Source organism: Thermobia domestica, chromosome 15, assembly GCF_964235325.1.
Source record: "Thermobia domestica chromosome 15, izTheDome1.hap1.1, whole genome shotgun sequence".
NCBI classification, from domain to species: domain Eukaryota; kingdom Metazoa; phylum Arthropoda; class Insecta; order Zygentoma; family Lepismatidae; genus Thermobia; species Thermobia domestica.
The window spans coordinates 9,319,702-9,391,790 of NC_137468.1; positions in this window are offsets into that span (position 1 = coordinate 9,319,702).

A 72,089-nucleotide genomic window follows, 5' to 3' on the forward strand; every position below is an offset into this window, starting at 1 on the left:
GCGTATATTTTAACTCGTACATTTTGTCTCGACTCGAATTTCGAGACGTCTCGACTCGAATTCGAGTCGAGTCGAGACAGAGACTGTCGAGTCGAGACACGAGTCGAGACAGAAACATATTTTCGACTCGAGACACGAGTCGAGACAACATTTTCTCGAGACGAGTCGAGACAGGCTTAAATCTCGACTCGACTCGACTCGAATACATCCCTAATGGCGGGACGCAGTTGGTCATGTCCTATTGACTTACCGACCTACTCACAAATTTTGACTCACTTGACCCACGACTCATTGACTGACTCCATCTCTAATATGGTCACCTTTTATTTTGAAATACAGAAGTAGATACAGTTGATAGACCCCCTAGGTGAAAAAAAATCAGTGTCTTTATTACTTTACGTGATTCAGAATGAAAATGAAATTAAATCTTTGTTTTACGCCCGATGGTAAAGTTGTGTATGCTCAAGGAGTGTATGCTCAACGCAAGTGATTGTTCATGGAATGTGAATGTGAAAAAGAATGAGAAAATCCCGAGGAAACCTACGAGCATCATGTTGTCCACCACAAAATTTCATATGGCTTGGAATTAGACTATAGGTAGCCCTCGGAGCAGAGTAAAGTAAAATGAAGTGAAATTGCTACTTTAGTATCCTATGCTGTTTTAGCCTAAAGAAGACGGATTATTAAAGAAAGTGGATGATAATGAGAGAATTGGAAGGATTATGGTGTGAGAAGACATGGTGAAACCTCGAGAAAACCCGCGGACATGTTGGGATTGAACCCTGTCATTGCACCGTTCAATCCCAACATGTCCGCGGGTTTTCTCGAGGTTTCACCATGTCTTCTCACACCATAATTCTTCTCACACCATAATTCTTCCGACCCTGTCACCCTGTCATTGCACTAGAGGTGAGCGCTCTACGAATACCACCGATCCACCGTGTTCCCTTCCTCGCTTAGCGCTCAACCAATGAAAAACCATTCCCACGTTGAAGAAATGGATATAATAGGAAAACATAAACAACCTTTATTTAAGTCACTATTCCGCTATTTAAGATATACCTACAGTGCAAAATACTAGCAGAATACCCATTCCTCGGACGGGGATAATACGTTCTATTTTGGACATAAAGAGTTGAATTTGGATTTAAACGGCATCTAAAATGTCACTGTTCGTCTCAGCGATCCCGAAAGTTTTGGAGTCGACAGTAATATTGGTCATTTTCGATCATTTTTATATATTTTCCCCTCTACATCCCACAAGTTCCGGGGCTGAATTTTGTATTTAAACGGCATCGGAAGTGTCAGTGTTCATCTCAGCAATCCAGAAAACTATGGATTCAACACTAATATCGGTCATTTTTGATCATTTTTAAATATCTCCCCTCCTCCTCCCTTAAGTTGCACTGTCGAAGTGAAAGAGTAAACACTGTCCCAGCCCTGAACCTAATCTATTTTGAAAATCTCATCGAGTGGTTCAAGAGTTATTACGTCACAAACGTCTCACTTTTATTTTTATTTATTTTTATGTATCTTGCCTCCCTTCTTCTAAGTGGCACCTTCCAAGTGAAATGATAAAAAACATCCCAGGACCGAACTTCATCTATATGGCAAATTTGATCAAAATCGATCTCGTGGTTCAAGACAGGGGCGGGTCCGGGGGTCGATCGCCCCCCCCCCCCCCCCACAAGAGGAAACTTTCTTATTTTATATATATAAATAAAACTCATCCCAGAATTTGAAACCCTTAAAAGTAACTCTAAGTATTTGGTCTAGGAATTAATTCGTGCGGGTGGACAAGAGATGGCGCAACGAACGGAGCGTCCCACAGTTCCGTGTATCCACACATGTGTTGCAAACCCCTGTCATCGCGTATCGTTCGTAGTATAGGGCAGTGGATTAAAGCGTCAACAACACCAGTTTGTAGTTAAGTGAACATGGCGCAATTTGTGCCTGATAAAGTGTTTTTGCGGGGGAGCCTGCTGCATTACTTTAACATGCAGAAAAGTGCGACTGAAAGTCATCGTATTTTGGTGGAAGTGTATGGTGACCATGCTCTAGCTGAGCGAACGTGTCAGAAGTGGTTTGCACGGTTTAGAAGTGGTGATTTCGGCTTGGCAGACCAAGAGCGAGCTGGACAGCCAAAAAAATTTCAAGACGAAGAATTGACAGCATTGCTCGAGCAGGATTCGTGTCAAACGCAGGAACAACTTGCAGCAGCATTAGGCGTTGATCAAACAACAGTCTCCAAACGCTTGAAAGCCATGGGAATGATTCAAAAGATGTCACATTGGGTTCCACATGAATTGAAAGACAGAGACGTTGAAAGACGAAAAACCATTTGCGAATTGCTGCTTCAACGACAGAGCAGAAAGGGGTTTCTGCATCGAATTATTACGGGTGATGAGAAGTGGATCCATTACGAGAACCCTAAACGAAAAAAGGCCTGGGTGAAACCAGGTGAACCAGGTCCATCACAACCAAAACGAGATATTCACTGTGCAAAGGTTATGCTGTGCATATGGTGGGATATGAAAGGTGTGGTGTACTATGAGCTGCTGCAACCGGGTGAAACTATGAATGGAGAACGTTATCGACGACAATTAATGCGTTTGAAGCAAGCTCTGGCCAGAACACGACCAGAATGGGAGAACAGACATGATAAACTTATTGTTCAAGATGATAACGCTCGCCCACATGTCGCAAAACCGGTCAAAACCTATTTAGAAAATGTCGGATGGGAAGTTTTACCCCACCCGCCGTATTCACCAGACGTTGCTCCTTCGGACTACTACTTGTTTGATTGCATGAACGACGATTTGATTGGACAGCGGTTTAGTTCTTCAGAAGATATCGAAACATGGGTCTCTGACTGGATCGCTTCCAAGGATGAGGACTTCTTTCGCCACGGAATCCGTACATTGCCTGACAGATAGGCGAAAGTGGTGGCTAGCGATGGACAATATTTTTCTTAAGGTATTTATGTATTTTGTGTTTGTACTACAGCTTCAATGTGTGCGTACCAACCGCACGAATTAATTCCTAGACCAAATATTACAACCCACCGCCCCCCCCAGAAGTCCGTCCTGGATCCGCCACTGGTTCAAGAGTTATTAAGTTTTATTTATATTTATATATCTTCCCCTCCCCGACATTGTACCGTCCAAGTAAAATTATGAAAACCTTCTCATGTCCGAACCTCATCTATGTTGAAAATTTGATCGAGGTCGGTCGGGTAATTGAAGAATTATGAAGTTACAAACTCACATGGTCACTTTCATTATATATATATATATATATATATATATATATACAAGGGCGGATCCAAGGGGGGCTATAGGGGCTATAGTTCCCCCCTTGACCCTCAGGTGTACACAGGATAAAATGGACTTCAATCCTGTTTTACACTGGATAAAGCGGCAAACTATGGTTTAGCCCTTCCCTTGATCATATCCTGGATCCACCTCTCTCTCTCTCTCTCTCTCATGGATATATTGAAAATTATGATTAATATCGGCATCCGATTTAGTGAGAAGCGATTATAAATTCTTTTCTCTCTTTCCTTCTATGATAAGAGCACTTTTTAATCTAAACTTTTAGTTATTCAGAGGACAGATTAATTGTATACATACATCTTTTCAAGTTTCTTCCCGGACATCCTACTTGGGATTTTCCAAAAACTTTCATATAATTTTACTAGGACATTACTACAACTAGTGATGTAATGACACCCTGACCAATCAGATTCTAATTTGCATTGTTTGTATTTAGTAGATTCCGGAGCTATATTTTACATTTTGTTGGTAAAAAAAAATACGATAAAATAAGTATTGACTTAGCTCTTGATCCACCTATCACAGAAAAGTACGATGGAATAGTACTCATCTGGAATAGTCTGGTGCTCCCAAGTTATATGCATCACTGCGTTTTGTGTACATATTAAATTTTCTCTAAATATATTTTCTTTTTACCAATTCTTATAGTATTATTCATTCTTACAGGCCTATTTATTCCCTCAACGTTCTTACAGCATTATTCATTTTTAGTCCCGCTTGTTTTTAAAGAATTCTTACAGCATTATTTATTCTTACAATTCCTCTCGTTCTTACAGAATTCTTCCAGCATTATTCATTCTTACAGACCTGCTCATTCTTTTAGAATTCTTATATCATTCATTCTTACAATCCCGATCGTTCTTACATAATTTTTACAGCATTATTCATTTTTTACAGTCCTGCTTGTCTTTAAAGAATTCTTACAGCACCATTTATTCTTATAGTCCCGCTCGTTCTTACAGAATTCTTCCAGCATTATTCATTTTTACAGTCCCGCTCGTTCATACAGAATTTTTACAGCATTATTCATTCTTACAGGCCGGATCGTTCTTACAGAATTCTTACAGCATTTTTGAGTTTATAGTATTATTCATTATTACAAAGAACTTTGACTTGAATTTACTTATTTTTCTGTATTACTTATTACTTTAATGCACAAGAGTTGTGATCAATATATGTCCTAAAAAACTAATCGTAATTCACAAATAATCAACATATACCTTATTTACGGTAATAATGAATACTATTTCACATGATACATTCTTCTAATATCTTTCTCTGCTTCTAGTTGTGAAATCACTATTCTTAACAGATCCTATACATCTTTATTATAATGACCTTGTGACATAAATGATCTTTCGATACAACCTTCAACTAAATGTTTATATCTGTATATTTGCACAGACCTTTAGGATAACCATATGCACTTTTCCAAAACATTTATTATCCAGCAATTAATACAGTAACTTACTGTTCATTATTACATGATTATGATGATGCATTCTTATAGCATTATTAATAGCGTTTATAGTTCATGTCCTTTAGCCTACAAAGGAAATAGCGGGATTTCAAGTAATATTTCCGATTCATTTTGGATTTAATTATAGTGTGTAAACATTTAAAACTAAAAGGTCGAATATAGCCCTAATAACAGCAAAGGGAACTTTAATAAAATGCATTGTAAATGAAATTTGGGGGAAGAGTAAAATGAGTAAATTCTAATAATACTAAAAGCATTGGGCACTGTTTCTAAGGGTCAGAGCTAAAGTTTTTTTTCCCTGAATGTTACGGAAGTAAATCGTCCCTATAATCCATTAGAATCAATGGCGTCGAATGCGGTCCAATTGTCTTACTCTCATTATTTCATTATTTCCTGAAAAAAGAAACCTTTCTAGTACAATTTAAAAAAAAAAAAAAGTTGAAAATACTGGAAAGGCATTGCCAGAACGAGTTTAAAAAGAATTAAGTTTTTCGAAGTTTATGTGAAATTTTATATTAAATTTATTTGATTAAATTTAATAGATAATACAATATAGATAATTATATTAATATAAATTATAATTTTAATAAAATAATTAGAAACTAGAAAAAAATATTATATATTATGACCCAATAATTATTGATTCAATAACTAATGACGAAATAATTATTGAATCAATATCGAATGACACAATAACTATTGAATCAATATTGAATGACACAATAATTATTGAATCAATAACTGGTATTGGTATTGAATCAACATTGGTATTAATCAACACCATTATCATTTCTTTATGACTTACGGTTCGGGAGACATGGCTCCTTAAATCTTAAGAATTCGGTACTGTTTTGGCCAATATCTCGGGAACGCTAAGACTGATACAAAAATTCCATCACTTCTTTGAAATAGTTTTTGGTGTTCTATCGAATGGAGAGCTCAAAATTTTAAAAAAAATAATCGCAAATAACAGACAGACAGATATACAGACATAAAGAATTCAGTAACGAGAACATTGTATTTTAAAATTTCTTTCTATGTCTTTTTTCCAACTTTTTATTATGTTTTCAGATTCAATCAGGTGTTGAATGATCTTTGGAGTGGGATGTTATAGTAGGTATCCTGCTGTATAATTAAGAAACCGTTTTTTTTTTAATTATTTTACGATTGTTTTTTCCAATAATTCAGCTATAGAAACTTTTTTTCTTCTAGTTTCCAACTTTTCCATTAGAGACCACGTAAAAGTCTGGAACCACTTTTGAGTCCCTCTGCCATTTATTGAAGTAAAGCTTAACAAACTTTTGTGGGTAAGTCTCTTTTTGAATACTCAAAACTTGTTCATATGAAGTGGACAGAACGGCCTAGCTAGCTGCAACCAACCACACTTCTATGTGATATTGGTTGTATAAGCAGCATGGGGACAAAGGGTAATTATTAATGAATTTTGCATTAAAACGATAAGCAATAGAGAAACTTATGGAGAGAAATTATATTGTCATTGGATTTACGTATCTGTATAATATTTCAGAGTTCTACGTAGCTTGGAATTTAAGGTGCAAGCTTTTACTCTAACACACAAACAGAAAAGAATCCAAATCGATTCATCGTAAATAATGAATTTAAAATTATTGTTTTATAATATCCTCTTTGTAAAATACTTATGAAATTGGTTCACTGAAATGGATCGATGAAGCAACAGGTTTCTTGCATGGCATTCATTCTACACGCAAAGAAAGGGAGACACAGAGAGAGATTCGTGTTGTCTGGCTGTTCCCGTCACAGCCATCCCCCACTTGAGCAGTTCTTCACGTAATGAAGGTGCATTGTGGAACGCGAAATTGAGTCACATTCGGTCGAACGGACGGAAACCAACCACTTCGTTTTTTTTTTTTTCTCGTAGAACTTGCGTTCTCTCACCAAACCCTTTTTCCCGTAATAACTTCTCTTTTCGTAGCTCCGCCTCCTACATTCGTCATCACCACAGAACTCTAATGAATAGCCAATCCTCTCTCTTCTTTCTTTTTCTTTTTCTTTTTTTTATCATCAAAACTCTTCGAAAGTTTTCTAGCTTTTACTTTTGGCTCTCAGTCTTTTTTTTTTTTTTTTTTTAACGGTAACTGACACCAAATTTCAGAGATATTTTCACAAATATCGTACTCTTAAACCAAGAATGTAGAACACGTATAGTTTTATGGGTATCACGTTACATAGAATCAAAAAAAAGAAATGAATATCAGTCAAATACCATAATTATCATATAAATAAAAATGAAAGTAATTTTGTTGGTATTTGCATCATAGAAGAACGGCTGAGTCATTGCAAATATTTTTTTTTTCAGGGGCACAAACACCGGGTGGTCCATCGGGTCCTAATTTCCCAATAACATCCTAACTCAACATACTCTTGTACACACAGAAAAAATGAGGTGTTGAAATAACACAAAATGACTACCACTTTAGTGTGTTACATACTTGTGTGTCAATTCAACACCAGTCACATCTCCTTGAGAGCATATCAGGAATACCTCGTTACTTGCTGTACGTATTTGCATTGTTTTTTATTGTTTGGTATGAGCAAAGCTTTCCGAAACATATTTTGCATGTATGGCAAGTAACTAAGAACATTCTATGTTTTCTGTAATCGGTCACAATAATATTGTTGTAAACCTGTGAATCATCTGACAACAGTTGCACAGATAGCTGTGCTTGCATCTGTTTTCTTTATCTGTTATTCTTGTGTGTTATCATATATGAGCATAAGATGGCAGGACTGTTGCCTATGTAACTGTTGTCAGACGATTCATAGGTTTACAACAATATTATTGTGACCGATTACAGAAAACATAGAACATTATTCGTTACTTGGCATAAGTGCCAAAGATATTTCGCAAAGCTTTGCTCATGTTAAGCGATAAATGCCAATGCAAATTCTCTCAAGTAGTAACTAGTTATTTCTGATATGCTCGGAAGGCGATGTCTTGGTGCTGACCTCAGAGCCAATGGTGGAGCTGCAATAGGTTTCCGTCATACCATTCCGTTCCGTTCTCACAAATGTCCCATCTTACATCTCCCTGAATATCTTATCACCACATTGTATTTCCGTAATATCGCCATCACTCTTGCCACTATCTATGTGCGCCCCGGCCTTCCAATACCTCATGCGTTCTTCTCACACATCTCATATACGTACAAACACTTCATTATTTTGGCCGATGTCAACTTTCATAGCCGTTCAAATGCTGATCAACCCTCTTTCACTGACTACATCACAGTTCATACCACAGGTAGTTTTCTCAGTCTTCCTCGCTGTACTCGCCCTATCAGTTATACCACTCCCGATATAGCAATAGTCTCAAATACCATCATTAATCGCTGCATTATTGATGTTTTAGACTTAATGGGCAGTGATTATGCACCCGTCAAGCTATTCTATCATTCAGGTCTGGCTTCTGTCAAATCCTCACTTTCACCACGTATATCACTCGATTATGATAGAGCCAACTGGCGACAATATCGTACGTATCTCGAAAACACCATGGCCGATTCCGAAGCTCCTACTACACCAGACGAACTTTCACATCAGGTCAATATCATAACCACTTCCATTCAACAAGCATCTGCACTTTATATCCCTCAATCCGAATCAATTCCATACCGTCCAAAACTACCACCACAATATCTAGCATTAGTCCGTCGATCATGCCAATCTTACCGCGAATTTCTTCGCACCAGAAATCCAGAAGCTCTAAGACTTCATCATCAACTTCAACGAACGGTCTGGGTTAAGTATGTTACTGAAATTACATACTTTTTGAACTATTCAGTGTCAGATACACTAGGTGTAGCGCCAGCTAATATCCATAATGGAACCGATTTCATACAACCGATTGAGCAACATTTTGGTGTTACACTCAAGGAGAATAACAATATGGATTATTCACATCTTGTGAGTATAGTACACTTTCGCAGGACGCAAAAATTGAGAACTCACAATCAGAAAATAGAAGAACAACAGTTAGGTAAAACTAAGATTTAAACTAACGATTTAGTCTTTGTAAAATTACGCCCACAAAGTGATGCATCTTTAAAAAGAATTTATAAGTTCTGTGACTTATATGCTGGACCTTATCTATGTATAAGACAAGTTAATCCTAAAGTTTTCGAACTAATGGACGTGAAGACTGGAAAACTTTTGGGGTTGCGTAATAACGACGAACTTAAGTTATGGTATCCTTCAAAGTATACTAAGAGTAAATGGATGCAATTAGTTAAAATGTTTGTTCCTTCTGAAATTGTGACTAAAGTTAACGTAAATGAACTATAACAGATAGCACTAATTCTTAAAATGGGAAAACAAAGAACTTTAGAGATATATAACGTGTCATGTTCTATTCTGGTTTATGATTTTCAACGCAAATTAAGTGAATTCATTTGTTGAAGTAACTTAAGCTAAAGTTACAGTCTCCGAGAAAACCGTATTCAATTAATTAGATGCTTTATTGTAAGTGTTGTTATGATCCCGTTTATCGTTCATATTTTTATTTAAATTCTGTACATTCATGATTGTGGTAAGATCTTGTCTTTTTGATCAGAGTGTAACTTTAATTTTGTTCTGATATTAATTATCATGTTTTATCTTGAATGTTATTAATGAAAATATATGTGTTTGACCTTTTTTCGCACAAAGAACAATCATATGAAGATCATAGATATATCTCTTTCAAAACCTTCTTCATTATGCCCACGTAAATAATTATTAACTTGTAACAAGCATTTAATGGACCCGAAAAAGGACATAAAATTAAATAACTTGTAAATCAAATTTCGAATGTGCCTTATCGTCATTGAAATGTATAAATAAATGAAGTCAATGATAAAATTTAAAATAAATATGATAATAATATTGTTATAAAAATAAATATGGTATAAGTATATTTATATGAATTGTAATTTTCATATATACGACGTGCATTCGAAAACTCGAATGATTAATATGTATTATTTAACGGTCCAGGATCCTTTTCTAAAATAAATAAAAGGTAATGTTCAAAAGCAAGAAACAAAAGATGTTTTATGTGATTACTGTTACCTTATCATTATAAAAAAATCTGGTGGACCTTCGCAGGATCATTTGTCGTTATAGTAGCCTCCACATTCTTAATCTATATCTTTTTAAAAAATACTAGTTTCTTGTCTTTTATGCCATGTTACTTGAATTTAATCTGGTTTCTATTGTTTTTTTTTTTTTTTTTTTTTTTTGCAGGATGATTATATAGACATAATGATATTTACTTCTTCGGGCACCTTGACAATGGCAGTTCAGCTCTGGGCGATACCATATTTGATGTGTCATGGATAGGCTCCACATGATATGTGAAGGAAGTTGCACAGGATAGAAATGAGAACACCTGATCTATCACCAACTCAACTAGAGATAATCTAAATTGGCACATTTGCTGTATCGCCGGACTACACGAAGATCGAAAAAGAAAGTACCAAAATGCATTAAATTAGGTTAGGTTAGGTTAGACTGCGTTAGATTAGATTACGTTAGGTTAAGTTACATTAAATTAGGTTAGGTTACGTTACAATAGATTACGTGATGCTCGATATACCTTGATAAAACTCAAACATGATATGTCACAGCCTTGACGTATAAGCGCCATTTCCACACTGTCTTTCCCGCCATTAAATCATAACAAGTGTACTTCTCCGCCAAATAGTCCCTTCCGCTTCCACATACAGTACCGCTTTCAACACCCAATAGGCAATAACAACAACCAATTCCTTAACTTCAACTATTTCCCTCACCTCACTTTCACTTAGTCTTCCTCGCAAATCAAAACATATTCTCCAATTCACCCTGTAAATGTCCTCAAAACATTTCGGCTATGCAACAGTTAACCCGAATTAGCTGCTAAGTGGCAAGAATATTGGATTTGTTTTACAATTTTATCATGCATGGCGTTGGTCAGAAAAGTTCAGATTGTTTCTTCGTTTCGTAAAGCTGTGCTAAGATTTTACACGAAAGAGGAAGGATTTTTATTAAATTGTTGCTTGTGCATAATTAGTCATGTAACACGGTTATTGTAGCATAGACAAATCCAGTGCTACTCTTCTTTACGAGATTTCTGCTACAAGAGCGAGTGTCACATGTACTGAGTAATTTAGTATATTAGTAACTCGGTAACTCCCTTAAACTGACAGTTTTTGAACATATAAGTACGACACATATTTAATACAGGGCGAGTCACGGAAGGTAGGACACTTCAAAGTAGCAACACTGCCAAACTGTAGCGCATGGTGGCGCTAGTTGCTATGCCGTCTACATCACAGAGGTCTGTCGTTTAGTTTATTATGGCCAGTGCACGTGCATGTTCAAGCGGTGAAAGCCTTCAACAATGCCACACTAACACTGGTACCACATCAAACGACAACTTTAGGGCTGTACTGAGAAGTCTCATGGAGAATTTGAGGACTTTTGTCCGATCAGTAACGAAAATTCGATTTATTGACACATCCATTCAGGTGGAAATTTGCCTCATCAGATATCATAAGGTTATCCAGCAAATCATCGCGATTCAGTTTGTCTAAAAGCAGTTCAGAAAAGACTCTTCTAAGCTTTTTGTTAACCAGCCGTAGCTGTTACCCAGTCTGCGTCTTTTATAGATGATAGGAGACTGTAGTGCAAAACACAAGAGCATTTATTACTGCTTTATTTTTCTGCTTCGCTAGGTTCATTACACTGAGAAAAAAAATTGTAGGTGGCATACTTAAAAAGATAGGTTACATGCGTAATTCCTGTAGTTTTTGGACTTAACGTACACCAGACGTATAACTGAAAACGCATGTTTTATAATACTTTCTGTATAAGTGTTCCATCTATACGTACTTTCTGTATGAAACAATGTAGGCGGTCAGGATCTCACATACAAATGGACGTATATAGCATATAGCTGACGAAGGTAACATAAGTATATACATGTGATATACGGAAAACTGTTAGATGTCATACATCCTGCAACGGCATGATGTAACATGAAACGGCAGTGCCTATGTATCATACGGATAACGTATGCTCCGTATTGATTTCTATAGTAAGCAAGAGGATACCGTATATTTGTACAATATACCGCTGTCCGGAGAACGGATTTTTCTCAGTGTAGATGGAAACAAGACTACTACCTGGGGGCCGCGGTGGCTCAGTGGTAGAGCGTTCACCTCTGGTGCTTGGGATCCCGGGTTCGTTCCCAGCCCCAGCCAAGTGAACCTTGTGGTGGACAAACACCGTGTGCATGGGCTTCCTCTGGATTCTCTCGTTTCCTCCCATTTTCTTCATTCCACCATTTCATTCATTACTCATCATCACCGTCTCCTTTAGCCTAACCGGCATAACCGTGGGACGTAAAACTCAAAGATTTCATTTCATTTCAAGAATACTACAAAAACCGCTTTTCCAGGATCAGGCGTCCAGTGCAAGTGATTCTTGTAATATTCATTTCCAAACAACTTATGAAGAAAAAAATGGTAGGAAACTGATGCAGTTATAAAACAGAAAGAAAAACGAATATGTTTTGGTAGAAAATCGAACCTGTTATCATAGAAGACTGAACCGGTTTTAAAACCGAAACCAGTTTGATAAAAAACGAACGTTTTGAGTTTAAAAAAACGAAACAATTTTGGTAGAAATCCGAATCGATTTTGAAACAGCGAAAACCGATTTAATAGAAAAACGAACCGGTTTTGGAAAACTGAAATCGGTTCCATGAAAAACGAAAAACCTTATTTTTGAAACTTAAAAACAAGTTTCGGCTTTTCTGAAAGCTGGGAAACCTGTTTTTATGTCCACAACTATAGTACGTATGCGTTGTTCTTACATGCTTTCTCCTAAAATTATTTTCCTGTGGTGATGCGCAAACTGATTCCCTCCATTTGTAATTCATTCTGTACATGTTAAACAGCTCTTTACATCTTCTGGATTTAAAAACAAACAGTAGGAAACTAAATAATGTATCTACAGATTTTGGTCTTCATAAATAGCTACAAATTTATACAGATTTCTGGTATATCACACTATTGTTTCTTGCTCGACCGATCGCGTGCGTATGTGAAAAACGGCTATTTCATCATTTGTATAATCAAATAATGTAATAAGAAAAATTCTTACGTTAAATATGGAACAGGATGGATTTCAATTATTTAAATTCTTTTTAAAACATTATCTAATCTACTCTAATATAAATAAACTAAAGAGTTTGCTTCTGTGTTTGTCTGTCTGTCTGTGTGCGGCCTGGGGACCAGATGAGTGGACCGAGAGTTACCAAAATTTGGTCACGGGTACCTTGGTCCAGGGCCCAGATCAAGACGAAGTGTTTTTTTAAATTTCGAACCAAGGGTCAAAGGGGGGACGTTTACCGGAACCTGTCTGGGAACCAGACAAGTTGACGGAGAGTTACCAAATTTTGTTCACGGATACCTTGGTCCAGGCACCAGACCAAGGCCAAGTATTTTTTAAAAATTCGAACCAGGAGGGTCTCAGGGGGGGCGTTTAGCGGGACATGTAAAAGTAGTAGAAAATGACCGATATTAGTGTCAAATCCAGTTTTCGCGGTCCTTGAAGTGAATGATGATACTCTCACAGGTGTCGACTTCCAAATACAGCCGCCATGCGAAGAATGGGTATATTCAGCTAGGGTTAAATATAGAATGCGTATATAAGTCGCATTTATTTTTAAAAAATCATAAAAAATGAGGATGTGCTTATAGACACGAACATTGTTCTTTAAAGTTGCGGGCGAAAATTAAGGATATGACTTATAAACGAGATATTGTTTTCTAAAATTGCAGGCACAAAACAAAAACATGGTTATACGTACCAATATTGTTCCCTTCAATCGAAGACAAAATTAAAGGTGTGACTCGTAGACATGAATATTATTTGTTTTCTAAAGTTGCACGTAAAAGTTAAAGATACGGTTATACACGTGAATGCTTTCTACAATTTCAGATTAAAATTAAAGTTGTTATAGGAACCTTTATAATTTTTTATAATTATAGGCGAAAAGTAAAGGTGTGGTTATAAACATTAACATTTTCTAAAATTAGAGGCAAAATTTAAAGGTTTGGTTTGTAGCGTGTAAGATTTTGTAAAGATCAGTTGAATTATTTTGTATACATAAAAAAGAAAAAAAGGAGTGAATTGGTGGTATTATATTGTAGTTGGATACACTGAACATGGAAAAGTTAGTCCAATAAGTCACTTGGAGAGGTACGATCCTAGTGTTAAGATGTCCGTGCGACATTGTAACATTTGTAATAGCTAACGCCAAAATATACTTATTCAATATATTAATGAGCAATAATTTAACATACAAACGTATTAACCCGTCCATGCGAGCTTTTATTATAGTGTGCTATCGAAAGAGATTTATATAAAATAAGTTTAGTGGAGTCCGAATACAGAGGAAGTTATCCTTTCAATAAAGGAAAAAAAAAAGGAACATTGAAGGGTTATGTACGCGAATATGGTTTTCGAAAGTTGTAGGCATTAATTAAAAGTGTGACTTATACAGTTAAATGTTGTTCTCTAAAAGATCGTCGGCGTACGGCAAAATTCATAATAAATGCCATCTTGTGAATTTCCGAGGAAGAGGTATCTGCCCCAGTAATCAGACAAAAGCTTTGCAAAAATGATATACAACTGAGTATCCCAAGAAGGAAACTATCTCGACTAAAAACAGAAGCCAAAGCGTGTGGAATGAGTTTTCACCACTTAACGTAAAAGGACGATTATGCTCGTCCTTTTTATTTTTATCGAAAACTTAAAACGACGAGTATACTCGTCCTAGCTTCCGTTGACCTGTTCTCCTTTTAAAAGGTTGAATATACACGTTTTCTAACGTTTCTTTATGTTTCCACCAGATAGTGCTACTGAAGAAATCATTTTCTCATCTTATTGTTGAGTTGTTAACAATGAACACTATCGCCACCATTTATAATGTTCTTATGTGAATATTGTAATAAAGTAGTAAAACAAATTACTTTAAAACTTTCGGTTGAAAATATGTACGTTAAGAGGTTAAGACACAAAAAATGGATGCGAGAACATTGGGGTAAAGACATTGGAAGTGATGACATAAGATGTGTGCGTCACTGAAAAGATGAAAATATGTTACTTGACTTTACTACCGTAAATATGAGACATCCTGTTAGCGGTCAGTGTCATGGGGTAGCTAAACATGGGAAGGCATAGTGTCTGGCACTTAGTTGAGATAGAGGGGAATATTAATGGCAAAAGTACCAACGAAAGATCTTACTTAAAAATTTCCCCGACACTATTCCCCACTTGGTTGGTGGTGAACTTCAGCGGTACATCTTTCAGCGAAATGTCACACTATTCGAATCAATAAGAAGTGTGTTCACATATGAGCATGAATCCCTTTGTCATTCCTGACAACACCTGTACATGTCCCTTTACTGACACAATTCAAGGACGTCTTGATAAAAATCTGCAAGGGGTACCATAAAGGGTAAATTTTTCGATTATTTTTTCAATATCTCGCACCGTTTGTAAGATTTGAATCTACTTCCGGTTGAAGTTTCTAATTCATGTATCATCAGTGTTTTCCTTCTTCTTGCATGCAGTATGTAATAAGCAAATACATTACACGCACAATTAATTATAATGTCAGTGATATATGATGTTAATTGAGCAAAACAATCCAAACAATAAAGATTCATCTTAAACTGGAGAAATGGGCTATCCTTCGTTTTTCAATACCATTTGGCCTTGAAACAAACGCCGGAGAGATATACTAACCCCGGATACAAATGTATGTTGTTGGGATGTATAATTTGTAGGATATGATGCTTTACTTTTTGAAGCTTCAATACTTCCAGTGTACCCCTAAAAGATGTAATAAAGAAATAAATTCTAATTGATTTTTTAAAAACATTCAATTAGAACTTAGCCATCTACACAAAATTACCATTCGCTCAGTGAAAACGGGCCTTTCTGGACCCTACGGTTCCCGAGAACTCACTGTCGAAAGGATTGGCCACAATCATATAAACGTCCACAAATATATAAACTTTTCTAGCATTTTAATATATAGATAAATGTGTGCCAAAATTTATTTTATAGGGGTTGTTTCGCTAAGTAGTAATTAAAATGTAGTTTAATTTCTTTACTTTTTGAAACACTAAATATTAATAGATATTTGTCTTGTTTCCGTGAAAAATTGACTTCCATTAAGAGATTCATTTCAACTAAAAATCTTCAACTGAAAGTAATTTTCAACAAAATTCTCGTAAGTGTTCAGAATCAATGCTATTACTGTGTATAGAAACGTCCTGAAAATATACTGTAGGAACGTGGGAAATTTAGCTCCCCATTTGATGAAATTCTGTGTACGCCATTGTGCGTACGTACAGAGGCAAGTTACCTAGGTTACAAGCTTATAACTGTTCTAGTGCTTCTTAGTGGCGTATTTAGGGGGTTATCGGGCTGAGGACACCTCTCGAAATAAATTTATTTTTCGCATTTCACCTACAACAATAATCCTTGTTACCATTTCTAAGAATTTCGTTGACTTTCCATTTTCTTATGCTCTTTGTTCAGAAATAAAACTGTCACATTTCATTCCATGTAAGAACTGCGTTCTTTTTTTCTTTCTTCCGTTCATGGTACTCTTCTGTTTCTTTTTCTTAGTTGTTACTTTCTTTCGTTTCACCTATCCTACTTTCGACCGTAGGAGCTGATAAGCGAAACTGATGTTCCCAGTGGTCGAAGTGAGATGGTATGCGGTGGTATGCCATACCGCCTCTGGTTTTTCAGTAATGAGAACATACCGTCTCTGGTTTTTCACCGATTAAGACAATATTTAAATAGCCGGTATGTTGAGTCAAAATCATAGTAAAACATACCGCCTCTGCTTTTTCCCCACTTCGAACACTGGGTGTTCCACACCAATTTGCAGGGATATCAGCATAACGGAACTTTAGTTATTATAGCAAAAGAATATTTACATCGTTTAGTTATAAAGAAAAGTAAATATTTGAATTAAAGAAAATCAAGAGGAGAATAAGTAGCCCGGGAAATTAGGGAAATTAGGGAAATTAGGTGCTTCCTTTTTCTTCTATGAATAGAATAAAAGGTTAGATTCACTGTTAAATTTTTGTGTGTATCATATCACATAAGATTCACCAGTCTGCAGTTCTTGCCACTAAAACTGCAATCAGTATATTTCAGCTTCAACTTGTCTCAACATTTTCTTTCAGGTAAAAAAAAAAAAAAAAAAAAAAAAACTCCATTTTTTTTCTAAAATCAAATCAGTTAGGTTGAAATGGAATTAAAATATTCAACGCGTGTTTGCAGGAACGTTATTTCAGATTTGTCTGGGGGATAAGATTCTCCACTGACATACGAGTTTCACGTTTCTTCCTAGTATATTAGTAGACAATCGATTAAAATGTATTTAAGAGGCCTCATCCCGGCGAAATTAAAATACTGCTAATTTTATAGTAATTATGTGATATCTTCAAATAGATAAAAGATAATTGAAATGTGGAACAAGACCGCCCTAGACAATATTATTTTGCGTGAGGTACCGCTATCACAAGTCACCTAGTGGTTTTCCGTTTTCAGCCGTTTAGAAACGCGAAAATAAATGCCGATTTCCAAAATGGCTCGAAAACGAAAGCAGATCGTGATAACGATATCTCATGTAAAATGATTTTGTCTAGGGCGCTCCTGTTCCACATTTCGATTATCTTTTATCTATTTGAAGACATTACATAATTACTGTAAAATTAGCGGTATTTTAATTTCGCTGGGATGAGGCCTCTTAACTCTCAGACTCAGGTGGACAATTGCCCCCTGCTTCCCCGTGTTGTGCATAGCTCCCCGAAACAAAATAATAAATACGCCACTGCTGTTTCTTGATACACTTTCCACATTTCATTGGTATTTCGATCATCGTAAATGTAACAGCAAAAGATCTATTACAAATTACGTAGTTACATTTGTGTCGAAATTTGAAATAAATAAAGTATGCGACTTGTTGATAAGTTACGACTACGCGGGAAAAGAGAGAAAGGAATTATTAAAGAAATAAAATTAGTTATTAAACTTGTCAATAGGTGGAGCAAATAAATGAAATTGGTCTCTTACCTTTTTAACTGCTGACAATATGACAGAGGTCAGTGTGGAATGATGACGATGATATAGCCAAACAGAAAATATAGACAACGGGTGAAAGATCTTCCCTCATCTTAGATCTATATTATTCCCACCGCCCTTTGTGTGACGTCATGGGGTTGGCTCCCTCCTATTGGCTCGTGGATCCAGAAATCGCGCGTTCGTTCAGGAATGATAAGTTCCTTCTCTTTGTTTTTTTTTCTTACTTTTACTTCTATTTTTCCGCTTTTCATCTCACCCTGGTCTCTTTGCAGAAATTTAAGTGGTTTGTAGAAGTTTTTGCGTAGGATGATTTATAAATGGAATTGGCTATGATCATTTTCACCCTTTCATTTTATTATTATTATTGTTTGCTACCGTTTTCTATTTTTAGAAAGTAAAACGACCCATTGATTCTAATAATTATATTTATTAATATATTTTATTGGAGTCTTACACCATTCAGGGATCAATCAAATTTATACTGAAATATTTACCCTCCACAAACATCCATATATATATATATATATATATATATATATATATATATATATATATATATATATATATATATATATATATATATATATATATATATATATATATATATATACAGGACTGTTCACAAGGAAGGTCCATGACGCCAAATGCGTCATGGAATTTTTAGACGTCAAGAAAAATAATTGTAATCATGAGTCTTTTTGGGGAAGAATGGTACCAGTACTTCGTACCTTTCGTACCGAAAAAAAAAACACTGGTTACAATCAGGGCGCCCGAGGACAATTTTCTAGAGGGGACCTCATCTCCATGGTTGCCATATTACGTTTGATATTTCTTGTATTTAATATACGTGGTTTGCTATATTACGTATATAATTTCGTTTGCCTCCGGGCGCCCATGATTGCAACTTTAATTTGTTCGCTACTGAAAACTTGTATTTCATTATAATGAATTTTTTTTTTATTTTGGATATTTCTTGTTTATTTGCTACTAGCAGAATACCCGTTCTTCGCACGGGGAGAATACTTTTCATTTTGGGCATAAAGTGTTGAAGTTGGATTTAAATGGCTTCGGAAATGTCATTGTTCGTCTCAGCGACCCCACAAACTATGGATTCCACATAATATCGGTCGTTTTCTATCATTTTTATCTCTCCCCTGCCCTCCCCCAAGTTGCGGGGCTGAATTTGGATTTAAACGGCATCGGAAGTGTCACTGTTCATCTCATCGACCCCGCAAACTATGGATTCGACACTAATATATGTCATTTTCGATCATTTTTAAATGTCTCCCCTCCTCCTCCTACCCTACGTTGCACCGTAAAGTGAAAAGATAAGAACCATCCTAGGTCCAAACCTCATCTATGTTGAAAATTTGACCAAGAGCGGTCGTTCGGTTCAAGAGTTATTAAGTATAAAACGTTTTAAACTTACTTTCATTTTCATTTTTGTATAAATAAATTCGTCATTGTTCTAAAAAGTTCATTTTTAGCTCCTGGTGTAAGCATATGGAGTAACAGGATCTAAACCAAATTTGGTAAGGAAGTAACCCATCGTCTAAGGAATAAAGATAGCTATATGTCCTAGTCGGGCTTCTCACGGACAGAGGTTGTGTTCCAGTGGCGGATCTAGGAGTAAAAACGGGGGGGGGCAGCAAGAGCCCAGACTGTGATAGGTATACCATGAGTTTATTATAAACTTTTAAAAATATATAAATAATACCTTATGTTATTTCTGTTACTCAAAAAACTGGGAGGCTAGGCCCCCCAGCCCGGGGTTAGATCCTTCACTGTTGTGTTCTACAGCTATGTACGCCAGAAGCTTCTGAATTCACTGACCCCTTCTATCATGTTCCTGATCTTTAATGTCATTTTTTTAAAAATCGGATTCTCGTTGTTCAAGTTCAGATACAGTTTCTATAACTATAAAGGGAAAAATTGACTTGGAACTCGAAATATTTGGGACTCTCGAAAGGAATTCTGAAACTGATTGAGTTGATTTTGAGTTTAACGTCTTTTTCAGCAGCGAGGCTATATGAGACGGAACCTACTGATTAACGTGGAATCCGAACCACATAAGCTCCCGCCCGGAATCAAACCCAGGCCTCCCACGCCATGAAACTGATTAAGTTCGCATTTCAAGATACCAGTGTAATTATCGTAGAATCAGATTAGAAAGAGAGAGTGATCGGATCCTCTCTTCCTGACGTGATTCCTTGATAATTGTTTTGTTTCATTCTCAGATATTTTCTGATTTGTATATTTGAAATATTTTGTTAGCTTAGAAACTACTCAGTTCGGAATGGTATTTACAAAATTATTGGAAGATAAATTTACATTCTGACTATATTATTGAGTCAGTGTACATAATTTTGTATTTGAGGCCAGAATAGTCCTCTGTAGAACTACATTTGTCAAAAATCATGAATTTTCCTCATGTATTTTGCAGTACATCGAACAAGACTGTAGCCATGAGTTTTCTCAAAATTACTCTTATAGTTTGCAACGCTGCTACGTATTAAACATTATTTTGTTTACTGCTATCCAGTCACCTTGCATACGTAATAACTTGACGTAGTGTAATTTGAAACTAACAGGTTGGAAGAAATGTATTATAGCTTCCAGTATAGATATATAAAGTTATCAAAATGTATTACTTAAATACATAAGAAGAGATCTACGTTTATCTTAAAATTTATGGCTGTCTGGGTTCAGGTTCCTCAAATCTTTATTGTATCATAACTTTATTCATGATTATCATTATCATCATAGGTATTCTGACATTATTAGCATGTCACTTGCTGCAACTGAGAAGCTTCCATGCTTCACAGTTTTTCGCTAAGCTCTTCGTCTTCAGATAAGATTTCTCTGTTTTCATATCGTCCATTAATTGTAGTCTCCTTCGCCCCCTCCCTGTCTTTCCTGCCACCATACTCTCTAGCACGTCCCTTATAGATACATTTCCTTCTTAGCCAATGTCCCAACCAGTTCCTCTTCCTCTTCTTAATAACAATTAAATTTGTTCTTCTTTCCCCTCACCATTTATAGCACCTTCTCATTCGTTTTCCGCTCGACCCAGCTAATTCTCTCCATTCTTTTCCACACCCACATTTTGAAAGCTTCGGGTCGTTTTTAATCATTTCTGAGTAATGTCCATGTTTCTCACCCGTACAGTACAATGCTTCACACGAAGCATTTTATGAGTGTTTTTCTCAACTCTTTATTCAAGGTCCCACAGAATACTATTTTCTTCCTCTTAAAGGCTTCGCTCACCATTCCTATCATTGCTTTTATTTCACATTCACACTTCATATCATTACTACTAATAATAATACCAAGTTATCGAAAACTAATCACATGTTCTATTTTCTCCGCTTCTATTTCTACATTTGACAGCGATCGCTTCGTTTCAATCACCATGGCTTTTGTCTTTCTTACATTTATTTTGATGCCATGTTCTTGCAGCCCTTCTTTACATTTTTTAACATCTTATTGATTTTCTTTTCAGATTCTGCAACAAGCACTATATTGTCCTCCTATTCCTATTTCTGCGATATCCATCTTATGGGTCTTCACTCAGCGAAATTAAACTACCGCTAATTTTAGAGTTTTTCTGAAATATCTTCAAAACAAATAAAAATATTCGGAAAGCAGAAACGTAGTGAACTAGACAATACGATTTTGCATATGATACCGTTATCACAACTCATCTACCTGCTTTCGATTTGCAACTGTAGATAGATTTAGCATTTTTGCGGGTTCTGTAAATAGCGCCATACCAAAAGCAAAAAGGTGAATTGTGGTAAAGATATCACATGCAAAATTGTATTGTCTAGTTCACAACGTTTCTGTTTTTCGAATATATATATTTTTTAATATATTACAGAAAACTCTAAAATTAGCGGTAGTTTAATTTCGCTGTAGTGAAGACCCTTAACACTCTCCTTCTTTTATCTGCAGCTAGGTTGTACTAATGGTCTTTTTTCTTTTCGATTGGATTCCCAATTAAAACTTTAAAAGCGTTCCTAGTTTCTCCCATTCTGGCTGCATGACCTACCTACCTGAGCCTCCTAGATTTGATGACCATAACAATATTTGCTAAACCATATAAATTATGTAGTTCCTCGTTATGAAGTTTCCGCCATTCCCCATTCCCGTTCCTCTTGGGTCCGAATATTCGTCTCAGGATCTTGTTCTCAGATACTTTCAGTCTATGTTCTTCCCTCAGAGTAAGCGACCATGTTTCGCAACCATAGAGAACAACAGGCATGATTATCGTTTTATATATTTTAAGCTTCAAATTCCTCGACAGAATTCGCGATGACAAAAATTTTTGAACTGAATGATAACATAAATTCCCTGCTTTTGGTAGACATTTAATTTAATTTAATCTGTTCTAGATAGGTATATATCTATAAAATCAATATTTCTTAAATTTGATTTGCAAAAATAAACATTATAGTCAAAACCAGAATATAATTTTGACGAAACATGTGGTATTAAAATACATTTGAAAAAAACAAATCGATAAAACGAAATCCTCACAGGTCCAGTTCATTTAAAAGAACACTGAAGAATAATTTCCCATGTAAATGAATGCGATGACAAACCAAAGGTGACGTAGACACTCATCTCCTTTTATAAAGGAAGCAAGTAAGTTACTCAAGCTATCTCAAGAGCTATAACAGCTTCCCGATTCGGTTGCTCAATTAATAACCATGTCATTGGATCACACCACGAGGATATACTGATGGTATTTTAAAAAATCAATTAACTTAACTGGGCGAAAGCTATCAATCATGTAAAAACCACATACCGCAACGATCATTTGACTATCCGTCTTTCGCACTACCCGGATCTGAAGTCTCAGAAGAAAAAACGGAAAACGGAGAGACCTTTTACGTCAATCAAAAATCCCGACGGCTTGTTCTATTGTCTATGATTGCTACTAATCCTAAATAATAATAATAATAATAAAGAAGTATGCGAAAGGTATATCAGTATGATGCAATGTTCTCCGCGAATGTCTTGAGAGAATTCTTTGCAATTCCTCTGTCTCTCATATTCTGCGAAACTTTTTCTTAACCTTGATCTCAAGGCACGCCCAAGTGCAAGAACAAATACTACAGAATAGACGCAGGACACAAACCGCTCAGGTTTAGAAATTAATTTGTGTTATTAGTATTATTACAGTCCTTTCTTAAATGTCGCCTGCTGTGTAAAGAATGTCCGAGAGAGTGGATAATGGGTTGACATAACAGAAATTAGCTCTCCGTAAATATACAGAGATGGAATGAGTTGTGATTTTCAACTTTGACGAGGAAAAATTATCGTTTATTCATTTAGAGAGACCATGCACTTTTCATTCAGATAAACTTATACGTAGAAGCCATTAAGAGACCTCATCATCAGCATCATAGGTATTCTGCCTTTATTAGCAGGTCACTTGCTGCAGCTGAGAAGCTTCCATGCTCCACGGTCCTCCGCTAACCTTTTCGTCTTCGCGTATGATCTTTCTGTTTTAATATCATCCTTTAATTGTAGTCTCTTTCTACAATTAATTCATTCTGGAGACGTTGAATGGTACAGTTCGCAGCAAAACACCTGCAACATAAGCATATAAGTTTATTGTGAAACTATGCCTAACAGCGAAGGGAATCAACATAACGTTTAACTGACACGAATCATGCCAGGATAAACCTCGACGTCCTCCCCTGCTGCGGACTGTACAATCTGTCTCAAAGTTGAATTTAACTAATTACAGTAAAACCTGCCAATTAAGAGACCTAATCACTGCGAAATTAAAATACCGCTAATTTTGCAGTAATTATGTGAATCTTCAAATAGATAAAAGATAATCGAAACGTGGAACAAGAGCGCGCTAGACAATTTTATTTTCAGATACCGTTATCACGAGTCACGTAGTAGCTTTCCGTTTGCAGAAATTTATAAACGCGAAAATAAATAACGATTTTCTAAATGGCTCGAAATCGAAAGCAGATAAGTGAGTCGTGAAAACGGTATCTCATGTAAAATGTACAGAGAGCGAAGTAGCTCAAGTGGCACAGCGTTAGCTTCTCATTCGGAAGCTCGTGGGTTCGATTCCCGCTGCCGACCATCCTGACTGGGGTTTCCAGGGTTTTCCTCAGTCCTACTAGGCAAATGTCGGGATGGTACCTACTAAAACAGGCCCTGACCGATACCTTCTCAAATCCTTTCCATTGGTGTTGTTGTTAAATATCCAGTATAAAATGGTCTCTGAGCTGTATCTGGTGATTGTTAAATAAATAAAAATAAATTGTCTAGCGCGCTCTTGTTCCACATTTCTATTATCTTTTATCTATTTAAAAATATCACATAATTACTGTAAAATTTGCGGTATTTTAATTTCGCCGTGATGGAGCTTCTTAAGTCTTGACTATATTAGTACTATATCTGTTGCGAATATTAAACGTAACTAGCAAAATAATGCTAACAATTAATACCTTTATCATTAGGGCAATGGTTCTCAACCTTTTTTCACAGAGGACACATTTTACTGAGCGTTCAGGACATCGCGACACATTTGTTTCATATTTCTATTAATAATAATAATAATAATAATAATAATAATAATAATAATAATAATAATAATAATAATAATAATAATAATAATAATAATAATAATAATATAAATTATAATAGTGTAACCTTATAATTTTTTATAACGTAACGACTGTATGTAGTACTGCTCATTATTGCTGCCGCTGAAGACGTTGAATGGTACAGTCCGCAGCAAAAAACCTGCAACATAAGCATATAAGTTTATTGTGAAACTATGCCTAACAGCGAAGGGAATCAACATAACGTTTAACTGACACGAATCACGCCAGGAGAAACCTCGACGTCCTCCCCTGCTGCGGACTGTACAATCTGTCTCAAAGTTGAATTTAACTAATTACAGTAAAACCTGCCAACTTGGATACATCTCTAAGTTGGCAACCTGATCATCTTGGTCTGGTTCGTCTTGAATCTGAATTTTCTCATAAGATATTCCTTACTTATTACTCTGTAAGTTGGCCACCTGTCTTATCTTGGAAGTTGGCCGCTTTGAAACAATGTTTAGCCTATGATGATAATGATAAATTTACCTGAGTATCTTGGACACACAAAATACCGTTTTATTATTTTTCTTAACTCTTTCGTATTCCTAAATGAAAGGCAGATGTTTTGTATTTGGACTGGAGACAAAGAAGCATAGATTCCCAAGATTGGTTATTGGAGGTCAATTGCCAGAACACTACCCTGACAAAGGGGTGGTGAATTAAGATGGGAATGAGAAGCACATACAGGAATTCAGGAAATAATTGTACGTATTTGTTTACCCTGTCTGTTTTGGTATAACCATTAGCTATATCGGCCCTTTTTATCAGCAGAGGGCTTTAGTAATTCCGAAAAATTCTCAAGGTTAAAGCTAATTATCTCAATCGTCAACTATTGGCACCTGACTGCTTGTCGAAAGGTAGCGGAGGTTTTGAGATATAAATTCCCTTAAGATTTTTTTCAAAACATCTTTTGCTCCGAAGGAAACACTTATAGCTCATTAACAAGGGCGTCATTTAGGGGGCCAGGAAGGGGCAATTGCCCCTTCCCATGAGTTTGAGGAATACATATCCTTTAATCGATTGTCTACTAATATACTAGTGCAAAACGTGAAATCTTATGTCGTTGGTGTTGTCCCCCTGAAGCGAAGTCTGAAATGACGCCCCTGTTAACAAAAAATAGATAATACTGTACAAGAACTACAAAGTTATAATGTGCATATGTGCCAAAAAGAATAAAAGAAATAAGTCTAGAATGAACCACAATAAAAATACGTAATTTTTGCTAGTACTCTATATTCTTATGATTACTCTATTATTTAAAAGTAGCTGTCGTGCCATTTTTATTAAAATTTTAGAATCAAGTAATACTAGAAATCCTATTCTTAAAATACATCAATCATACTTTTCTTCTGAAAGTTGGCCACCTGTCTAAGTTGGTCATTTTTGAATGGAACCGATGGTGGCCAACATAGACAAGTTTCACTGTATTATCCAATTCTTCATGATTTTTAAATTCTAACATTTCGCGATACACACTCGGGGACTGCGTGACATACTAATGTGTCGCGACACAATGGTTGAGAACCCGCTGTATTAGGGTAATTGATATGTTTCAAAAGCTAGTTAAAAAATAGAAGGATTCGAAGAGGCTAGGGAAGTTTAAATTCTCTTGATTATTTTTCCATTCTTGTGGTCACCGACCCAAGTTCTACCAAAGCATTAGAGCAACGTTTGTCAAAGTTATGTTTTTTTTTGTTTTTTTTTTAAGTTAAGACCAATTTTAGAAGAGAGACAATGAGATTATTGTGTATTATAAATCAATGTTTCTGAAACAAACAGTTGAGGTGCATGGTAGGCGCTTCTGATACGTGGAGTCCCTCGTTCGATCACCGGCCAAGTATGTTTGTGATGGACAATATCGTATTCGTGGGTTTTCCCGGGTTACTTTCGTCTCCTCCCACATTCTCATTCCATTAATTCTTCCATTATCATCATCACCTGCCTTATTCATCCGCCTCCTTTAACCTAAAGAGCATGGTCGTGGGACGTTAAGGTTGGTTTAAAGGGACAAGTTTTGCCGATAGATGGCACTACAGTCTTCGTATCTCTCCCATGTATTTTTTTTTATCTTTCACGAAAATTCACGATTTCTCTTACAAATTTCAAGCTACAGACTTCAAATTTTTAGAAAAGGAATTTCATAATCTATCGAAGGCAACAATCCATGCGATTTTTTTTATTTAAAATTTTCTTCATTGTCGAAATGGCTTAATTGTTGAAATGGATATCCAAACCTCTAACAATGGAACTTTTTCAACAATGAAGAAAATCCTAAATAAAAAAATCGGCACGGACTGATCCCTTTAATAGGTTGTGAAGTTTCTTCTCTAAAAATTTGAAGTCTCTAGGTTGAAATTTATAAAAGAAATTATAAATTTTCGTGAAAGGTAAAAAATAAGTGGGAGAGATACGAATACTGTAGTGACATCTATCGGCAATACTTGTCCCTTTACACTAATCTTAAGTTGAAAGATATTCATTTATTTATTTTTTTTTTCAAACCAATTCTTTTGAAGTGAGAACCAATGTTATGAATCAATGTTTTACGGGACGGACCACTCCACCTTTTTTTTCTTTGGAAGCAAATTGATCTTTTTCTTTTATGTTGTGAGCTACTATGAAGTAGCTTTCGGCCATCTGGATAATTTGGTCCCAAGACTACCGCATTGGCTTGATCTACGGCCTTGCACTTGTCATATCTGTAACATACATTCACTTTAATTTTTTTTGAGATATGACCATGTTATTTTAACAATTACAACCACCATACATAATTTTTCTCACGTCTGTCTTCTCTTTTAAGAAGAACATAAAAAAAACACTCTAATGCAACTTTAATTATTTTAAATTAAAACTCGAAACACAATTTTTTAAGCCTCTAACCTTAAAGGAATTCGAGATATGGTAATGTCATTTTAGTACCTGCAACCTCAATTCTTCCTTTTTCTCGCATTTTTTCCTCACCCTTAAAAGAAATGTTTAAAAAACTGAAAACACGTGTGTTTAATTTTTTTTTTTAAATGAAAAGTCTAGGCATAAAATTTAATGACTTTAACCATAAGGAAAATGAAATGAAATTTTTAAGTTTTACGTCCCACGGTTATGCCGGTGAGGCTAAAGGAGACAGTGATGATGAGAAATGAATGAAGTAGGAGGAAACGGGAGAAGCCCGAGAAAACGCACAAGCACGATGTTTGTCCACCACAAAGTCCACACAGCGCGAGCTGGAATCGAACCAGGGACCTTAATCACCGGAGATGAACGCTCTACCACTGAGCCACCACGCCCCCTTTACCCTTAAGGAATTTCGAGATATGGTCATCTTATCTCAACAACTGCAACCCCACTCATTTTTTTCTACCTGCCTTTTTCTTCCCTTCTAGAGAAAATATTTTTAAAAAACTCGCTGAAACACGTCTTATTATTTTATGTTAAAAATCTAAATTCAAAATTTCGTGTCTCTATCCTTCGGAACTTCGAAATATAGCCACCCAATCATAACAATTGTAATCCAACGCTTCCGCCTGTAATCCTTCCGCCTGTCTTTTTCTTCCTTTTTAGGCAAAATATAAAAATAAACGGTAAAACATGAGTATAATTATTTTAAATGAGAATTCCAAACATCGAATTTCATTTCTCTAGCCCAGCGTTTCCCAACCTTTTTCAACTTGCGGCACACTACAGGTGCAACTTGAATTCTCGCGGCACATTCATATATATAGATATTATTATTATTATTATTATTATTATTATTATTATTATTATTATTATTATTATTATTATTATTTATATATATGAAATACCGTGATATATTTTTTCTGTGATTAGGGCTACTGATCTTCTCACAGAGAAGAAAGCTCGATGACTGGTTTTCCTTTGTGGTAAATCATTATGCTTATTGTTCATTCTAATTTAAAAATAGTAAACAATTACAGTGAAATATAGGACTCGTTTTTTTTTTTTTTTAAATCCACTTTCTCTCGAAAACTGTATCCAACCTTTCACTAAAAAGGAAGATCACTAAATAACCAACGAATAAACAAATCTCTTGTACTTTTAAAACAAATATAGGCAATTTTTATTCATGCTTGCTTTGTCAAAAGGATTGAATGAATAAATATTTTAAATTTTCAAGTTATGAAATAAACTGCATCAACAATGAAGCAGTAATGGTCATGACAATGATAACAAATACTTTTCTCAACATTAAAAATGTACAGACAAGTAACACAGTATGAAACTTCTGTAGATTCATAGTAGAGGTTCATAGTAATGCGAAATACTAATATACATATTTCCCTGTCTTGCAATTTAATTCCTATAGAATTAACAATTTTGTTTCGATTTCCTCGCGGCATACCGGTTGGGAAACGCTGCTCTAGCATTAAGATTCCGAGATATGGGCATCTTATTATATTAATTGTAATTCCCAGTCCTCTTTCCTTCTTACCTCATTTTCTTTCCTTGTAGGTCAAACATAAAAAAAAAAAAAAAAAACTGAAATATGTATCTAATTATTTTAAATGAGAAGTCAATATACCAAATTTAATACCTCTAAAGATTCTAAGATATCGACATTTTTTAGATAATAATTGTCACTCCGCTTCCCCTTCCCCTCTCCGTCAAATTTTCAAAAATCTTTCCTTAGTTTGACATTCTATCACAAATTCTATGCCCCGTTCAAGTTTGGAGTTTGTAGGTTAAGATATTTGGCCTGAGAATTGATCAATCAGTCAGGCAGACAAATAGATTATTTTCTTTTATTTTGTGATATTACTATATAATTAAGACTTTGGTCAAACTAACTCTTTTTAAGTGGGAACCATTTTATTAGTCAGAGTGTTCTACAGACCAGCCTGCTTTTATCTCTTTGAAAGCAAATGAATTACTTTCTTTATGTGGGGAAATTACTATGTACACTCATGGCAAAAATGATTGTCGCATATCTAGAACTGTCTTGTTGTAAGAATATAATTTGATAATGATTTTGCAGGGTGCTTTTAATACTGATGTTATATGTATAATTGGAAAATGTATATTTGTGGTAAATTTCATACGAAAATAATTATAAATACGAAAATTAGAATGAGTAAAACAAAATATTGCTAAATGGAGAAGAAAGTTTTATATTCGTTTTATTGTTCTTATTTACTGCTTTTTTGACATGAAATTTTCCACATACATATCTTTGCCGATTGTACAAATACTAACGTTATAAAAAATACCGGGCGAATTCGTTATCAAATTATATTTCTACAACAACATATTTATAGACATGCGACAGTAATTTTCGACATGAGTGTATTATAGATCAGCGTTCCACAAACGAACTCTTTTTAAGTGAAGAGGCCCCGGTGGCTCAGTGGTAGACCGTTCACCTCTGGTGTATGGGGTCCCTGGTTCGATCCCAGCTTGCTTCAAGTGGACTTTGTGGTGGACAAACGCAGTGTGCGTGGGTTTCCTTGGGGTTCTCCCGTTTCCTCCCGCTTTGTTCATTTAATTCATTTCTCATCATCATAGTCTCCTTTAGCCTGGCCGGCATAATCGTGGGACATAAAATTCGAAGATTTAATTTCTTTTCAAGTGAAAACCATTTTTTTTATTAGTCCGAATGTTCCGCGGACCACCTTGCTCTTGTTCCTTTTCAAAGGAAATGGAAGCTATGATGCATAATAGTAAAAATCCTTTGCGGGTATTGAACACGAAATAACAGCAGAGAAAAAAAGACAGATAAGGAAATTACTTGACTACGCAAACAGCAGTTAACCTATACAGGCCCGTATCCACGAAAGTCTAGGGGGGCTGGACCCCCCTAAATTTTTACTGCCCCCCCTAAAAGTTTCACGGTAAGCTTGCAAATGAACTATAATATAGTGATGAAATATTATATAGTTGGTTCCTAACTTCTACCGCCCCCCTTACATTTTTGGGCTGGTTACAGGTCTGAACCTGTATATAACTTTTTTTTAAAAAAAAAAAACTTGGCGTGTAGCTCATTTTGTGGGTCTAAACCTACTCCAGCGCCATCTGCTAGCGATTGGCTGAACTACGTCAAGTCTAGCGGCGAACACATGGTTAGCGCACTGCGACGCCATGTTTGTCTTGTTTTTACATGACTCCTCAGTTTACCTCCCGACGCTCGGTAAAAGCCAAAAATAGAAAAGCACAGGCCAAGAATCAGTCCCGGAATTACACGGAGGTAAATCCAACGCTCTAGCCACTATACTAACGTGTCCCCTAAACCTATATGTAACTAAATTTATTAAAATCAGTGTTAAGACACACGTTTAAGAATTGAAAACAAGGAAGAATGTTTTTTTGTGTGGTTTTGAGGTGCGTGAAGATTACGTAAATTGGTTTCCTGTATTGGAGAAGATAAGACTTAATAACAATAGTAATATTAAATGGCACACATCACCCAATGCGTGCACAAATATCTATTGACAAACTTTCCATTGGCGCATGGAATAGGACGAAATGGAAAAGTTGTTTGCATCCGTTGAAATGACCAACGTCAACGGATTTCCGTTTCTCTCTCTCTTATTCTTGGTCTTTATCTTTGTGGATCTCTTTACAGATAACATTTTTACATGTGCAACGAATACTTCCTGATGTAGGAAATAACGTCCGTGTTCATTGTTCTATCAAAAAAAGAAAAAAAAAAGTGGTCTGTCCAATAAATACTCGAGTGATGTCATAAACACTGTACTTTACAAAATTAGGGTACATCAATCTTATCCCCTTCAAAATACTCCCCATTTGGAGCAATACGCGTGTCTCCTGGAAGTCTTCAGAAGTCAGGCGCTTCAGGTGCCCTGTCGTTGTATGTTTTATCGTTTCCACGTCATCTCAGCGCAGTCCCGTTTGACTATTTTACATTTAGGAAGAAAAAATAAATCACAGGGTGCTAAGTCTGCTGAGTCGGCAGGGTGATCGAATTACGGGTCAATGTTAACTTCAACACAGAAGATCGACGGTTGGCCTGGTCTTGCCTCATCCCTGCCGTGTTCACACCCCTCATTAAAACTCTTGATCCTCTTGAAAAGATTCCTTCTTCTTCAGTGCTTCATTTTCATAAACAGCCCACAATATTTCATGAATTTCCTAGGAGATTTTTCCAAGTTTCACCAAAAATTTGATGTTGATTCATTGTTCCATTTGTTCATTATTATCCATCGTCGATACGAATAAAAACAGAGCACTATAAAACTAATGGCGCCTCTAGCTGTACGATCGCTTTACGTTCTGGTGGTTACTACCGCTCCAGTGAGTCCCTTACCAACAGAGTAGCAAGTATGCATGGTCTAACTTCAACTCAAAGTCACCATATTAGCCTAATTTGGGTATCTATTGGAGAGACCACGCATTTCATGCAATCTGTAATCACCTGTCGTTGTTGATTCTTAATTCAGAACATCGAACAAAAGCAGAAAAAAGGTTTTTAATTCAGTTACCCAGCATTTTTCCTCTGGTCTTATGTAACCCCGCAGATCCGTGATGTACTGGGGTTGCATATACACCAGGTGTTGTTAGAAACTGCGAGAAACGTGCATACGTTTCCGCATACATGTTCAGTTCGCAAATCCGACCGATCCGATCAAACAATCGGAAAAAGGGCTTCGTACACGATTAAATGTAGTGAAAAACTGTCCGTGTACAAACATTTGTGGTTCTAGGTCATTTCTTCCTACGTCAGAAGATAATGACATTATTTTGTTATTATTAAGGATGGAAATCAGTGACAGCTTAAGGAAAACTTAAATGTTTTAATATTATTCGTAACTAGAGGGTACTTTTCATGTCAATGGTTCACAAACTTATTATTTTTTCTGTATACTTAAGCCTTTGGTATTAACAATAACATTAATTTAAAGTACCCATCTATATTGTAATGTTTTATGTGATGTAGTGAATAAATAATTTTACACGCCAGTGTTTATAAATATTATTATGTGGTTTGGTAAGAAGATTTTATATTAACTAAATTTATAGTATATTACACTCGCCTAGTAATAGTATTGCTCATGGAATGAGACGAGACAGAACTTTCCTTACAAGATATAAAGCAAGACATATTTTTTTTCCCAATGGAAACAAATATATTTTCGAGACGAGGCAGCTCTTGTATTACATTTTTTCGAGATGAGAAAGCCTCAAAATCTAATCTTCTGGACAACACTACATAGAGGTCATACCATTCATCGCATCCGGATAAAATTTCCAACTCCATGTACTCATAAAACTCTCCATATGGGTTTATTGAATTTTCTCATTACTACCAAAAATAAGAGTAGTTTATTGAAAGCGAAAAAAATAAAGAATGAAATATACTCTAAAATGGACCTAACGAATTTGATTATTTTTCAGAAATCACTAATAATTGACAACTCTATACAGAGAAACCTGTCTATATTGGCCACAATCGGTTCCATTGAAAGGTGGCCAACTTACAGAAAATAAGTGTGTTTGGCGTACTTAAGGAATAGGAGTTCTAGTATTACTTGATTGTAAAATTTTAAAAGCAATGGCACCATACCAATATACAATACTAGAAAAAAAATACGTATTTTGTGATGGTTCATTCAAGACGTATTTCTTTTATTCCTTTTGGCACGTATCCACATTCTAATTTTGTAGTTAACGACTTCTTGTTAATGAAATACAAGTATTTCCCTCGGAGCAAAAGATGTTTTGGGAAAATCTTAAGCGAATTTATATCTCAAAACCTTCGCTACTTTTCGACAAGCTATCAGGTGGCAATAGTTGAAAATTGGGATGGTTAGCTTTACCCTTGAGAACTTTCCGGAATTACTAAAGTTCCCCGCTGATGAAAGGAGCCGATATAGTTAATGGTTTTACCAAAACAGACAGGGTAAATTGATACTTACATCCATTTCCTGAATTCATGTGCGTGTTTTTCCTTGTTCATATCTTTCATCACCCCTTTATCAGAGTAGTGTTCTGTCCATTGACCTCCAAGAAAAAAAATCGTGAGAGTTTTTGCCTCTTTCTGTTCAGTCAAATACAGAACTCTGCCGCTCTTATGGGAATACGAAAGAGTTAAGAAAAGTAACAAAATGGTATTTTGCGTAGACAAGATACGCAGGTAAATTTATCATTATCATCATAGGGTAAACATTGCTTCAATACGGCCAACTTCCAAGATAAACAGGTGGCCAACTTACAGAGTAGTAATAAGTAAGGAATGTCTTACGGGAAGTGCAGGTTCAAGACTAACCAGGCCAAGATGAGCAGGTGGTCAACTTAGAGAGGTGGCCAAGTTGACAGGTTTCACTGTATAGTATGATACAGTCATATATATATATATATATATATATATATATATATATATATATATATATATATATATATATATATATATATATATATATATATATATATATTAAGATTTAGAAAGGCTAATTGGATTTAGAAAGGTTAAGGCGAATTCTTTTCGTATGATTTTCTCAGAAACGACTTATTCAACTTTGTTCATATTTCATAAATAAATGTTTCAAACAAAATGAAATGAAATCTTTTAGTTTAACAACGCCTCACGATTATGCCGTTTAGGCTAAGGGACACGGATGATCATAGCAAATGAAAGATAATGGAAAAATCGGTGGAATGACAGTGTGGGAGGAAAATGCAGTACCCCGAGAAAACCACACGAATATGGTGTGGTCCACCATAAACTTACTTGGCTGGGGATCGAAATAGAGACCTCACGTAAGCGAAATCCCCAGGGTACCAGAGGTAAGCGAGATTTTAAATAGTTCCGGGATCGGTAGAGAGAGAATGAATTCAAGAAGCTGTACCTCTGTGTCTATTATTGGTTTCGCCGTACGCATTCTGGCTAATGTTGAAACCGGAAACACTTGCTTTCTACCACTTCCGGTTTGAACAAAAGGTTAAGAGAGGAGATGAGTGCAATCCTTGAGACAATAAATCGTTTCCACAAAATATCTTCTCTATATTGTTTTCCTTCTGATATCTAGAGAAAACAGAAATGAAATGAAATCTTTCAGTTTGACGTTCTACGAGTATGTCATTTAGGATTTTCGGGAGACGGACGATTAATGCAAGTGAATGGTGATGAATGAATTGGTAGAATGAGAAGGTGGAAGGAAACGGGAATACCCTGGAAGAAACCTGTGGACATGATATGGTCCATTACAAACTTACTTGGTCAGGGATCAAATCAGAGATCCCATGTACCACAGTTAAGCGCTTTACCACTTAGCTACTATGGCCCTCTGACACCTGTAGACTGTCAGATGGACGAACATAGCCCTTCTATGATGTAATGATATAAGAAATGAAATGACATCCTTAAGTTTTACGTCCCACGATTATGCCGGCTAGGCTAAAGGAGTCTATGATAATGAGAAATGAAGGAAATGGGCAGAAATTGGGAAGAAACGGGAAAACCCCGAGAAAACCCAAGCACACAGTGTTTGTACACTACAAAGTTCTCTTGGCGCTAGCTGGGGATCGAGCAAAAGACCCCATGCACCAGAGGTGGACGCTCTACCGCTGATCCACTGGTATAAGACTTCTGATATTTGTTCGTAGTATAATTTGGAAATTTAAAAAAACAATTTGTTGTGCTGAATTAGGTTCAATGCATTATTTGCGTAGTGTCTATTAAATTATAGATCATTGCGTATTTGCATCTGACTTCAATGAAATAAGGAAAAATTCTGTAGTTTATATATCTCCTGGCAACCATGAATTTGAGACAATAAGGGAAATATTATATTTACTGTTCCTATAAAGCATTTATTCGTTTAGCCATAAAAATACTTCCTCTGCAACAGCTTGTAAGTCAACGTTGCGTATTTTTCTTTTGTCTTTCTGATAACACATACGCTGTACGACATACGACACAGTACTATGTTAATTAAGTTTGTAGATTTCTCAGGACAATTATTTTCTTTTATTGCACGTTAGTGTTATCTATATGACCAATAAAAAAAACAAATAAAGTTTTGTTTTAGTTTGTATACAATCTGTTTACAGGTTTTTCTCTATCGCTGTCAAGCTTATCTTAAGTTACAATTCCCCACCTATTCCATCTTGCCCGTACTAGGTTGGCAATTATACAGAGGTCTCCTTTCTGGACAATACCAAACTGTTATAATCAAGTAACAACTAATATGGCATTTTTTCAAGCTATCCGGTGTTTGAAAGAGCAATTAAACGAGTTTTGACGGAATAATATTACTTTTACATTCTTTTTGACACTGTTCTATATTGTTGTTGATATTGTAGTCTTTTTTTTTTTTTTTCAAAAATTTCTTTTGTTAACATTTCCCTGTGTAAAATGGCAAAGTTATGCTGTACAGTATCTGGGAATTTGTTCAATAAATAAATAAATAAATAATATCTTCGCTTGTAGTTTGAACTTCTTCAGAAAATAATATTCTCTCTCTTTTAGCCCAACCTCTCCGTATACTGAGTAGCATGAACGACACTCGTCTATTAATTTCTTTTTGGGGGTTTGGAATTATTGCTGCATATATAATATACAGTATGTTCTAAAACAACACCGACAACGTTTGGGAGGTGATTCCTGATACCAAGATAAGACAAAAAATATAGACAAACTTGGGTGCACAAATACTTCCTTTCGGAATTATAGGCTGCCGAAAACATGAAAAAAAAAATGAAATTCAAAGATCCATAGCTCCAAACCTATGGGACCTACCGATGTCCGGTCAAGACTATTTAGGAACTAGTATGTACCCTATCCAAATATCAAAGTTTAAGAATCCTGAGATACTTCTGCAACAATTTTTATAGAGATAGTTGGTGAGTACTTCAAATTAGATGCCCGTAGCCAAACTCCCTCTATAAAAATGTTGTGTGAGTACTTTAGGATTCTGAAACATTGTATTTGGATAGCATACATATTAGTTCCTAAGTGAAGTCTTGACCCAACTATGGTAGGTCCCATAGTTTTGGAGCTATGAACCTTTAAAGTTCATTTTTCATGTTTTCGGCAGCCTGTAACTCCAAAAGGAAGCATTTGCGCACCATTTTTTGCCTTATCTTGGTGTCAGGAATCATCTCCCAAACGTTGTCGGTGTTGTTTTGAAACACCCTGTATAACGAATATTTTCTACCAACAAAGTAAAAACTGTCAATTGATTGATTTTGCATACCATTCAGCAGCGAGGTTATATGAGACGTGAATCTACAGCTTAACGTGGAATCCGAAACGCATGGGCTCCCACCAGGAATGAACCCGCTCTCCCGCCACTGAAAATTGTTAATGGAAACTTATGGTTCCATAATTCAAATATATTGTTTAGTATTCACTAAATATTATACTTCTCCTGCAGAGAACGGGTATTTATTCTATTATCAACATTCTTGATTTGTACATGTGGTCTTAAATAAATGCTTAACAGATGAATATATTCTATTTAAGGGAGCCAGAAAAACCTTTGGAAGAAGCGGGTCGATTTGTTCCCCATAGTTATACCTCTAGAGAAGTAACTCCGAACAATGGACAAGTATGGAGTTTGGGATAGCTGGTGGACAATTTTTTTTAAGGTGTTGAATATAAGTAATTAAGGACAATTTTAACCTAAAGCTTTTAATTAAAAACAATTTAACCTAAAAATTTCAATTAAGGACGATTTAAAACTAAAGCTTTTAGTTAAAGACGATTTTAACCTAAAGCTTTTAATTAAGGACGACTTTAGTCTAAAGCTTTAAATTATGATCGATTTTTACCTAAAGCTTAAATTAAGGACGATTTTAACCTAAAGATTTAAATTAAGGACAATTTAACCTAAAAAATTTCAATTAAGAACGATTTAAACCTAAAGCTTTTAGTTAAAGATGATTTAAACCTAGTTTTTAATTCAGGACTATTTTAATCTAAAGCTTTAAATTAAGAACAATTTAATCTAAAATTTTAATTAAGGACGATTTAATCCTAAAGCTTTTAGTTAAAGACGATTTTAACCTAAACTTTTTAATTAAGAACGATTTTAGTCTAAATCTTCAAATTAAGATCGATTTTTACCTAAAGTTTAAATTATGGACGATTTTAACCTAAAGCTTTAAATTAAGAATGATTTTAGCCTAAAGCTTTAAATTAAGAACGATTTTAACCTAAAGCTTTAAATTAAGGACGATTTTAACCTAAAGCTTTAAATCAAGGACAATTTAACCTAAAATTTCAATTAAGGACGATTTAAACCTAAAGTTTTTAGTTAAAGACGATTTAAACCTAGTTTTTAATTAAGGACGATTTTAATCTAAAGCTTTAAATTAAGAACAATTTTAATCTAAATCTTTTAATTAAGGGCGATTTTAACCTAAAGATTTAAATTAAGGACGATTTTAACTTACAAATGTATATTAGGCTAAATGCTCGGACACAACCACTAGTAGTAACCATAAACGGACGCAGAATGTTGGTAATGTGGGTGGACGTTTTGGACGGATAAGACGGAGTAAAACTAAAATAATAGCACGTATGTAATAAATACGTTTATCACATATTAAGGGAAACTGCACATCTGGATACACATGTCTACAAACTATGCATGTATTATAAACAAACAAACAATCTAATAAAATATAAATGTGTAAAAGTACATTTTGTACAATGTGAATTTTTTAAGTACCGGTACAATTTCATGATATTCTAAACTGAATGATAGATAGCTCGAATTTATTCTGCCAGCTAAATTTTATGGAGACTTCAGATACAGACCCATTTTCAAAGAGGATGACATGCGAAAGCAATACCAACATGGAAAGTTAAAAAAGAATAGTTACGTAATGCTTCATAAAGCATTGAGTTTGCATTTTACACCTTTTTGTCTACTTCACTTCAAGTGGAAAGCAAATGTGGTGTTTACACGTTATCCAAATGATGTAACTAAAAACAGAATGTGGTCATCACAATGCTCTAACTTCAATATATTGTTTTAATGACATTTGCTTAATAATTTTAGTCTAACCGATTTTAAGCTAAAATAGTACGGAAATACAAAAATATCACTTGAAAGGCTGACCACACATCATCGAAATTAAAACTGGTGGTTGGTCTGCATAAGACAAGTGATAATTTAGCAACAGAAAGAGGTTTTTAAAGTTTTAGCTCGTAAACATTTTTACATGCCTTTCTTTAAGTTACAATGGTTTAAATATGTCCTCAAATAGTTCAGTCTTAATTTAACTAATTTACTTTAATTTACAGTGGTTCAACCGTGTCCTTAAATTTAGCAACCTTAATTTTACTCGTTTCCTTTAATTTACAATGGTTCAACCATGTCCTCAAATCTTGCAATCTTAATTTAACTCATTTCATTTAATATACAATGGTTCAACTGTGTCCTCAAATCTTGCACCCTTAATTTAATTTATTTCCTTTACTTTACAATGGTTCAACCGTGTACTCAAATCTTACAATCTCAATTTAATTTATTTCCTTTACTTTATAATGTTTCGACCTTGTCCTCAAAGGTTGCAATCTTAATTTAATTCATTTCCTTTACTTTACAATGGTTCAACCGTGTCCTCAAATCTTGCAACCTTAATTTAATTTATTTCCTTTACTTTACAATGGTTCAACCGTGTCCTCAAATCTTGCACCCTTAATTTAATTTATTTCCTTTACTTTACAATGGTTCAACCGTGTCCTCAAATCTTGCACCCTTAATTTAATTTATTTCCTTTACTTTACAATGGTTCAACCGTGTCCTCATACCTTGCAACCTTAATTTAACTCAATTTCTTGAAATCATACAATGATGAAATTTTACGCATCGACGTTAAGTCAGGTGAACATGCAATCTTCCATTGTTGTTTTTTATATATTTATGTTTAATTTAAAGTTATATATATATATATATATATATATATATATTGGATTTTAGCCTTTTTCGTATGTAACCAGGTTTACTTTTGAGTAAAATGGGATTATCTGGTACATGGGGGGTTAATACACAAATTCGAACATTTCAGATCTTTTTTACGATTTTTCATATCACATTTGAAGAAAAAATAAAATATACATTTTTAAAAATTAGGAGTCAAAATAAAACAAATCACTAAAATGTAAAAAAAAAATATATGAAGAAAACCACTTTATATTTTTTCTTTATTTATGCGTGACTAAAAGAGAAAATGAAATAAAATGAATATTTCAGTTTAACGTCCCACGATTATGTCCTTTAGGCTAAGGGAGACGGATGATTAAGGCAAGTGAATGATGATGGAAGAATTGGTGGAATGAGATGGTAGAAGGAAACGGGAGTAACAGAAGAAAAACCACGGACACAATGTTGTCCACCACAGAACTTACTTGGGCGGAAATCGAACTAAGGATTTCAGAAGAAGCACTCTACCATTAAGCCACCGTGTAACCTCATGACAAAAAAAATCAAGGGAGAGCGCTCTCATATTACAATCATTTGCTTTACATGAGAATTAAAGAGTTTATAAATTGATTATATATGAAAGCTCCCTATGCGTTTATTCAGCCACACGTATAAAAAAATTAAAAGTATAACTTTCTTGGAAACAAAAAGTTATTTAAAAAAAAAACTCTTTAGTACGATATGTTTGATTCTCTTTATATTTTTAAAAGAAGAAAGTGTTTTTTTTTAAATGTATTCTTTAAGAAGTAACTCAGAAGAAGGATTTTTTAAGTGTTTGATTTGAGTTGATTTTCAGTTTTGCATCCTTTTCAGCAGCGAAGCTATATGAGATCTACAGTTTAACGTGGAGTCCGAACCACATGAGCTCCCGCAGGAGCTCGAATCCGGATCTCCGACACCAAAGGCATTTTTAAGTGTTGACATTCACATTAGACTTACTACTCATGTAACGTGGTGTTGGTTAATAGTTTATATACTGCTTCTTTGTAGCCGAAGAACTGGTATGGCTTCCGTCGAAAGGCCTGATAGAAGGTACTTGTCTCCGATATAGACTCGAATAGTGGTTCGATTCCAACTTTAAGCTGTAAATCCTCTGTCATATATCCTCGGTGCTGAAACAAAACGTTACTCTCTAGTCAATCAATGAATAGTTATTACTTAAGAATCAATCAATCAATGTGTTAACTCTGATACTTTTGGTTCGGCGGCCACTTTGAGCAGTAGACCCTACCTGATATAGCCCCGATGCTGAAAAAAAAAGTATGTTAAACTTCAGTATATAAATAATTTCCCTTCTGACAAACTTAAATTTATTAACCAAAAACTATCACACATTCTAGTTTTATTGTAAGCTAACTCTGGTTTAGATTCTGGTTTTCCAGTTAATGAAAAGGATAAGCCGGATTCTCAAACGTAGTTCAAGTCATAATTTACACAGCAATCTAAAGGTTATTAACACACTTTTTTTTTTAGAGAATGCATTTACATACTTATTTGCTTTTGCGATTAGATTAGCTTTGCTTTCAGATTAAAATAGCATCTGCTTACGACTGTAATTCTACCTACAAGCTCCTTAAATGAATTAGAGCAAAAATCTTAAGTTTCTATACAAATTACATCATGCACTAGAATGAACAAGTGTTATCCGATCCAAATATGACTATACAAGTACACATCTTGTACTAGTTGAAATTTGAATCTTAAGATATCTGATTTCATTTTTAATTTTCGAAACACAAATTTGGTACCTGTGGGCACAGCCACACACAAAAAATTACACATACGCACTATACATTTGTGTATCCTGTATTTGCAGCTTTGTATGTGTAATTTGGTAGCAAATATTGACACTGGAAACTACGTCATCAGGCTACAAGCTACAAGATGTCATCAAGCTTAGGAAACGCCTGGAATTCCCTTGGGCAGTCAATGATTCGTAGAATACTTGTACATCGTGACGTCATTTGGCATTAAGATGTCAGATGAACAATTACAATCCGAACGTACATGGAGCTACTTTTTTCTGGTTGATTTTTTTTAAACATCAATAAGTGATTCACATAATCAAGACAGCAGATTTTGCAATATCTAAAACCTGGAATTTTGTTTATTTTACCTTATGTTCGTTAAAAAGCATTGTTGTGCACATGAAGATCAAGCGTATATACTTTAGCTATAAGCGTTACATATCAGGCCCGTAGCCTGGCCAAAAATTTAGGGGGAGCCCGGTAGAAGTTAGGGGAGGGGCGACCCAATCATATTATACTTCATCACCATATTATAGTTCATTTGCGGGCCTACCGTGAAATTTTATGGGGACCAGCCAAGGTTTAGGGGGGTGTCCCCCTTGCCCCCCGTGGATACGGGCCTGTTACATATACCTAGGTATATATAACCTTTTGATTTCGTTGACCAATTTTGGTTTCGCTACTTATGAGATTGAAAATTTATTGAATTTTAAAGTTGTGCGACATTTTTTCACATAAATAAAATCTAAACAAAACGTTACACTTGTAGAAATGTATTACCAAATTTCTTTACAGTTTAACGGTTGTAACACAAGTTGTTAGTACATTCCTTAAATTGAAATGATTTAACACAATTCAGTGATATATTTCTTTAACTGTAGGGATTGTAACGCATATTGATTATATATATATATATATATATATATATATATATATATATATATATATATATATATATATATATATATATATATATATAAAATCAATATTATATTTTATCAATGTGCGTTATAATCACTACAGTTAAAGTGATATTTATTTCTTCAACTGTAGCAATTGTAATGAAATATGGAAACATATTTCTTCAATGTAAACTTCATAACGAGGAACTACATAATTTATATGGTTTACCCAACATTGTAAGGGTCGTCAAGTCTAGAAGGCTTAGGTAGGCAGGTCATGTAGCTAGAATCGAAGAAAGTAGAAACGCTTTCAAAGTCTTGACTGGAAGACCAATCGGAAAACGACCATTAGGAAGACATAGGCGCAGATGGGAGGACAATATTAAGATGGATCTCGCAGAGATTGGAATACAAAGTAGAAACTGGATCCAGTTAGCTAAGGATAGAAGTCAGTGGAGAGCTTTTGTGAACGCGGCATTGAACCTCCGGGTTCCATAGGCCATAGATTTAATTAGTTAGTTAGTTATTATCACATAATGGGGTAATATGTTTCTTTAACTGTACTTATAATAACATCATTTGGTAATATACATGTTCCTTCAACTGTAGTGCTTATAACATAATTTAATAACATACATTTCTTATAATGATTATAACAGAATTTGGAATTGTACTGTAGAATACCAAAATTATCCTAATATACTGGTCTCTGTAAATTTACGAAGAACTATAAGTCAGTCATAATAATAATAATAATAATAATAATAATAATAATAATAATAATAATAATAATAATAATAATAATAATAATAATTATTATTATTATTATTATTATTATTATTATTATTATTATTATTATTATTATTATTATTATTATTATTATTATTATTATTATTATTATTAAGTATTCTGACTTCATGGCAGGTCCTCGAACTTATGAAGTTTCTCTTCTTTTAAGATTTAGACCTGGAAATGTTTCTTCCACGTTTCTCGATCTTCAGTTTCCTCTTTTAATTCCCAATATTTTCTTCTATTTTTCAAATCATCAATCAATTATGTTCTTCTTCTTCCTATTTATCGTTTTCCTTCCATCTTTCCTTCTATAGCGGTATGAAGGAAACAATTTCTGTCCAATTCAAAGATGTGTCCAATTCAATTGGCCTTCCCGCGAAGGATGTTGGCTAAAAGTGTCCTCATTTCTCCTATCCCTTTAAAAACATCTTCCTTTGTTGCTCTTTCTGTCGATTTTATCTACTTCGTCTTCCTCCAATTCTACATTTCGAAGCTCTTCAAATATTTCTTCTCTCACTTCCGTAATGTCCAAGATTCTATAAGCAATTAGTTAATTAATCTGAAACATTAAACAAACTGAAAATCAACAACTGAGAATACCAATGAAGACCAGTAATATTTCTTCAACTAATTTTTCGTTCAGTCCTTTATTTATTTATTCGCATGAGATATTTATTTATTAACACAATTCCAGATACAGTTACCAAACCATTGTTTACAAAGAACAATAAACTCTGCTGAAAACAGTAAAAAAGATCATTCGGGATGAACATTTAGAAATGAATTTTTAAACGAGACATGAGTAGCCATCGTTATCCATGAAGATATTAACGGATTAAGTCCATTAAGGAAGTCGAACGAGATAAATGCAATAAAAAAGTTACTTATCCTTGTATAATAGACAACCAACATTGCTTTGCTACGATGCAGGTTGCATAGAAGCTAGGGAACGTTATGGATTTTAAACGAGATATGAATAACCATCGTTATCCATGAAGATATTAACGGATTAACTCCATTAAGGAAGTCGAACGAGATAAATGCTATAAGAAAAGTTATTTATCCTTGTATAATAGGCAACCAACATTACTTTGCAACGGTGCAGGTTGCATAGAAGCTAGAGAATTGTACTGATTTTGAAGATGATATGGATAATTACCATTAGCCTTGAAAATGCTAACGAATTCACTCCATTCATGATTTTATCAGAGATACGCGCTATTGAAAATAAAAAAAAAAGAATCCAAAATTTCGCTTACTATGTAGAGTACTCCAAGTGTTACTATGTAGAGTAACGGACGTACACATGTACTAACATTATAATATTATGAATCTCACTTACAAGATTCCAATAAACAATGGATTATGGACTGAAGCAGACTAAATCGAATTTATAAAAGATATCGTCCTAACATTCACCTGGTGTGAGACTTAGAAAAATCCAGAAATGAAAAATGAATTGGGATTTCCGGTGGCTGGATTAGAGTTCCAGACATTTCAACTACAAAATTGAGAGAGAAAGCTTATCCTTAGTCCCCTTAGATGTTTAACATACTTTTGGAAAACCATCACATATTTCAGTCAAGAGTCTTATTAGAGTACGGAATACATATTTGAACTATTGAATATACATTGTGTTCCAATAAAATGTATACACTGTTTAACAATTTTACATTTTACGTTTCAATATTACACTTTATAACAGCTCAAAACTGTTAAAAATGGTATTTGCAGATGGATTTCCAGCCCCTCCCGACTATTACCGCAACTCAGAAATTATGAATGTAAGGTGAATTCAAGTTAGTTGTCCCTCCCCTCAAAAAATAATTATACCGATCTATTTTAGTGTTCTGGTTACAGACCTGGCCAAAACACTTAGACACTACTGCCATTGACGGGTCAACAATTAAGGTGGTATGGGGCCGCGGTTTCTAAGTGTTAAGGCACTCATCTCTAGTTTGTGGGATGCATGGTTCAATCCTAGCTCTCGCCAAATAAGCTTTGTGGTGTACAAACACTTTTTTCTCGGAGTTCTCTTGTGTTCTCACGCTTACTTCATTTAACAGTTTTGTTAATTATCAGAATCATCAGCGTCTTCCTTAACCTCGGAACATTTTAGTGGGACATTAAGAGCCGGACGTACTGGAAATGACACAAAATTTACCATTTTTCTTTTGCTTGGTTTTCATAAGTGAAAGGAGATAATGAAATGCTAGTTATCACAATCATAGATAACATTATTCTACAACAGAAAATATGAACCTGTAGAATTTTCAGCGTTCCTATCCATAGAAATTACAGTGTTGCCAGAATAACAATTCCCCCAAAATCTAAGTTAAGGCAGCGACTAGAGGAACGAGCTTAACTGCATTGGACTACATATCATGTTGCTTTGGTATTCTGTGAACTATATTTTAAATAATAGTTGTAGGTTATTTAGTTTGTAATAAACAAAATAGTTTTAACATACAGTTATTAACATTCAAACAAATTATGTTATTTAAAAAGTAGTTCACAGGATACAAAAACAACATGATACATAATCAAATACGGTTGAGTTCGTTCCTCTAGTCGCTGCCTTAACTTAGATTTGTGGGGAAAATGTTATTCTGGCAACACTGAAGATTATTCAGGTTCATATTTTCTGTTGTAGAATAACATTATCAATGATTGTGGTACGTTTTATTTCATTATCTCCTTTCACTTACGAAAAACAAGCAAAAGAAAAATGGTTAATTTTGTATTATTTGTAGTATGTTAGGCTTTTAAACCGAAAATAGCTTCAGATGATCGGGCTCTTATTAAAGAACTTCGCTTTTAAATCCGCATTCCAAGTCTTCCCGACTTGCTCGCCTTAGTTTAATTAATCAATGAGATTAATTGGGTCCTACGCAAATCAAAGAAGGTCGTCTAACTTTGTTTACCAACTGCCAATAATAGAAGAGATTGCTACACAAGAATTTAGTAGAAGAAGAATGCTTATGCCATTATCTTGTTGAGGCAGATCTAGATAATACCTCTTACATATATGAGAACAGCACAGGTGTTTTGAATGAAGTCTTTTTTTCTTGGGTAGTTGTACCGGAAGCTATCCAATTGGCATGCGAGTCTCGATGACGGATTTCAAGAGGTAAAGCAAATGCTTCTCAAGTGCGAAAATGGCCTTCAGCTGTCAAATCAACACATTCTTTTTTCAAATGGTTAAGTGGACAGTGATTGGCCCATTAGAAATGCATACACATACACACACTTGACTTACGCCTTGCCTACACAATAAATATAGTATTAATGCACGTTAAATATACTGTATACGCATGTCTTCAAGCAAATTTAGAGAGACATGTCTTTGACAACAAAATGAACTCCTTCCTAAGTTGTTCTCGGAATTGAATAATTGTAGCAGTCTTACGCACTCCTTCTACTTTTAGAAGTAGTAATTGGAATTTACAAATATGATTATGACAAAATGTTTAAAGTGTTTTCTCCTGGTTCTTTCCTATTTCTTCCCACGTAGCTAGGACTTTCAGATGTCCCAGTTTATCCGGGATAATCCTGAATTTACATCGTCTTCCTGTCCCCTCCAAATTGTTCAAATCTTTAAATCAGAGTTGCTAACCTCAGAGAACAAAATTATCGATTTTCGTCTTTAAAATTGTCGCATATTCGTTACGCACGTAATACTTGTAGAAACAGGTATAATACTACTAATAATAGCTATAATATATAAATATAATAAATTTGTCAAACAATATTCAGTTTCGAACTTTAAATTGGTGTAACTGTCCTCACCATTTTTAAAATTGTTATTAACACCACTCTGAACAACAACCACTCCCCTCCCCCATCAGGATTCTACCGTCTACACTCGGACAATTTGTCCATGCCGACCAGATGCCGCTGTCGGATTGGCGCCGCCGATTTTCGACCGCGACGAATAGTTGCCTTGCCGAACAGCCGGAAATGAGCATTAAATGCGCCGGCGCCGCTGTCGGATTGGCGCCGCCGATTTTCGACCGCGACGAATAGTTGCCTTGCCGAACAGCCGGAAATGAGCATTAAATGCGCCGGCGCCGCCGTCGAAAAGAGGCCTTGGCATAAGGAGTCGGCAGTGGGTCGGAAAGAGGCCTTTCCGACTCTTTTGCCGACTCTGACGGTCGTCAACAGTCGGCAAAGAGACGGCAAAGGGCATTTTATTTTACGATTTTCGACTGCTTGCCGCCTCGGCAAAACGTCAACAACTTTGAACAAGTAGATCGTCGTGCTGCCGCGGACGGGTGCCGGCTGCCTCTGGCGGTCCGCCACCGTCGACGGCGGCAATCCCTCTTTCCGACCGCGACTTCCTGATGGGGTCGTAAACGCAATTGAAATTAAAGAATGGATGCAAGGTTACCAATTCCCAAATCGGTATTGTATTATTTTAGCGGGAATGACTATTAAAAGGCCTCAGTTTGTGTGTTTTATAGTTATTTAATTCACATCAACAATTTATTTGCACATTCAAAAACTGTAGGCTAAAAAAAATGTCCGTTCAAAAATTATTGTATATTCGCCTATAATGGCAAGGGCATTATCGTATGTAGCATTACGGCTTAAATTACTTCATATATCGTAATAAATTATCGTACGGTTGGCAAGCCTGCTCCAAATGACCCGACTTTTCTCCAAAACAAGTTAATATCATTTAATGGATTTTTAAAAAGAAATTCCCGGTTTTATTAGTCGTTAATACTTAACAATGTTGATCTATTATTTGATTAATTCTGGTATAACTATGATTATACCGGAAATTTTCATAGGATTTCCCCTCTTATTTAAGCATAAATTTAGATAGGGTCTCCCGGAATTATTAGTTTGAAAATCTAGCAGCTCTACAGATAGGACATGTCCGGGATATTTACGCTTACAGTAGGAAATTTAATGATAAAAGTGTCCAGGGGACTTCTCGGACACAGGATGGGTCCTGGTACATTGATGTTTAGCACAGAGAATACTTATTGCAAATCTGCTATCCTTTCCAACAAAATGTTTTTGAAGTCAATTCACGGAACAGATGCAAGCTGGACTTGAAATTCTTCGTTCCTCTGTTCGCAATACACTGCTTTCTGATTAGAATCCTAGAAAAGTTTCAATGTGTAAAACAAATCGTAGAGAGCAAACCGTATGGACAGGAATTCTGTATGGGACTAAATTCACTTTCCTGACAGATTCACTATTGTTTTCCTTTGGGGTTTGCATCTTCTACTACCACTTCACTTGATTTGCTTTTCAGTTTTAGCGTCCCTTTCAGCAGCGAGGCTATATGAGACTTGGATCTACAGCTTAACGTGGGATCCGAACTAGATGAGTTTCCACTGGGAATCGAAGTTTGGTCTCCCACGCCAAAAGTACGTATGCTAACCGCTCAGCCACAAGGGAGCTCTTCTACCACTCCAAAAATAAAGATACAACCCTAGTAGCAGGGACAACTTGCAAACCGCTTGCTGTAAGCTTGCATTGGAAGTCGATAAGCTAATTTCCGGCCTGATTGGAAAGCGTGGATAATTCTACAACCCTAGTAGCAGAGACAACTTGCAAACCGCTTGCTGTAAGCTTGCATTGGAAGTCGGTAAGCTTGCATCCGGCTTGATTGGAAAGCGTGGATAATGCTACAACCCTAGTAGCAGAGACAACTTGCAAACCGTTTGCTGGAAGCTTGAATTGCAAGTTGGCAAGCTTGCATGCGGCTTGATTGGAAAGCGTGGATAATGCTATACCACTAGTAGCAGAGACAACTTGCAAACCGCTTGCTGTAAGCTTGCGTTGCAATTGGCAAGCTTGCATCCGGCTTGATTGGAAAGCGTGGATAATGCTATAACACTAGTAGCAGAGACAACTTGCAAACCGCTTGCTGTAAGCTTGCATTGGAAGTTGGCAAGCTTGTATCCGGCCTGATTGGAAAGCGTGGATAATGATATAACCCTAGTAGCAGAGACAACTTGCAAACCGCTTGCTGTAAGCTTGCATTGCAAGTTGGCAAGCTTGTATCCGGCTTGATTGGAAAGCGTGGATAATGCTACAACCCTAGTAGCAGAGACAACTTGCAAAACGATTGCTGTAAGCTTGCATTGGAAGTTGGCAAGCTTGTATCCGGCATGATTGGAAAGCGTGGATAATGCTACAACCCTAGTAGCAGAGACAACTTGCAAACCGTTTGCTATAAGCTTGAATTGCAAGTTGGCAAGCTTGCATCCGGCTTGATTGGAAAGCGTGGATAGTGCTACAACCCTAGTAGCAGAGACAACTTGCAAACCGCATGCTGTAAGCTTGCATTGCAAGTTAGGAAGCTTGTATCCGGCATGATTGGAAAGCGTGGATAATGCTACAACCCTAGTAGGAGAGATAACTTGCAAACCCTTTACTGTAAGCTTGCATTGGAAGTTGGCAAGCTTGTATCCGGCCTGATTGGAAAGCGTGGATAATGATATGACCCTAGTAGCAGAGACAACTTGCAAACCGTTTGCTATAAGCTTGCATTGCAAGTTGGCAGGCTTGCATCCGGCTTGATTGGAAAGCGTGGATAATGCTACAACCCTAGTAGCAGAGACAACTTGCAAACCGCTTGCTGTAAGCTTGCATTGCAAGTTGGCAAGCTTGTATCCGGCATGATTGGAAAGCGTGGATAATGCTACAACCCTAGTAGGAGAGATAACTTGCAAACTCTTTACTGTAAGCTTGCATTGGAAGTTGGCAAGCTTGTATCCGGCCTGATTGGAAAGCGTGGATAATGACATGACCCTAGTAGCAGAGACAACTTGCAAACCGTTTACTGTAAGCTTGCATTGGAAGTTGGCAAGCTTGTATCCGGCCTGATTGGAAAGCGTGGATAATGATATGACCCTAGTAGCAGAGACAACTTGCAAACCGTTGGCTATAAGCTTGCATTGCAAGTTGGCAAGCTTGCATCCGGCTTGATTGGAAAGCGTGGATAATGCTACAACCCTAGTAGCAGAGACAACTTGCAAACCGCTTGCTGTAAGCTTGCATTGCAAGTTGGCAAGCTTGTATCCGGCATGATTGGAAAGCGTGGATAATGCTACAACCCTAGTAGCAGAGACAACTTGCAAACCGCTTGCTGTAAGCTTGCATTGGAAGTCGGCAAACTTGCATCCAGCTTGATTGGAAAGTGTGCAAGCAAGCATGAAACAAGCAGGATTCCAGTAACGAAGTTTCCTGGGGGTAACCTTGCATTCAGTGTTTCATTCCAGCTTGGCGCAAGCGTTTTACGCTATCGCCAAGTCAATAGCCGATGAACAGCCAGTGATGCTATGTCGCTTTGCGAAATATCTAAGGTATCGCTTGCAAGTACAACAAAAGGCAAATTATACAGGGTGGCCCACAAGTAAGTATACAGTACCGTACTGCATTTTATACCATTTCTTATTGTTATCCATCAGGTAAACTTAGTTTCTTTATTATTTATTTTTAATGCATTTTTACTCATATCTTAAGCTCGGAATCAAATAAACCCATAAATTAGAATGTTATACTTAATCAATGCAGGGGTGTATACCTACTTTTGGGGCACCCTTTATGAAAGCACGCGTTGAAACTGCAAGCGTAGAAAGCCGAAAGTCAAGCACGCGCCAACTGGCCGAGAGCTTTCTTGCTACTTGAGACAGCTTAAGGTAGGATTCGAACCACATGGCTTCTCGCCGGGAATCGAATCTCAGTCTCCCACGCCAAAAGTGTGTACGCTAACCCGCTTAGCCACGAGCTAACTCTCTTACTACTCCAAAGATCAAAACACAAAAGTTGATAGGTTTACGTAAAAATTTAAAGAAGGAATATTTTCCTCCTATCCTACTTGTAACTCGACCGCCTTCTCACAATAATTCACACACTGTGTTCAATATTTCGATATTAGCCTAACTTTACATGTACAACTAATGTGTTTACAATTACCTAATGAACTGCGAGTAATCTAAATATAGGTATACTTATAGGGTGGCCAGCTAGCTTTTTGTGGTCCTGTCCCGTGTCCGGCGTAGTAGTCGAGCCGTACGTCCATTTGTCCTGCTTTTCAGTTGTCTCACTATAAATGTTTAACTTTCCATTATTCTGATGGCTCGATGGCAGTTCTGTTGAGGCGTGTAATCAGTGACGTATTTACGATTTTGTTTCGGGGGGGCTTTGCTAACTTTCGGGAGGGGCTTTGCCTGAAAATGTGAAAATTCTGCAAGATATTTCATATGCTTTACTATAATACGTAAGATTTCGGGGGGGCTTAAGCCCGGAAGCCCCCTAAATACGCCACTGCGTGTACCGTAATATTAAATCCATTGACATAGGTGGACTTAACGAAGAATTCAAGGTGTTTCAAGAAGTAATAGCCTCGGATATGTTCAAGAACTGTACAACTGTTGAAGAAAGGCATTTAAAACTTTTTCAACGTGCTAAAACACCAAGCAAAAAAGGTTTTGAGAATTCGAAAAAAAAAAAAACTCGGTTCATATATTATTTAAGTAATAATACTTACTGCGAATGGGCATTTTCATTAATGAATGTAGCCTGGACAAAAGAACGCAACCGACTTAATATCTCCACAGTTACGTCCGAACTTTAAGTTTGTTTCTGCTTTGAAGGAAAAAGTGACAATAGAACGTGCAGTAAAGTATTTAAAGAATTCTTGGAAAACAAGCGTTTATTGAAAGCCGCTCGAGCAGAATATATATATATATATATATATATATATATATATATATATATATATATATATATATATATATATATATATATATATATATATATATATATATATATATATAAGTAAGAATTTTAACAGGTAAATGTAACTATTTGTAAAGATAGCTTTCCCAGCTTGCTTGAGCCAAAGATGCCTAAACGCAATTAATGAATTGAATTGTCATATATGGGGAAAAGGTTTAAAATTCATAGTCTGGCTTTCTAAGTCAGTGTGGCCGGCTTTTTAATCATTGCCTTCTGGCCACCCTATATATACTTAGGTTCTCTGTAATGGACTCGGGATAAATAATCATATCTCGTTACTGTCGGACAAGGATAAAAAAATGTGTTTAGATGTCCAGAAGTAGTCCAGTGATAGCCCTGCAAGAGTCCAGATATTTATCAGTTAATCAATGTAATTTTTCAACGATAGAATATTAATGAGTTTGTCACTGCAATATTGCAAAATAACTGATACAATCTAATTCAATAGATACGGTCAGGCCTATTTGGCAACTTTTCAACCATTTTCCATTAATTTTTAATGGTAATTAATTTTATGTGTGTGTCAATTACTTCGCAAACTATGTAGTCTGTCAGAAGCACTCTATTCGCGTGATGTTCTCTATTAACCCCATTTTGTGGGTCAAGCAATATCTGCAAATATCATGCCGTGGGCGAAAATAGCTCGGAATTCCCATTCTATTGTTCATCTGCAGCCTTTCACTCCCCTCCCCCTTCCATTGACACTCTTCTAGGGACTGAAGAATTCCAGGAATGACTCTGATATTGCGGCCTTTATTGAGAATCATCTCTGGATGCTGGTCGCGTCTCTTCCGCAGCCATCATGCTCAAGTGCTCAAACGATTGCCCTTTTCGTCACTACTCTTTTAGCGTTATTATTTTTTAAAAAAACAACTTCGAGTTCTTTAGCAGAGTAATGTTTGGGACAAATTTAAGTGAAAAGTGTACATAACACTCAGTGGCGACTATCTGGGGGGAGACGAAATGCTCCACACTTTTCCCTCTCACTATACTAAGCCTTATATTAACTGCTAAGACATCCATCAACAGAAAATTAAGTTTTCTTACACGTTACATTTCATGGATAATAATAATAATAATAATAATAATAATAATAATAATAATAATAATAATAATAATAATAATAATAATAATAATAATAACTTAAAGAGAGTTGTATATTTTTTACGTATCTAGCTTCTAGGCAAGACACGCTGAGAAAATTTTGTTATCTGGACAGCGGAATATTGTACAAATATACGGAATCCTTATGTTACTACAGAAATCAGTACGAAGCATGCGTTATCCAGATGCTACATAAGAAATGCCTTTTTACCGCTTAGATGTTACATCATGCCTCTCCAGGATGTCTGACAACTAACAGTCTTCTGTATATTACATATTTATAAGTATGTTATATACGTCAGTTATATGTTGTATACGTCAATCGTGTGTGAGATCCTTACCGCCTATATACAGTCATATAGAAAGTACAGCGGGGTTCCGATTATCCGAGTTTTGATTAACCAAAATTCCGTGTTATCCGAGCTTAATGGAAACAAACAAAAAAACATCTTTTAAAACCTAGTCTGGTTATAACGATAAGCTGTTTGCAAACCTCTGTTTCAGCAACCAAGTAACAGTGAATCTGGTGTAAAGATAACGACCACGATCAACTTTGCTCAGGGGCGGATCCAGGGGGGGCGATCGGGGCGATCGCCCCCCCCCCCCCCCAGAAGAGGAAGCTTTCTTATTAACGGTGCAACTTAGCGGAGAGGAGGTTTAAAATGACTGATATTAGTGTCCAATCCATAGTTTTCGGGGTCGCTGAAATGACAAGTGACACTTCCGATGTCTTTTAACCTCTTCATGGATATGATATCAAATGATACCACATATTTATCGGGAAAATAATCCGATTTTTTTTTCACGAAGAAGAATGTGAACTGAAAGTAAGTAAAAAATAAGTGCTTCAGAATGTTATTTTTACTTACCTTCAGTTCGCACTGTTTTTCGTGAAAAAAATTCGGATTATTTATTTATTTATTTATTTATTTATTTATTTATTTAACAATCACCAGATACAGCTAAGAGGCCATTTTACACTGGATATCCAACAACAACAATAACAATGGAAAGGATTTGGGAAGGTATCAGCCAGGGCCTGTTTAGTAGGTATCATCCCGGCATTTGCGTGGTAGGACTGAGGGAAACCCTGGAAAACCTCTGTCAGGATGGTCGGCAGCGGGATTCGAACCCACGACCTGCAGAATGCGAAGCCAACGCTCTACCACTTGAGCTACTTCGCTCGGTAAATATGGGTATTTATGGGTAAATATGGATATTTATCGGGTAATAAATTTTCCCAATAAATATGTGTTATCATTTGATGCCATATCCGTGAAGAGGTTAAATAGAAATTCAGCCCCGCAACTTAGGGGAAGGGAAAGATATATTAAAATGATCGAAAATAACCGATATTATAGAGTGCTTCAATAATAGTAAAAATGTGACTGACGAACGAAACATATTACTATTTTTTTTTTTCTTATTTTAACCTACCCAAGCGGGTAACTGATGCTAGTCTATTACAAAAACCAATAATATTTTCGTTTTCCACAAAAAGGGAAGAAAAGGTGGGTAACTTTTTATTTCCTTTCTTAGTAAAGAATACTATTTGTGTACAGTGAAACCTTTCATATTGAAACCGAAAGTAATAGTAGAAATAAAATTGAACAAAATTCGTGGAATGCAAAGAGTGAAAAATATCCAGAGTACCAGATAATTTCTATTATTTAATCAATCAGAGTTGGAATCTCACATGAAAGTTTCTTTCACTTCTCCGAATTTCATATTAGTAATTGTTTGCAATAAATCGATAAGTTTGATCAATAAGTTTAACAATTAAAATTGACTAGCAGGATGCACGTTCTTCGCACGAGGAATACGTTTTATTTTGGACATAAAGGGGTGAATTTGGATTTAAACGGCATCGGAAGTGTCACTGTTCATCTCAGCGACCACGAAAACTATGCATTTGACATTAATATAGGTCATTTTCGATCCGTTATACAGTATGGCGCTAAATTCGTTGTACAAAAGCAGAGTATTGATTCCTGAGAGTAAAACAAACAAAAAAATTCCAATAAACATAGGGCGAAAACCCCATCGTTTACGTGTTATAGGCTGCCGAAAACATGAAAAAATGAACTTTAAAGGTCCATAGCTCCGACTACTGTGGTCGGGTCAAGACTTCACTTAGGAACTAGTATGTGTTCTATCCAAAAATGCATGTTTTAGAATCCTAAGGTACTCACGCAACAATTTTTATGGAGGTAGTTGGAGAGTACTTTATATCATAGGGCCGTAGTCAAACTCCCTATATAAAAATTCTTGTTGAGCACCTAAGGATTCTGAAACACGCATTTTTGGATAGAGCACGTACCAGTTCCTAAGTGAAGTCTTGACCCGAATAAGGTAGGTCCCATAGTTTTGGAGCTATGGACCTTTAAAATTCTTTTTCTTTTTCTTTTTTTTTTATGATTTCGACAGCCTATAACACGTAAACGATGGGGTTTTCAACCCTATGTTTATTGGAACATTTTTGTTTGTTTTACTGTCAGGAATCACTCCTCTGCTTTCGTACAACGAATTTAGCGACATACTATATATATATATATATATATATATATATATATATATATATATATATATATATATATATATATATATATATATATATATATGTGTGTGTGTGTGTGTGTGTGTGTGTGTGTGTGTGTGTATACCCTTCCACCTAGTTGCGGAGCTGAATTTAGATTTAAACGACATCGGAAATATCACTGTTCATCTCAGCGACCCCGACTATGGGTTCGACACTAATATCGGTCATTTTTGATCATTTTTAAATGTCTCTCCCCTCCCCCTTCCCAAAGTTTCACAATCGAAGTGAAATAATAAAAAAAGACATCCCAGTTCCGAACTTAACACAGAGTGATCGTGCATGAATGTCGGAAAATTCGGGAGATGAATCTACAGGTAAAAACAACCAAAAAATGTCATATGAACATTGGGTGAATGCGGTTTCGTTTGGACGCTAGAGGCGTCTGAAATGTCACCTTCCGAGGCGGTAATTTGCAATATCTCAAGAACGGAGAGAAATACGAATGTCGGCTCAAAAAATACCAAAGAAAACCCCATCCGAAGAATCCAATTATGCATAAATGATAGCGAAACAGTGGCGGCGCTAGAGGAGGTCACAAAGAAAGTGAATGAAACATGGAGAAAAGTTAACAATTTACACTGAAAAAATGTAGGAGGGGATGTTACTTGGAACATGCAACAACAAATGTTAATGAACAAAGGCAACAACGGCTAGTCTTTAGGGACATTATGGGAGGCGGATTGTAGGAATACAGTATCTTTGTAATGGTGAGAAATAGGAATGTCGGGTCAAAAGATATCAAAGGAAATCCCATCCGAAGAATCCAATTATGTATAAGTGATGGCGAAGCAGTGGCGGCTCCAGGGGAAGCATAAAGAAAGTCAATGAAATGCGGAGAAAGGTGAACAATTTACACTAACAAACTGTAGGAGCGGATGTTATATGGAACATGCAGCAACAAATGTTAATGAACAAAGGCAACAATGGCTACGCTGTAGGGACACTATAAGAGGTGGAATGTTGAAATACAATATCATTTTAACGGAGAGAAATAGAAATGTCGGGTGAAAAGATATCAAAGGAAATCCCATCCGAAGAATCCAATTATGCACACGTACTGCGGAACTGTGGCGGCCCATGGGAGCTGCAAAGAAACTGTTAAACACTCTTAGTGATGAAACTTGCAGATCGTAAAAAACACGTATGGAAGATGAGACCCAGTGTACTGTAAAAACAAGAGTTATTGCACTTACCATGGTCAACATAATGCCATTCTATAGCAGCTGTTCAATATGTCCTCCTTCTTCTTCGAGACAGACAGTTACACGATGGCGTAAAGGATTCTCTGACTGGTGCCAATATCGCTGGCGTTTGCCGTAATGTGGCAAATGCAGCACATACACGCTGGCGAAGATCTTCAACATCATGCAGGGGCCGTGTATACACGAGACTCTTCACGTAACCCCACAGAAAAAAATGTAGGGGATTCAGGTCGGGTGAACGTGGGGCCATGTTTGTCTTCCATCACGACCTATCCACCTGTGTGGAAATGTTTTGTTCAGATATGCACGAATGGTGTGACATAAGTGGGCAGGGGTGCCATCATGCATAAAGCACATACACTGTCGTGTCCTCAGTGGCACATCTTCAAGCAGAATAGGTAGGTTCTGAGTCAGAAACTGGAGATACGATATTGCGTTCAATCGCTGTGGTAAGAAGTGTGGCCCCACAATGTTGTCGCCAATAATACCAGCCCACACTTGCAATTGGAAACGCTGTTGATGCATCGTCTCTACAATTGCATGCGGGTTGCTGAATGCCCATCGATGGTCATTGTGGAAATCTATGATGCTATCCCGTGTGAATAATGCCTCATCCGAGAACAATACCTGTGTTAGAAAGGCTGGTGATACACGGCAGCGGCGGTATAACCAACGACAGAAATGTCGTCGGGTTTCATAGTCACCATCGTATAACGCATACGTTCGTTGTACCTGGTATGGTCTGAGATTATTACTATGCAAAATGCTTAGCACGACTTGATGCGAAACGTGTTCCTGCCTTGCTATTCGTCGGGTACTAATACTCGGGTTTTGGGTCACATGTCGGAGTACCCTCTCTTCCGGTCGGGGTGCTCGAACGCGTCGTCGTCTCGGAATGTCTGTGTTGGGAAGGAATGACCCAGTGTCCCGCAATCGCTGATGAATACGAATAAACATCCCCGGTGCTGGAATTTGTCGATCTGGGTAGCGTTCCGCATATAACCTACGTGCTTCTTCTGCATTACCTTCCGCTAAGCCGTACATCAAATGCATATCTGCCATTTCGGCGTTAGTGTATACTACCCTATTCATTGTGGTGCATTATACATAGCACTTGCCCGTCCCGCGCTTGTCAACATCAACACTGTTTCACACGACACAAAGTAAACCTCTTCACATACGCATGGATCATTGCCCTGCCTGTAGAGTTTAGCACTAAAACGCTTGTGCTGTTACTGTCATTGCCCCATTCAGTACGAATGAACTGTGCGCTGTTCTCTGCACCTTCGATCCGAACGCTCTCGCTACCCACGCTTTCTCTACTCCTATAACTAACTCTACTACGCGACGCTCTGCACGCCCCCTTGTTCCACCTACTGTAGCTATGCGCCCTCTGTCATCCGACATGTATCATACAGTACACTCATACAGTACACCTAGAGTTGTATTCCTTGTTTCCTGATTGCTTTCAAATAGTTGTGTTTTCACCAATTTCAACTTTTCTCCGCGTTTCATTTACTTTCTTTGTGCTCCCCCTGGCGCCGCCACTGTTTCGCCATCACTTATACATAATTGGATTCTTCGGATGGGATTTCCTTTGATATCTTTTGACCCAACATTCCTATTTCTCACCATTACAAAGATACTGTATTCCTACAATCCGCCTCCCATAATGTCCCTAAAGACTAGCCGTTGTTGCCTTTGTTCATTAACATTTGTTGTTGCATGTTCCAAGTAACATCCCCTCCTACAATTTGTCAGTGTAAATTGTTAATTTTTCTCCATGTTTCATTCACTTTCTTTGTGACCTCCTCTAGCGCCGCCACTGTTTCGCTATCATTTATGCATAATTGGATTCTTCGGATGGGGTTTTCTTTGGTATTTTTTGAGCCGACATTCGTATTTCTCTCCGTTCTTGAGATATTGCAAATTACCGCCTCGGAAGGTGACATTTCAGACGCCTCTAGCGTCCAAACGAAACCGCATTCACCCAATGTTCATATGACATTTTTTGGTTGTTTTTACCTGTAGATTCATCTCCCGAATTTTCCAACATTCATGCACGACCACCCTGTATATATGACAAATTTGATCGGGATCGGTCTTGTGGTTCAAGAGTTATTATTGTAAGAAAAATAGTCACTTTCATTTATATATAGAGATTAAATTTCAATAATTTTTAAAAATCTAGATTTAACAGTGTATACTGTTTAGGCTAATGTAAACATGCTAAATAAAATGGTAGGATAACACTATTAGCCTCAGCTCTTTATGAATTTGTTTGAGGCATTAGTTACTAGCATTCCAAGCATTATCTTGTTTGTTACCACATTTCATAAAATTACAATAGTATATGTTTGGCTTGTTATGCTAATGTAATATTAATACATCCCGAACTCTGATTTACTCTCGATCGATTTTGATAATATATTTTTCAGTAGAAATCTATGTTTATTTTAGGGGCCGCGGTGACTCAGTGGTGGAGCGTTCACCTCTGGTGCTTGTGGTCCCTGGTTCGATTCCAGCTTGCGCCAAGTGAACTATGTAGTGGACTAACAGCGTGTGCCTGGGTTTCCTCGGGGTTCTCCCGTTTTCTTCCACTTTCTTTATTCCGCCATTTCTCATTCACCCATTTCTCATCAACACCGTTTCCTTTAGCCTAACCGGCATAACCGTGGGACTTAAAACTTAAAGATTTCATTTCATTTTGTTTATATGTATTTATACATATTTGTGGACATTACCCGTATCTATGGCCTTAAGCCTGTTACATAAAAATATCAAATTTACACCTATAAAGTAAAATTACTATGAAATGGTGTAAAATTACATTTTTATCGATAAAAATATCATATTTTCTTATAAATTTACTGTAAATTTGTTAAAAAAAAACAGCAAATTTTGTAATTTAATCTAAGGAAATGTATATAAACTTACAAAATAAAGGGTAAATGATTTTACATTGATATTTGGTAATTTAATTACATTTTTTCAGTGTATGAGAGATGACGTTTCTCGACGAGCACACTATCCGAGGAAGCAAGAAAAGGATGGGAAGAAAGGAAGCGGCCTGGGACCTGTATGTGAAGTACTATCTCGATACTTGCCTAGTGTGAATGAGGGAAACGCAAGGAAAACCTCAGTCCGGATACCGTCCCTGAAATAAGCTGTTACATCTTTCCGGTCGAGTATCTCCACCAGGTATCAAACCCTGAACCTTTTAGCATCAAAAGCAAAGAGCGCTAGTGGCTACGCTAGGCGGGGTCACTCTATTGATAATGACCCTAACTGCTAATACAGGATGTTCGGAAACAAGACGAAAATATTTTGGGAAATGAATTTCTACACGAAAACATGAATTTTTACAGGAAAGCATATTGAAAAAAAAATATATAGATTAGCATGGGTGCAAAAATACACAATTTCAAAGCAATTAACCCGCCGAAAATTGGACGGAAGGGTAGCCGGGAAGATCATCATTCGGGAACATATGTCAAGAGAGAAGAATGTTTATTGCGATTTTATAGATTCCACTCATACAGCAATGGATGTGGAACAGGGGCGGCAACAAGTGTAATCATGAAGCATAGGACAACATCCGTGAGGCCTTCTAGTAACGAAAAACTGTAGATCAGGAACCGAAAACTGGTACACATTCGATTTTCACTACTACAATAAATATAATCTAGACATAATATAACAACTATATTTTTTCAACCAGGGGTAAAAGTGGATGACGTCACGCTGTTTCCAGTGCCTATCTTTGCCCATTGTAATTTTTAAGAAGTGGGGGGACGCCATAGATATTTTTTGGAAGTGGGGTGATGACATCCCCTCGCGTTCCTATAACTTTTACCCCTACTTTCAACCACTGGCGTCTCTGGCACGTAAAATTTGGGGGGCATCAAAGAAAGTGATTTAAATAGTAGTGCCTAGCCCAACCTGCTTATTAACTTCGATTCTATTTGTTACCTTTCTGCTTACCTTCACAGACCCCCAAAGGTATATCAAGAACTCGATTACAATCGTCTCACAGCCTGAATATTATATTCCAAATATATATATAATTATTATTATTTACATTATTCTGTCGTTAGTAAATAAATTAAATTAGAATAGAATATTGAACAGTTTGTACTTCAAAATATTGAGGGGACGCGTCCCCCTCGTCCCTCCAGCCAGAGACGCCCTATCAACAGACTTTCACCGTCCATTTCGTTGTCTTGTATCGTTTCAAACAATTTTCGGCAGGCTATTATGCTAGGTGTATCAAAATTCCAGGGCCATAGATCAACTCTGTTATGAATAAAGAAAGAAAGAAAAAAAGAGAGCTGGTGAAAATAGGTTGTTTTTAATGTAATTTTTTTTCAACTGCACCAACCAGTGTTGCCACATTCCTTGCTCTGGAGTGGGCTGAAAAATAGTACCAAATTGAAACAAAAAGGGCTGAATTCATTCTTTTATACCAGTATAATATTATACATGACTCTATAATACGAAACTAAAAGAGGTAGAGTTCTAGAACACCTCCCCCCTCCTTCAAGAGTCCAAATGAAGAAGGTACTCTTTTCAAAAATTACTTTTTAAAAAACATCCAAATAGGAAGGCCCCGAATAACCGTGGAAGTAGATGAAACTTCTCTCGTACGTAGGAAGTATAACAGAGATCGCAAATTAAAACGAAAAACAGTTATCATCTTCGGTATGTATTGTATGGAAACCAAACGCGTCTCTATTTCAAAGTGAACAATAAACAAATCGGTATTATCGCCATATTTGAAAAATATATAAAATGAGGAATAAATCAATCATCTCCGAGTTCGTATGTAAACGGTACGTTATAATAGAATATTAAAATATAAATTATTGCACCTTATTCTTGCTCATTTCACGACCCAAGAACGATAATAGACTTAAGAAGAATATAAGGTAAGTAAACTGACATTTATATATATATATATATATATATATATATATATATATATATATATATATATATATATATATATATATATATATATATATATATATATATATATATATATATATATATATATATATATAAATGTAAAACCGGTTCAAGGTCCTAGAACCTTCCCTGAAAGACAATGTGACAAGTAATTGTTAAATGGTGCTGAATTGGGAAGAATTGTGCCAACTTTAACACAAAAGGGGCTGAAAATGCCAATGTGGTACCAACGGGCCGATGAATGTCAAAATGGGCTGAATTTGGAACAATTGTACCAAGTGTGGCAACACTGGCACCAACTGTTTAGTCTCGACATTGATACTTTGCCCTGGGTTAAATGAAAATGCATTGTTCAGAGTTCAATAGGCTGTTCTCCTGGGCCCTTATCGTATCAGCAATACAGCATTGTTGGGAAATGGATTGAGATATTCTTGGTTACAGAACACAACAATGTATATGTTCACTGTGTAATTTTTATATGCCCTTATGTTCTGATGAAAGAACCTGCTCAACTGGAAACGTTACTTTTTCATTTAACATAGTGGCGCCTTACCAGTGTGGAGCTCAAATGCCTGGTGCGAGTGGGAAAAGTCCATCAACAACTGACCTATGTTTCAGTTTCTTTCATATCTTTATTCATAACGCAGTTGGCCCAGGTTCGTATTCACAGGGAGTCTAGGGGGCTGGCCTCCTAAGTTTTTACTGGCCCCCTAAAATTTTCAAAATATGATTTCAAATTAACTATAATATGGTTGTATCGCCCCTAACTTCTACCGCCCCTCCCCTACATTTTTGGACTGGCTACGGGCCTGAGTTGGCCAATGGTCTCGACATTTGATACACCCAATAACACCAATATAACACATTTGTGCATTCTTCATTGGTCTATAATTTCTTTCATTTTCCCTTTTTTAATTTTTGTTTGTTTGTTTGTGTTTGCTTCCAAACATCCTGTATAAGTAGGCTATATTACTGAAAGAAATAATTTAATGTAGTATTCTAGGCCATTGACATATTACTTGTTAACGTAACGCCCTGTTTATTATTTTATGTCTAGTAATGAAGATAAAATGGACAGAGAGAGAGAGAGAGAGAGAGAGTAACACACGATTTTTAAAACGCATAGGAGAGAAGAGAATGTTTTTCCTTCGTATGAAGATCAATTTTGGATTGGACACATCTTGTTAAAAAAAAATTGTCTTCGTACCACCATAGAAGAAAAGATGGAAGGAAAGCGAGAAATAGGAAGAAGAAGAACATAAGTGATTTGAAAACTAGAAGAAAATAATGGGAGTTAGAAGAGGAATCTGAAGATTGAGGAATGTGGCAGAAATATTTACTAGACCCAAACTTAAAAAAAAAGAAAAAAACTCATTAGTCCCAAGATCTGTCAAAAGGTAAAATACTTAAATAATAGCAATGACGTAAGCAATTGAAAAATGAAAAGAAATCTGCCCATTATACGTCCCACGGTTATGCTGGTTGGGCTAAAGGAGACGGTGATGATCAGAAATGAATGAAATGGTGGAAGGAAGAAAGTAGGAGGAAACGGAACAATCCCGAGAAAAAGCACGAGCACGGTGTTTGTCCACCACAAAGTTCACACGGCGCGAGCTGGGATCGAATCATGGACCCCAAGCACCGGAGATGAGAGCTCTACCACTGAGCCACCGCGCCCCTACACAATTGAAAACCAACAGTAAGAAGAAGATTAGTCACTAAGATTATAATGCTAAAGATTTTACCCACAAGGGAAGAAGGAGGTAAATCAGTGGAAAACAAGGCAATTGTGTAAAGTTATAAAAAATCTGACTTCCCTCATTTTTCTCCTGTAGTCTTCAATTGCTAAGAAAATTTCGCTCTTCGATGATACTAGCAAATCTTTGCAAGTAGTATGTGTGTGTGACCATTAGGAGTGGCTTGAGTGTCACTGTTAGGAGGATAAACTCAATTTTCTCCTGCAAAATAAAAGAACTATCATATTATTATTGCCAACGAACGACGAACTCCTTACCTTCATGAATTTTTTGTTTCTTGATCTTCTGGTAAATGTTCGGAAACATATTTACTTTCAAACAGGTCATTTCTAAAAATAATTATTTAAGTAGAACTGGCAGTGCTGTTTGTATTGATGTTCTTTGATTTTTGGCTTCTGTTACATGCTGATCCTTCATCTGGCGGGTTTCGAGGTTTCCTTTTCAGAACATATCACATTGGTGAGCATTGTTTTGCCTCATGTGGAAGTATATTGTGTTCCTCGGGCATTGCGTAACAACCAAGACGGATGATTTGGAATGTAGTTTTTTTTTCTTTTACGCACATGTGTGTGTGTGTTGATGTATGAATATGTGACATTCGGAATTCATATACCAGTACCTCTTTTGTATCAACTGGTTTGGTTTTTAATTATTAGGTTTAATTTTATTGTGTGTGCTTTAATTCTGTAAATAACCTACAAATTCTGAATGAATTGTATACCATGACTTCTGTAAATAACTTACAAAAAACATTGACCAGCTTTCAATTGAGGAAAAATTTGCAATTAAGGCTTAGACAAAACAAGCAAAGGGCAATTCAGGAGAGCGTTCGAAAAAAAAATCCAGTTTAAATTTACAAGATATCTTATGAAAGTAGTGTTGTTTGCACCAGATATATTTCCTCAATTTATTTTAAATTTTCCTGGATAAACTGTGATTAAAGTGTGTTCAATGTACATTTTTTTATAACACTAATCTCTGCTACGAACTCTCTTCAGTCAACGCACTGTCAGGGACTGAGTTTGCTAGAATGAATCGTTCGCAATAATCTAGAAAAAATACTTAGTGAATCTACAAAGCTTCTGAAATTAATATTATTGTACCTATGGCGTCAGCAAAACACGAAAAGTTTTTTTCCATATGAGAAAGAGGTGACACTTTCAAGAAATTGAATGTCCCAAGAAAGGTTATCACCATTGGTTGTGCTTTCCATCGAAAAAGACCTGACAATAAGAATACCAGAGTTTAACTAGCATGTATTAGACAGATTTGCTCCAAAGAGAGGATAATGAACTTACTAATTAATTAAGGTGATTAATCGGATAAAATGTTCTGCATTTTTTATTTTCTAAAAGCAGAATTTTCTTTAATTTAACATGTCACATAGCATTTGCATCTAAAGTTATGCTGATTAGTCAATGAGTCAACTTTATATCTTCTGTCTCTTATCGTTCGTACTGCAAAACACGAAACCACAATCCACCGGCCGCCACTGTACAGTTGTATCATTCCAAAAACTATTGACATGACAAAAAATTTAGTTATGTTCGTGTGTCTATTTAAGTGTAACGTTAAGAAACGTAACGCGTTTTCACGTAACGGTAATGACCGTTATGGTAGTGACATTTCTTCGTATCACAAAAATTTCTAGAAAATATTGGATAGGTGGCCTGTCGAAACGAATGAAGGAAGAACCTAATCTAAAAGGATTACAAAACACAAGTTAAATGTTCCGGTTATACATTATCTTTATAGCGGAAATCTGTGTAACGGTCATAACTCAGCTCACCCTGTAGACAAAAGCAGCGATAAAATTCTTCAGACCGCTTTTCGTCTGATTCCATGTGCCTACAACTCATGCAAAGGATACAAGACACTATTGGATCTTGTTTCGGATGCAATATTACGAAACCGAAAACATTTAAGAACGAAAGAGTAACTAGTAACGGTAATGACAATAAAAGCTAGGGACACCACTTACGTCACCAAAAAGTCACCTTAAATGAAGAGAAAAAAAAGAGAATTTAATAATTTATATAAATGGACTCATTTTCTGTAAACACGTAAAGAAACAAAAGAAAATTCGCATTTGTAAGTACTATAAAATACAATGAATGTTACCTACTTGTTTATGAATTTGTACGGGCTCATTTTCTGTAAACACGTAAAGAAACAAGAGAAAATTCGCATTTGTAAGTACTATAAAATACAATGAATGTTACCTACTTGTTTATGAATTTGTATGGGCTCATTTTCTGTAAACACGTAAAGAAACAAGAGAAAATTCGCATTTGTAAGTACTATAAAATACAATGAATGTTACCTACTTGTTTATGAATTTGTATGGGCTCATTTTCTGTAAACACGTAAAGAAACAAGAGAAAATTCGCATTTGTAAGTACTATAAAATACAATGAATGTTACCTACTTGTTTATGAATTTGTATGGGCTCATTTTCTGTAAACACGTAAAGAAACAAGAGAAAATTCGCATTTGTAAGTACTATAAAATACAATGAATGTTACCTACTTGTTTATGAATTTGTATGGGCTCATTTTCTGTAAACACGTAAAGAAACAAGAGAAAATTCGCATTTGTAAGTACTATAAAATACAATGAATGTTACCTACTTGTTTATGAATTTGTATGGGCTCATTTTCTGTAAACACGTAAAGAAACAAGAGAAAATTCGAATTTGTAAGTACTATAAAATACAATGAATGTTACCTACTTGTTTATGAATTTGTATGGGCTCATTTTCTGTAAACACGTAAAGAAACAAGAGAAAATTCGCACTTGTAAGTATTATAAAATACAATGAATGTTACCTACTTGTCGCTGGGGACATGTTACGGTAGTGACATTTACGAATAAAATAATATTTTTTTTAAAAAAAATAAAAATGAATAATTCAAGTTTAAATATTGACCGTAAATTGATGTGGCATTAGCTACTTGTGCACACAAAAACCAAATCGTAGTTCTATTTTAAAAAGGAAATTTTTATAAGGAACATCAATTTCGACCCTAATCGTGAAACGGCCCAATTAGAGTTTAGTATTCCTTTCAGAAGTGAGACTATATAGACATGGCTCCACAACTCAACACGTGAAATTCGAATCGCATGAGCTCCTACCGAGAATGGAACCCTGATCTCTCGCGCTCGAGAGGATAATGTATTTTCAGCTATAGGACTTTACATTTACAATTCGTATAATATAGTTTTTTTTTTAAAAAAAAAAATCTAATTTGAGAATAGAGAAGTTGATAAAGGATTATTCTAAGAAATGTTCTCAGTCTTTGAGTTAGGTAAGAAGCACAAAAGAAAACTTAGCATTTGGAACAGTGTTCGAAGTGGAGGGAAAAAGCAGAGGCGGTATTTTCTATTACGATTTTCACTCGATATACCGGCTATTTAAATGTTGAAATGCAGTGACGGTATGTTGCCTAAAATGTTACATTTCTATTTACATAATGACTGAAAACCACTAGAAAGCTTCTCTGTGGGATATGGAGAGACTTTGATCCCCCTCCAACAACTTTCTGAAAAAATATGACCTTATGTTTTATTAGAGAGAATTATATATGAAAATGCTCAAAAACCAAATTGGGATATTAACAATTTTCTGCAGGAAAACTCCTTGACTGTGGGATATTCCAAACCCTCGGAAGGTCCGCCCCATGAGCAGACAACCCCTAAATTCGCCCATGCTCAAAACACGGCATTTATATGTATAAGGCAAGAAGACACACATGCATACATAACAAAGGAACAGTTCAATATGGCACATCAAAATATAAACTAGGTGAACTTCTTTGAAGACACCTCATTTTTAAAACAAAAGGTAGGAAAAAGATAACAAAAATGTCGGTGTTGTCAACTTTGAAATTATCTCTACACAAGAAATAAAAATCTTTTTACGTGCAAAGCTATTGTTCAATTACTGTGTATAAAAATAGATTTATTAAAGATATTTAGCATCTACTTTCCAGTGACGGTATGTTTTAATCATTGAAAAACCAGAGACGGTATGCCTTCACCACTGAGAAACCAGAGAAGGTACGGCATACCACCGCATACCGTCTCACTTCGACCACTGATCTGCAAACCTTGTATAGGGGCAATGAACTAAACACCCTACCGTCTGTGGTCATCATTCATGGAAGTATGACTACAATAAATGTCCCTACATTTTAATTTGTAGAGATAGACTAAAACTGTCATTAAAAATAGAGTAGTAGACTATTTAAATAAGAGGCTAATTTTAGAAAAGAATATTTTTTGCTACCTAAATATGTTTAAATTATAGTTCTTCAGCAAATAGTAATTCATAATGGCAGACACAATGTAGCTTAAAATACTCTCAGTTATCTTTGTGGATGAGGACGCTTTAATAGAAAATTATGGAGGGGCAAATATGGTCTTTCCCCATTAGAATTCATGGGGGCAACTCTAGCCCTACCCCAGATTTCTACGGACGTATCCACAATTACAAAATATGTTACTTCATAATAATGGAAATCTACAAATACTCCTTTGTTTCCAGTGTCTGCTAGTTACAATCATAAGTGCTTATTATTAAGTATATTCACAGAAAAAGTAGTATCTATCCGGGTAAGGGCGCCCGAAGAAAATTTTCAAGAAGGCCCATCTATACTAGCTACTATATTACATCTGCTATTTAATATACGTGGCTTGCTATATTATATATATATATATATATATATATATATATATATATATATATATATATATATATATATATATATTTGGTCTAGGAATTAATTCGTGCGGTTGGTACGCACACATTGAAGCTGTAGTACAAACACAAAATACATAAATACCTTAAGAAAAATATTGTCCATCGCTAGCCACCACTTTCGCCCATCTGTCAGGCAATGTACGGATTCCGTGGCGAAAGAAGTCCTCATCCTTGGAAGCGATCCAGTCAGAGACCCATGTTTAGATATCTTCTGAAGAAGTAAACCGCTGTCCAATCAAATCGTTGTTCATGCAATCGAACAAGTAGTAGTCCGAAGGAGCAACGTCTGGTGAATACGGCGGGTGGGGTAAAACTTCCCATCCGACATTTTCTAAATAGGTTTTGACCGGTTTTGCGACATGTGGGCGAGCGTTATCATGTTGAACAATAAGTTTATCATGTCTGTTCTCCCATTCTGGTCGTGTTCTGGCCAGAGCTTGCTTCAAACGCATTAATTGTCGTCGATAACGTTCTCCATTCATAGTTTCACCCGGTTGCAGCAGCTCATAGTACACCACACCTTTCATATCCCACCATATGCACAGCATAACCTTTGCACAGTGAATATCTCGTTTTGGTTGTGATGGACCTGGTTCACCTGGTTTCACCCAGGCCTTTTTTCGTTTAGGGTTCTCGTAATGGATCCACTTCTCATCACCCGTAATAATTCGATGCAGAAACCCCTTTCTGCTCTGTCGTTGAAGCAGCAATTCGCAAATGGTTTTTCGTCTTTCAACGTCTCTGTCTTTCAATTCATGTGGAACCCAATGTGACATCTTTTGAATCATTCCCATGGCTTTCAAGCGTTTGGAGACTGTTGTTTGATCAACGCCTAATGCTGCTGCAAGTTGTTCCTGCGTTTGACACGAATCCTGCTCGAGCAATGCTGTCAATTCTTCGTCTTGAAATTTTTTTTGGCTGTCCAGCTCGCTCTTGGTCTGCCAAGCCGAAATCACCACTTCTAAACCGTGCAAACCACTTCTGACACGTTCGCTCAGCTAGAGCATGGTCACCATACACTTCCACCAAAATACGATGACTTTCAGTCGCACTTTTCTGCATGTTAAAGTAATGCAGCAGGACACCCCGCAAAAACACTTTATCAGGCACAAATTGCGCCATGTTCACTTAACTACAAACTGGTGTTGTTGACGCTTTAATCCACTGCCCTATACCAGAGGCAGCTACTCCCGCTCTCTGAATTGTGATTCGCTGTTGGCGCGCTGACGTCATCTCGCTGATGGCTGTAGGAAGATTGTTTCTGTTATTACGTGAAACACCATAAGTTGCCGCAATGAGCGACCCTTCCGAGGGAATAACTGTAACAAGTACGCAGGCATTTTTTTTAAAGAAAAACTTTTATATTCCATTATAATATAGTTGCTTCAAAGATGGGTCTTCTTATACATATCGTTTGATTTATATTACATTTTTCCCTCACCACCTTTCAATAACGTAGAAACTGGTTTTCATAAATAAATTTAAAAAAAAAATCCTGTGTGTATGAAACGTTCTGCAAGTCAAAATTTTGACACAAAACAAAGTTGTTTGACCCAATAAGGCTACGCTTATTGTTACTGAATATTAATACAGGCCTATTTTTAATTTGAGTGTGAATATAAATACATTATCTATAAAATCATGACTTAGGGGATATTTTGAAGCGCATAACTATAACATCTATAGCGTTGCATAACAATAACAACGAAAAAAGGATTTGGAAAACTGTCGATTAGGACCTATTTGCCATCACAGCATTTGCGGAGCAGGACTGAAGCAAACCTTGAAAGACCCGTGAGGATGATTGGCGGCAATGAGAATCGAGCCCACGACCTTCGGAATGCAAGCTCATCGCTCTATCAACAAAGCTAACTCGCTCGCCAAAGCTTATTACCTATACGTAAGTCATCATCCCCCATGGAAGGCAATGGAAAACCACCAGGGATCTTTTGCGTCAAAGACCTGTTTTCGGATAGAACACCACATCATCATCACCACTATCAAACAAATAAATATCTGTTTTACTTACCCCGTATGAAGAAGGTGTGGAAATTAGTCCTACTGCAAACTTCTTATTTTCCAAGATACGAAGAAGCCCACAACTGATTCCTCTTCGCAGCTGATTTCTTCATGCTTTGTTCCTGTAAGTTCTTGTTCAGATGTCTGATTCTGATAAATGTCCTCCTTCGAACATACGTACGTATGACCTTATCATGAAGCTCAGGAAACTTTTCTTTTACAATAGCACACAATCGCTTTATTACACCCTTGCCTAACGCATAATCAGAACCATGGAAGGCAGCGAACATAACCTCCAGTTGCTTAATTGTTTCAGTCTATTGCGGAGATGGAGTAAAAAGTCCTTTTCGCGAAACGAATGAAATCCAGTCATTAGAGGATCTTTCGCTTTCGTCGCATAATTCAGAGGGGTTCCCTAATGTTCTATCAATGGAATGGCATCTAAAAGCGATGTAACCAGCAACATACTTTAAAGCATCTAAAGAAATATCTTCACTGTCAACTTGATCACCATATTCTTCTAATAACAGCAGTGTATCTTCCGCTAGATCTTCATCTGCAGTTGTTTGTGGCTGAACTTGGAATGAATTTGGTGCATCAATGATGTCGATGAAAAGGTCGTTGGTCATTATGTTTATTAGATCATCACTGCTTTCCTCACTAGCCTCCTCACTTACATTGGCATCCTCAACGGCTGTTCTTCAAGAGAGTGGTATCTCACTTGCGTCTTTGCTGAGAATAATCAAACGTATTATGTTTCTGACTTCAAAAGGAGAAGGCTGGTTATAAAATACACCAAGCCCACGTACCCTGGAGAAGAAATTTTCAAGACAGTCTTGATTTAATCTGCAAGTGAGGATGTAGGAAACTTTAATTTTTTTCAAGTCTTCAAACAAACCCAAAAGTGACTTGATAGATGTCATGAATGCAGTTTGACAAAGAAGCAACCCTTTTCTGTTCCCAAAACGCATCGTGCTGCACACCTCAGAAAACCTTTTCAGTACGTTTTCTTGGCTCGTCAGATTCAACCCATAAGCACAACGCAAGGGTGTTCTATTGTCTTTGGGCACTCTTGAGTTGAATACATCGAAGACATAATTTATCAATTCTATGAAATTAGCTTCTTTATCCTTATGGAGAACGTATCTTAACGCACAAGCTGTTCGGCGTGAGAAAAGTTGTGCTGCAAGCCTAACGTTTTGCCGCAAGCGCCCTCTGACGTTTATATACATTTCAGAAATATGGTGTGCGACGTTGACTTCATGGGGTAGATGGTCTAACAAATTAAGAATTAGATGTTTATCAATTTTTGTTCCATCTTGAAGTGTTATGCCTTCGTCGACAAAATGGTTTCGAAACAGTTTCAACAGATGGGGGACGTCGTGGAAAACCCAGATTTTCCTATTTGTATCCACAGGGTTGTGGAAACATGGCTTCATTTTATGACGCACAGTTCACTCCATCTTTTGAATTTTTCCCCCCTGTGTCACATGTGACGCCGACAACCTTTAGACCAATTTTTTTCTACTTCACTTATGATTTCATTTAGAAGTTTGCTGGTCATTGTAGTATCATAATCATAGAAAATGGGTTCTTTCCATCGCTTGTTCCCACGAATCATCACTACTTGGACATTTGAATGAGGACCAAGAATTTTATTATCAGCCGAATCATAGCATATGCGACCGTCCACATTCATCTCGTCAAAACATAACACCGCTATTTTATCTAATTCATCGAGTGCCATTACTTTTGATTTCAGTAGAGCTAAAACTTCATGAAGTATGCCCGGCCTACACTACAGATTTTGTCCAGTTCTGAAGAGTAGCACGCGATGGAAAAGGGAATTTTAATGTCATTAAATAGGAATATGCTTTAGGAGAGAGAGCTCTTAATATCAAAGCTCTTGCTATATCTTCTGCACTCCACGTC